Source organism: Stegodyphus dumicola, chromosome 5 (genome assembly GCF_044657685.1).
Source record: "Stegodyphus dumicola isolate Sdum_Otavi_A_Nest chromosome 5, ASM4465768v1".
NCBI lineage: Eukaryota > Metazoa > Arthropoda > Arachnida > Araneae > Eresidae > Stegodyphus > Stegodyphus dumicola.
This window is the reverse complement of record NC_140772.1, coordinates 172002201-172070926: the sequence shown is the minus strand read 5'-3', so window position 1 is coordinate 172070926 and position 68726 is coordinate 172002201. Positions and strand designations below refer to the sequence as shown.

The 68726-nt window shown below is 35.1% G+C and overlaps 1 protein-coding gene across 1 annotated transcript; it reads right to left on the bottom strand.

Moving 5' to 3' along the window:
* Positions 1 to 46513: 46513 nt before the first annotated feature.
* LOC146997334 (uncharacterized) lies at positions 46514 to 56722 on the bottom strand. The gene is made up of 2 exons (XM_085816371.1): positions 56138 to 56722; positions 46514 to 47033 (listed from the first exon to the last, which is right to left on the bottom strand). The coding sequence occupies exons 1-2, from the start codon at positions 56421 to 56423 to the stop codon at positions 46942 to 46944; spliced, it is 378 nt and encodes a 125-aa protein (XP_085672497.1). The 5' UTR covers positions 56424 to 56722; the 3' UTR covers positions 46514 to 46941.
* Positions 56723 to 68726: the final 12004 nt, after the last annotated feature.

Here is a 68726-nt window from a genome sequence, read left to right as displayed (position 1 = left end):
TGAAATTGAAAATCTTTTGAGCGTCGAGACAATATCTGAAGATATAGAAGCTTCAGAAGAAATCAAAGAAAAACTAATTTTTTGGAAATCGAAACTTCATTCTAAAATAAAGAAAATTAGTTCTGATTCTACCCAAGTTGATGCTGTTTCACAAAACATTCAGTTGATTAATAATGAAACTAAAAATATAAATATAAAGTTGCCTAAATTACATATTAGTAAATATTATGGTAATTATTCTGATTGGTTAGATTTTTTACAATTTATTTGAAAGCTCTGTTCATAATAATCCAAAATTAAGCAAAGTTGATAAATTTAATTATTTGAAATCCTATCTCGGTGGTACCGCGGCAGCATGTATTAGTGGATTTGCTTTACGTGATAAAAATTATGATAAAGCACTTGATTTATTGAAAGAAAGGTTCGGAAATAAAAACATTTTGATTAACACTCATTTGAGTATTTTGCTGAGTTTAACTCCGGTTAAAAATCCTAGCGATGTTATAAATTTACGAAATTTATATCAGAAGCTTAGATTCATTAGGAATTACGGGTGAATCATATGCAAATCTATTGATATCAATTTTAATGAAATTAATTTCTTCAGACTTCGTTTTAGAATTTAATCGCAATCAAGGCGACAAAGAATTTAGCTTAAAAAACGTTTTTCCAATTCAATTAATAAAGAAATTCGAAGCCGCGAGAAATCCTTTCCAATAAATAATTATAAATCATCGAATTAGCGAATGCACTTATTTTCCCCTCAAGAGAAAATAAAAAGTAAAAATTCTACTTGCGTTAGACATAACTCTTCAAGACTTCCGCATAAGAGGGAGAATTCTTTCCTCTCCCCAAACACGCATGAATTCCTGGCGTCAGTCGAAAATGTAATGTGTTAATTTTGTAGCAAAGCTCATAAATCAGAGTGGTGCTCTACATTTAATGCAAATGAAAAGAGAGAGATATTGAAAATACGAAGTTTATGTTTTCGTTGTTTGACCCCAAACCATCGAGTAAAAGAATGTTTGAAAAGGAACTATGTCCTATATGTAGCAAACCTCAGCATTTTTCAATTTGTTTTCGAAATTAAAATAATCCACACATTATTTCTCCAAAAAAAGAGAAACCGATAATGTCGAATCGGCAAAAAAGAATACTATGTTACAAACATGTTCAACCTTAAATTGATAATGGAAAAGAGCAGGAAATTGTTATATTTTCCTGGACAATGGTTTTTTCGCTTCTTTGTTTTATCAGCTATTTCCAAAAGGTTTAACTTTCCAGTTGTTAGAAAGGAAAGCCTTTCCATTGCACATTTGGTGCTAAGGAAACGGAAACAAAATCATTTAATGTAGTTAAACTTAAAGCATAGAGATGATCCAAATTTACATATAGAAATTGAAGCCCTAGAGACAGAACATATCTCGGGTACAATTTACCGACTCCCGATAAAAATATTGAGAAACAATTTAGACGTTTAAAAAATATACAACTAGCGGACTGTTAGGAATTTAAACAATAAAGAAATATCAATACTAATAGGTGCAGATTACTATTATGATATTGTCACTGGTCGAATTACACGCCTAAACAAAACTCTGGTTGCAGTTGAAACAATATTTGGGTGGTGTTTGCAAGGCCGAAACACGAACTTAAATGAAACGTTTACAATGAGTGTTATGGTAAACGAATCCAATATTTCCGATCAACTCAAGGAATTTTGGGATTTAGAGAATTTGGGTATCGAGGCAGAAGTAGCTGACATAGAACCCACTGAGAAAGATATAATGAGTGAATTTGAATCCGGAATCACATATCAAAATAAGCGATACAAAGCGAAATTGCCTTGGAAACCAAATATGAAGACATTATTAGAAAATAACGAGCAGATAGCAATGAAAAGATTTTTGAAATTGAAATCATCTTTTAAAAATGACCCACCCTTATTCTGTGAATATAACACTGTTCTAAAGAACTATCTTTCGGAGAATATTATTGAACCTGTTCCAGTTGATGAAGTAAATTTACACCAAAGTACATTTTATCTACCTCATCGAGCTGTAATACGTACGGATAGGACTACAAGTAAATTACGCATTGTGTTTTATGCTTGGGCGCATGCAAAAGGTCAGTTATCTTTGAACAATTGCTTATACACGGTACTTAATTTTATGCCTATCCTATTTCTTCTTTTGATTAGATTTAGAACGAATCCGATAGCATTTGTTGCAGATATTAAGATGGCTTTTCTCCAGATTGAAATAGATGAAAGTGAACGAAACTACACCAGATTCTTTTGAGAAGAAGATCCACGAACTGATGATGAAAACAGGAAATTGGAAACTTTTCGGATGACAAGGATGCTATTTGGGGTAAGATCTAGCCCGTTCCTCCTTGCAGCCACAATCAAACATCACTTGAAAGGATATGTAGATATATTTTCTCTGACTTCTAAACATCTTAATGAATCATTGTACGTCGACGATTTTATTTGTGGGCAAGTCACTGTTCAACAGGCTCTAAAGACTTGTAAAGAGAGTGTAGACATTCTAAAAGAGGCAAGCATGGACCTTCGAATGTGGAGAACCAATTCTCCTGAGCTAAGTAAAGAATTAAAAAATTTAAACTTCAATGTAGATTAGGGTGAAGAGTCTCTAGATACAAAATTGATAGCTTCAAAAGTATTGGGAATTGGTTAGGATGAACAAACTGACACGTTTGTTTTTTTGATACCATAAATCTGGAAACATTTCTTTTAAAAAGGAAAAACACAAAAAGACACTTACTACAAGCGACAGGTCGACTTTTCGATCCAATAGGTTTTACAGGACCATATAACTATTAGAGCTAAGTACTTGATGCAAGAAATTTGGTGTTTAGGGTTAGACTGGGATGAAAAATTGCCCAAACAGTTAGAAATTGCTTGAAATAAGTGGTGAGATGAGACCCAAGATGTAAAGGAAATAATTATTCCCCGATATCATTTTCAAAATTCTTTGCCCAGTCCTGCAATCACAATTCAATTACATTGTTTTTCAGATGCATCTAAGAAAGCTTATGGTACTGTTGCGTACTTACGCATAGAATTAAAGAGTGGAAATATAATTTCTAGATTTGTAGCATCAAAGGGCAGGGTAGCTCCGTTAAAAACCCTTTCCATTCCTAGATTGGAACTCATGGGTGCACTTTTGTCTTCAAGATTGAGCAATAAAATCGTAACTGCGTTAAGTTTTCCAGCTACTCGATATTTTTGGACAGATTCCTCAATAGTTTATTACTGGATCAAAGGTGATCCAAATAGGCATAAGGTGTTCGTGAAGAATAGAATAAAAGAAATACAAAAATATCTGAACGTATTTCTTGACAAAAATGAGGTAGTGAGAGTAGGAGGAAGACTGGAGTATTCTAAGTTTTCTGAATTTCAGAAACATCAGATACTCTTGCCAAAGGCTCATCATTTCACTAATTTAGTTATTGAATATTATCATAGAAAATCCTTGCATTCCGGCGTACAGACTACATTATCTTTAATAAGACAGTTATATTGGATACCGTCTGGTCAAGATCGAGTTAGAAGAGTAATAAATAAGTGCATAACTTAATTTAGAACGAAGAATCAAACGGTAAGCCAGATGATGGGTAATCTACTTAGGGACAGAGTCGTACCTTCTAGACCTTTCGAGAATGTCCGATTAGATTTCGCAGGACCTATAATCACGAAACCTAATTTAAAAAGGTCAAAGGTGTCTTTAAAGTCTTATATTTATTTGTTTATTATTTATCTGTTTTTGCACTAAAGCAGTGCATTTAGAAGTCGTTTCTGAGTTAACAACAGAAGCATTTCTAGCCTGTTTATGACGATTTATTGCCAGAAGATCCAAACCAGCCGTAATCTGGAGCGATAACGCCACGAATTTCAAAGGTGTGAGAAATATTCTTAACGTATATAATGATATTTGCAAATCTAACCCAATTCAAGGATTTAGTGCAGAAGAAGGCATCCAGTGGAAATTTATCCCGCCAGCTTCTCCTCACTTTGGCGGGCTGTGGGAAGCACACATAAAATCAGTGAAACGGATTTTGTTAAGAGTAGCAAAATCAGCTATCATGAATTTTGAACAGTTAACTACTTTAGTTACTCAGATAGAACCAGTCCTGAATTCCCGCCCATTATCACCGCTTTCTTCCGATCCAAATGACTTACAGCCTTTAAATCACTTTTAACTAACTTTGACTTCAGCCGGGACATTTTTTGACAGGAAATGCTATGTTATCCTTTCCTGAACCACATACTGCTTCGGATTCTGTTTCTTTTCATTCCAGGTGGAAACTAGTTCAGAGACTCCAAGCTAAATTTTGGAATCGGTGGCATTCCGAGTATCTAAATCAAGTACAGAATCGTGCCAAATGGAGCATTTCGCAGCCAAACGTGCAGATTGGTCAACCAGTACTGCTGAAGGACTCCAACCCCAATCCTTTGCATTGGCCATTGGGTCGCATCCAGCAAGTGTATCCTGGTACTGATGGTCTGGTCAGAGTAGTTGAAGTCAAGATCTCTACAGGTGTTCTTCGAGCCATCAACAAAGTTATCCCATTACCATTTAAAGACTGAATGAAAACTTGAAAAACTTTTATTTTATATTTAATAGTTTACCAATTTAATATTTAGTTTATTGTAATTTTAGTGACTTTAACCCTTAGCCTGTCGAGTGATTTTCTGCGAATCCCTTTAAAACTGTCGCTAGTTTTGGACCGAACTTCCCGTAAAATGTCGCGAAAATAACCCTAAACCTCTGAAAATTGTCAAGCAGTTCTTTTGTTATTTCCCATCCCTCCCAGAATTTTACATCAATGATTCCTAGGTGGCGTTGGTACAGCTGCGAAACTTAAAAGTTTCCTTCCTTTAAACAATCTTATCTCTACATATCTTCTCTACATATAATAAAAGAAAGAGTCTGTCTGTATGTGTGCCTTTCGTTCGCGCTGCGCGTAAGCTAATAGACCCACGGCTACGAAATTTGGTACATAGGTACACTGCTCAAAAAAAAAAAAAAAAAAAAAAAAAAAAAAATGGGACAGTTTTATATCTCCCGATCTACTGGGCCGATTGACAAAATTCAAATTGCGTTCTTCATGTCTCGAAAGCGCGACTTAGGATATATATTAGATTTATATATAGCACTATTCTAACATAGGTATTTTGACACAAAATCGGACTTTTTCTGAAATAACATACCAATTTTTTTACATATTTCGATTCTACGACTCAAATTACGCCTAAATATGAAATTTTGTAAAATTTGGAGCGAAATTTACGGAGAAATTCACAAATTTATGTTGGCACTTTTTTGTCAGTTTGCGCCAAGAATGCTTCACTTGGCGAACTTCTTAATATATGGCAACCTAGTTTCCTTTCCCGTGAGAGGAAAAAAAGTCACCATCGTTCCTTTTTTCCAAATAATATTCTTTATATTATATTTTTAATTATAACTTATTATTTTAAGTAATTTTTTCTTTTTCGAACTTCATTTTAATTGTTTAAGTTGCACTTTTTTTTTTTTTTTTCCCCAGATAACTGTTTTAAAAATTTCTATTTACCTATTCGAACTGCGTAAATAAAGGTGCAGCGTTTATTTTTTTTCAAATAGTTTTCTTTATATATATATTTTTCGTCATAGTTATTATTTTAGGTAATTTTTAAATTTTTATACTTTTAATTGTTTGTGTTGCATTGTCTCTTCAGATAATTGTTTTAAAATTTTCTATTTATTCCTTCGAACTGAGCATTTTAAATATAATTATTAATATCAATTTTCCAGAATTGGATTTTATTTATTTGAACTGCGTTTCTTTCGGAACAATACTTTGTAACCTAGACTACGATGCGTTTGAAAACTTCATACTATATTAAAAGAGAAAATACAGTAAAGCACAGTTTTACACGCCTTTCAATGTTCCGTTCATAAAAGATATATATAAATAAGAGAGATCTATAACCGACATTTTAACTTAGGATGACTTGCATACACTGCTTTAAACAGTTTTATCATTGTGTCCATTGCTTTACACAATTTTATCCTACATTTGGTTTCTTAAAATGTTATTCATATTTTAGTCAAATATTTTATTTTTGAAATCGCAAGAATCAAATATCATAAGATTGAAAAGTTTTAAATTAAAAAAAAAATACAAATACTAAATTTTACGAAAAAATTTATTTTTCTTCTCTTTTTCTTTAAGCATTCTGAAAGTATATTAAAAAGTATCCAACTTTTCGAAACATTTTGGTATTTCTGACAATCAGTTTAAATAAAGTTATCGCCTTCCATTTCATAAAGGCCCACAAACGGCCGAGGGGTAAAGTCGCTGAACACTGGTAGTTCACTCCGGGGTTCGAATCCCGGTAAACGAGCTGGTAACATGGGCGTTTTCGTGGATTTCCTCATGTGTACCGCGTATGACAGCTGGTTTCCCTTAGAAAGTTCTTCACGAAGTATTTCGTCAGAGCTTTTATCAGTCTTTAGAGGCTAAAAATTTTGAAGGTATGAGATGAAAGGAAAGACTGGTTTCATCAAAAGGTTTTGGTTTATTTAATTATGACAAAGCACACAACGGCTATCTGCCTAAGGGGAGGGATGCCTTCGTGGAGGACTTTCTAAGGGAAACTGGCTCGCATACACGTTACACATGGGGAAAACCACGAAAACGCCAATGCAGCCAGCCCGTTCGCGGGATTCGAACCTCGGACCGAACTACCAGTGTTCAGCGACTTTACCGCTCGGCCGCAGTTTCATCAGGAGGGGAAAAAAACATCTTTAGGTGACATCCACATACATCACTGGATAAACTCCTGAATCTTCAAATAATTCGACTGAGAAAATCATGGGATTCTCCATTTATGGTACCATATGATGTTCTATAACGTAATTTACACAACTCCTAAATTCTTTGAAGTATCCTGAAAGTATATTCGAAAGTGTCCAACTTTTTGAAACATCTTGGTATGTCTGACAGCCAAATTTCCCTGCAAATTTTTGCTTACTTTTCTCCCTAATTTTCTTCTTTCCTTCTACAGTTATTTTCAGTGCTCACACAAGAAAATTAAGATTTTTCGACTGCTAGACTTCCATAAATTTTGCATTCTTGTCAATTTTTTAAAATATCAATTATATAAATTGCGCTTCAGCTAAAGACAGCTTTTCATTTTCTAGTCATTTTAACTATAAATAAAGTTTAAAGCGAAGTCCAAAGGATAAATATTTTAATTAAAAGATTTTTGCTAAATGACAAAGAAATAAAACAGTCCAGCAGGGTTTATTCTGTACCACCGAGTGACCCGATTCTTATATCGGCTGAAACAATCTAAATCATATTAAAGACCATGTTTTTTTATACAATCTATAAGAAAGAAAAATTAGCTTTTCGAGAGAAAAATTAGCTTCTTAAAACATTCTTTCTAAGAGGATTAATATAAAAGATTATATTTATATATACATTTTTAAAGCTGGGACTTGTACCAAACTGTCAATCATTTAAAGCTTTAAAATCTTTAATCTTTTAAAAACTTTAATCTTTTAAAGCTTTTTTACATGGTGGTTATAATTAAAGTTTCAATTTGAAATGGTCATAAAAGGAAAACTACCGGACCAAATGTTATCAAACCTGGGAATCGTGTAAAGGAGGTTATGAGAATTTATTTTCCGCGGAAAAAAAAAAAAGAGTTCAAAAACTCACCCCCAGGGGAAAAATGGCGCTGTATACAATATTGTTAAATGAAATAAGACACGAAAACATCTGTTTAAAATGTGTTTAATATTTTCCGAAACGTGTTACAAAGCATGTTCAATGTAGCGTCCAGCATTTTCCGAAAGCAAGTTAAATCCTGTTACTGCATTCTCAACAGCTGCTCTTAGCATATCAGAAGGAATGTTACGGACATGTCAGTGTACCACATTTTTCATTTCTGCCAAATTGTTTAGATTATCACCATAAACAGTGCTTTTGAGATAACCCCATAGCCAAAAGTCACAGAGGATGAGGTCTGGTGGGAAGTGGGGAAGTGTCGGCCTATAAGACGTTCATTCGTGAAATGTTGCCTAAGTAACTGTGCAATACATGTGTGGTGGGGCCCAGCCCTGCATAAAAATCCTAGTATCTAAAATGCCACGTTAGTGCAGTCCGTGTATCACGAAATATTTTAACATTGACTCTAAGCGAAGTGCAATCACAGTGATCCAGCTGTCGACTTCTTTTCAGAGAAAAATGGTTCAGTTATGAAACCAGACGGTGTGGAATGACTGCTATGCAATCGAATGCAGTAAGAGAATGCAATGGAACTAGGTAGATAACATGAGGGATTTCTTTGGCACAAATCGATTAAAAGCGTTTTGAATCTTCATGTTTTAGGGCCGAATTCAGGCTTCAAAAATTACAAATTAGCGATCTGTAAGAAAACGATTTCCAGATTGTACGCACTTGTGCGAGTGATTTGCGATCTCACACATTCTAATCGCTAATTCGTGGTTTTCACGGACGAATTTCTCACTTACACGGATGGCGGACTCGACTTTTATCGAACTTAACGCTTTTAAATGGTAATTTGCCTACTTCAAAGTTTCTTAAGGGTATACAACATATTAAACCCGTGTAACAAAAGGTTAAGTTAGATTCCGACCATTATTTCATTTAACAATATTGCATACAGCGCCATTTCCCCCTGGTGGTGAGGTTTCGAACTTCCTTTTTTTCGCGGAAAATAAATTCCCATGACCTTCTTTACACCATTACCAAGTTTGATAACATTTGATCCAGTAGTTTTCCTTTCATGACCGTTTCAATGTGGAACTTTAATTATAAGCACTCTGTATATTATTAAATTTTAATTTGAAGCTATGCGTTATACGTATACCAAGCGTAAATTTTTCGCTTTTATGGAAAATAAAGAATCGAAGCAAATATACTTAGGATAATGGACCAAAACTGAAAAAATTTTCCCTCCCTCCGAAAATAAAATATCTAAACTCCGAACTTGAATTTATTGAGTTATCGAAATATTAAATTTGACTTATCTTCTAAGTCCTAGTACCGACAACAATTCCGTCAAAAATTCCGAATTACTTAAGCTAAAGTAAAAGATTTAGTATATATTCACTGTATGTTAATCAAGTAATCAGAGTGTAATAAAAATAGATTATAGAATGTACGCGGATGCAACTTTTTGTCTGTCTGCACAACATGTAATGGAAGAGAAGGCTTGTAGAGATCTGTTTTTGACATGCCTCTAAAAGTAGATGTCATACTCCTTTTGTCTCTTCAATGTCAAAAAAACTTTCCTTTGAGAGGCAACTTTAGTTTTTGGGAAAGAAAAAAAAATCACAAGAAGACAAATTTGAAGAACATGCAGGACGATTGAGTACACATACTTATTTTCGGAACACAAGCGGTTCTCTGACTGGTTATTGAATAATGAAAAGATGCACTGCTATGCAATACAAAGTACTTTTTTGGGGGGGGGAATACGTTTTCTGACTGAAAACGTAAGATTAAATGTCATCTGCTTAATTCACAGCCATTTACAAGTCAACTACTCGGGCAATTGCAGAATCGTTTTGATCCTAAGCTTGTAAGACAAACCTAATATCACTGGATTTAAACATTTCTTTAATCTTCCGAGAACGTTCTTTCTTTACCTCATATTCCAAGAATATTAAGTGAATACAATTATTGCAAAAGAAATTGAATATTCATTTGCACTACGGCTTGGTAGTTTACTAACGAGTTAACAAAACTTAAATTCTCCTTTTTGTGTCTAAGAATACAGCAATATTTTAAATATTTACAAATAAAATATTAAATTGGAGATTTAATTGGAGCCTCACCAGTTGCCTAGCATTTGAAGATTGTTAAATACTAATTGTTTGTTGCGAAGTCTAACCCAGCCTGCATGGTTGGTTTTCGTAGTTTTCTAGGTTCTCTTTACAAAGGTTCTCTATGAAAGCATCTTAATCAAATAGCTCCCATGTTCTTTCTATGTTCAAATACCCAACTAACCTAGTTTAAGCGCCATTTCCAAGTGAAGTTACTAGTGAAACCCGAATACTCATTAAAAATCATGTAGCTTGCCAATCGGGAGTAACATGAAAGATACGGCGCCAATAATTGAATTACTGTTACGGTACGCTGTTTCTAAACTTAGATGGTCATTCCTTAATTAAATAGCCCACCAGCGGCCGAGCGGTAAAGACGCTGATCACTGGTAGTTCGGTTCGAGGTTCGAATCCCGCGAACGGGCTGGTTGCATGGGTGTTTTCGTGGTTTTCCCCATATGTAACGTGGATACGAGCCAATTTCCCTTAGAAAGTCCTCCACGAAGACATCCTTCATTTTACGCAGATAGCCCTCGTGTGCTTTGCCATAATTAAATAATCCAATCCAATCCTTAATTAAATATAATTGATTTGTAACTTCTACTAGAACTGACGTTAAGAATTGAAGTGCAAATAAATAATATCGTGTGCAATCTTGATTAACATAAAATTAAAAATATTTGCATTCAGACAGAAAGTTTTTTGAAATATTTGCAATTACTTTATAAGAAGGATTTATTAATAACCGTAATGATTACTTATTATATTACTGATGATTAGAATTCAGTTCTTGACAATTACATTCTAAATTAGAATTTTAAGAATTATTAGAATTTTAAATTAGAATATTGAAATTACGCTACGCACAAAAGTACATTTTAGGATAAAAAATGAGTTGATTTTTTATGTTTTAAAACTTCTTGAATTCATTTAATAAACATCATATCCTCGTTGTTAATTGAATTCAGAATGTTGGGTGTCGTTTATATAATTATTCTTACTTGTCCACAGAATGTGCTGACTTATCCAGCGATTAAGCAGCTGCAGATCATTTCTACTTCCATTAATTCAGTCTCTAGAGAATTGTATGTTTATATCATAATTTAATTTTTATAAAAATGATTATTCTAAATCTTATGTTTCTATAAAAATATACTGTGCTTTAAAAATATGGATGATAGTACCAGCCGCTCTTTCAGCCACTTCAAAAGCATCAGTTTGTTTAGAAATAAATTGTGCAGTTAATGTCATAAAATTCAAATAAACATCAAACGAAAATTCTCAGTTTTAGACAATTCGATTTAAACGAAGTAAAGTAGCAGACGATAAAACGCCGAAGGTAAAAATTTACTCTTACAAAAATTTACACTTATTAAAAAAAAAAAAAAAAAAAAAAAAAAAAAAAAAAAAAAAAAAATAGAGAGAAATTAAAAAAAATATTAAAAAATTTATTTAAAAAAATAGCTTTTCATATAGTATTAATAAATATTCATTACGCATCATTGAGGAAAAAATGTTATATAATTAATTCTCCGTAAAATTTTACTTGAAATTTAAGGTTAAAAATAGCTGTGGCAATATAGTGTAACAAAAATCCATAGACCACATTTGGCGTTATTATCGCTCAAAAAAAAAGATGCCAAATTTCAAAACGCGAAAATATGTAAATTTGTGTATATCTTAGAAAATTTTGAATAAAAAAGTCTAATTTTTTGCAGATATGCTTAAAAATATACCTACTTTAAGATGATGGTAAAATGTTTATAGGTTATAATTCAAAATTTTTTTCGAAAAATTTATAAAAATTATTTAAAAATAGAAATTTAAAAACTAAAACACAAAAAATGGGTAAATTTTATTTGGAATGAACCTAAATTTCGAAATGTGAGAGAAAAAATCAAAAAAGTTTAATAAAAAAAGAGCTATAAATAAATATTTGCCAAATTCAATTAACATTGAGGAGTTAAAATTTTGAGAGATAATATTTTAAAACCTACTCGTACGATTTTTACAAAACTTGGTATTCTGGCATAATTTGAGTCATAGAATCGAAATATGTAAAAAAATTGGTATGTTATTTCAGAAAAAGTCCGATTTTGTGTCAAAATACCTATGTTAGAATAGTGCTATATATAAATCTAATATATATCCTAAGTTGCGCTTTCGAGACATGAAGAACGCAATTTGAATTTCGTGAATCGCACCAGTAGAACGGGAGATATCGCACTGTCCCTTTTTTTTTTTTTTTTTTTTTTGAGCAGTGTACATCTACACAAGAGCCAGTGCACTTCGAAGCGATTTTTTCGAAATTCGAATTCGAATTTTTTATTTCATGTTTTGTGACGAAATCGTGTCATTTTGAAGCGAGATTTTACTCTACACACTCCATTTTTACATCGTCATGAAACGTAGGCACTTAGCTATTTTACGAACTTAAAATAAATTTCATGTTTCAATAAATCGATTAAATACGAATTTATTTAACAAAGGGAGCTTAACACTTTTTCAATGGGATTTTTTCTAAAAAAGTTTATTTTTAAAAATGTACTGTTTATTTTTCTTTGATTTTTGGACACGTTAAACTTTCATCCTTGCGAATGCTTTTACAAAAAGAATTTTGCAAAAATGATAATATTTTGTATTTTTAAAAGATTTTTTAAATGAAGCTTCTGAGTACACTTCTCACATCTCACATCTTTAAAAATGTGATTTTGGCAAGAATTTTCCTGTCTTATTGTTGTTGATAGATTTTTGATGAAATCGCATCATTTTGAATAGTTTCATTCTTTTAGTGGAGATCAGCAGCGGCCGAGCGGTAAAATCGCTGAGCACTGGTAGTTCGGTCCGAGGTTCGAATTCCGCGAACGGCCTGGCTGCATGGGCGTTTTCGTGGTTTTCCCCATGTGTAACGTATGTACTAGCCAGTTTCTCCTAGAAAGTCCTCCACGAAGGCATCCCTCCTCTTAGGCAGATAGCCCTCGGGGCTTTGCTATATTCACACACGCACACATTCTTTTAGAAAGATGGATTTGGCAACAATTTTTCATCGTATTTCTTATGTCACTGTTTTTAAGAGATTGGTATATTCCATTTTCATTTTTATATAAATATAATATATTTTTATTGATTTTTTTTTTTTTTGATAAAGTTGTTCTGTGGAGTAAAATTCTGCGCGGAATTTTATTTTTTTTGAGTTGCTTTCATGTTATTTTTTGCTTATTTCCCCGTTTGTAAGAGATTGAAAAGTTTTGCATGATTTTTGTTCTACGGAAAGTTGGTTAATTTTTTAATTAGGATAATTAATATTTGTATTAAGAGATATAGCTTATTTCATTGTAATTTTTTCCCTTGAAAACATAAGATAAAATTTTTCATTAATTATACTTTGCTTTTCAGAATTTTTTGTTTTTTGCATTCCTTTATTTTATTTATTCTCATTTCACTGTTTTTAAGATATTGAAAAGTTTTGACTGATTTTTTTTAGGAAACAAAAGTTCTTAACCTCCTTTATACCATTTGAGTTCTTAAGATTTTGCAAAGGGAATTTGGTTAATTTATTTATTAGGATAATTAATATTTGTATTAAGGGATATTGCTTATTTCATTGTAATTTTGTTATACGTAATAACTTTTTTTATGAAGTTGTTCTGCAGAGTAAAATCCTTCAGCCATTTTTCCGGTACATTTAAAAGTCAGACGAAGGCTCGCAGCGAAGCTGCTAGTTTTCAAATAAATTGGTTTTAAAATTTACCCGGTTATATTATCAAGTTCAGTGTTTCTCCTTACTTGCTTCGGGAACATTCAAGAACCTGACTCGGAACAGGGAGCTTACTAAAGCTATGTTCAATAACTGTGGGAAGTAGACAAGATACACAGGAAGGGTATACGAAACCCTTTATTTTTCACTCTTTACAATGATTTCCGTACTTCGGAATACAGAGACCAACCACTTGTGGTCTGAACGTAAGAATATAAAAATATTAACTAAACTCTAACTTAACTTTGGAATAATAAACAAGGGCCTACGTGGAAGATTGGCCGTATATTAACAGGAAGCCGTATGTAGTACAGAGAACTGTTAACACTACAATACGTTTAAAATTATTAAGAGGATTAAACCTCTGGCCTGGAAGGCAACCAGCAACCGAGTAAAAACTGCTAAGGCAAGCGGCCTGCTTCTACTAACTCCTTCCTCTCCTTGCTTGGCAAAAAGCCACAACTTAAGTACTTGGCGTTCGCCAGACAAATTTGCATAAATAAGTTAAAGCTTTTAATTCTGACCGGAAGTAGAAAATAAGAAGTGATAGTAAAGATTTAAAATAAAATAAACGTTAGTAAAACTTAAGATCCTTACATACTTCCCGCCAGAGTTAATTAGTTTGAAACTGAGGTCTAAAACGACCTTGTTGAAAACTTTTAGCTCTAGAATCTAACGCGAGGCCAATCTTTTACAAATATTCCTCACTAGAAACTAGAAATTTTTAAAAAAAAATTGTTTTTACATTATCAGCTCCATGCACAATTACTTTTCATCTGTACTGCATCTTAACAGGAGCTTTTAGTTGAAATCTGGTTCCTTCCAGAGATCTGGAAGGAAAACTAGTTTAATGAAATGTTACACAATTAAATGACAAGTCACATGAATATTTATATTTCTCTTAACATTCTTATTTCATTCATGACTTTATTTTAGTTATCTCTCCCCGTGCTCTCTGACATGTGTTGTAAAAGAAAACACCAAACACGAATGTGTTTATGTACAAGTGTTCAACACTACCGCCTGCAAACAAAACACTAACGTGTTAAAATTCAACATAACAAGACCTCGTAACACACCCTATCTTCATCTCTGAACCCTGAGGTACTATTCTGAAAGTGGCTAACTCTGAAGTGTAGCGTCAGAGAGCCTAACTACATTCATTCAACCTTTAACACATATTCACAATACTTTTCTCTCTCTTTTTTTTTTTTTTTTTTTCAGTCACAGGAATAAGTTTAAAATTTTTGGCATTTCTTTCACTTTTACCATATCACAGTATTTCTTAACATTTAAAATAACAGTTCACATTGTATATAAGAACATATTAACATGCCGTTAATTTTACGCATTTTAAAACATACATTAGTAGTACATTGTTAACTTCTATTCTTTTGCAAGCAAGTGCCAATTCTTCTCCATTGAATTACTACATTTCAAAAGTCTTTCAGAATAAAACTTCTTTCTTGCCAGAATCTTTTAAATAAAATTTTATACAATAACTTTTACAATATTCAAGTATTTACACATTCCTATTATACATTAATTTTAGTTTTACTCGCGAGTAATTGAAAAACATAATACCAAAATAGGTAACAACTCATTTCTCGCCTTTTCGGCGATAAAGGTAGACCTCACATGAGGTAAAACGTCTTGAATTCTGCCACTTGCAGTAAGAATGAAAGATTAACTTAAGGTTGCAAAGTAACATAAAGTTTTACTTATCTTTGTGATATTCGGACATTCTTTTTTCTGCCCAGTCCTGGAAGGTAGCAAAGATTAGCGTTTGGTTTATCTTCCTTCTTGTGCGGGCTCGCCCTTCAGTTCCTTCCTCTATGAGCTTTCTTTTCCTTCCAGTTCGGTCACCCTTGAATACCTTCTTTTTCTCCTCTGCTTGTGGTCTTGGCCGTTTGATGGCAGCTGGTCTTGGCGGAACCGGGAAACTTCTTTCGTGTGCCTGCTTGGACCTCGTTGCTGGCCGTTCAAATTTTCCTTGTAACTTTTCGTCCGCCGCTGATGGCCCTTCCGCAGTTCGGCGACATTTGCTGCGGAGAGTCCTGTCGGATGAGTAGATCTTCCGTTTTAGAGCCGGGTTATAGTTGCCGTCATTTCTCCTGGTTCTCTTCACATACGTCGTCCTTCTCCCTTCTTCATTCTGTGGGTGTTCGTAAACTCTCTTTTCTGGACGGTGGAACGGCTTCTTTTTCTTGCTACCTTCAATTTTTCCGCTGGGAAATTTTCTTTTCACTTGCTCCTGCCTCTTAATGGCTTGCCCTTGTACTTGTCGTTTTTCCACCTCTGGAGCTTGTGCCTGCGGTGTCTGCCGTGCCGGATCCTGCAAAAGATCTGAAAATATTTGCATTTTATTACGATCGAAGTAGGGTTTGATTTGATCAATGTTTGCGGAGCAGGTTTCACCATTTCTGGCTTTTAACACTACTACAGCGTGAGTTATTTTTTCTATAACCTATGGTCCTTCAAATCGTGGAAAAAATTTGGCAGTCTTATCTTCTGATGCTGAAGAAAGTGAATGCTTAATTTTTAAAACTTCATCCCCTACTTTATAAGTTACTCCTCGTCGTTTCAAATCATAATAGAGCTTCTGTTTTCTTTGTGCTACTTCCGTATTCTTCTTTGCTTCCTTAATTAGTTTTTCTATATCACCCATTTTAAGTTCTGGGGCTCTTTGTTGCACATAAAATAATTTATCTAACGGCGTTATAATCTTTCTGCCTAGAAATAACTCAGCAGAAGTTTTGCCCGTTGTATCATGTTTTGCGGTCCTAAGGGCGAAAGCAAACTCATTGACATAGTTATCCCAGCTTTTATGAAAATTTTTAACATAACTACGGATAATTTTCACTATATTTTTATTGACCCGTTCCGCTATATTTGATTGCAGCCGATACGGGACCATTTTTAAATGACGTATGCCCAGTTTTTGGCACATGTCTTCAAATATATTACTTACAAATTGAGGACCATTATCCGATATAACTTTTAGGGGCGCCCCGTATTTTAAAATATATTTATTTAAAATAGAATCCGTAACTAATTTCGCGGAGGCTCGTTTTAAGGGAACAATTTCGGTCCATTTACTAAAATGATCAACCATAACAAGGAGATACCGACTTTTATTTAACTGACTTTTTGGGAAAGGGCCCAATAAATCGATGCCAATTATTTCATTTGGAAATTCGGATTTAATACTATTTAGAAATCCGGCCGGAAATTAATATAATTAACTGCTTGACATGTTGGGACTGGACATACGCCCTTGTTAACTTTTGCAGTTCAGGAAAATAGACTGCCTCGCGTACGCGTTGGATAGTTTTCCGAATACCAGCATGAGAAGCTAAAGGGCTGTCATGGAGCTCCTGCAGGATATTTAATCTAAGACTAGCTGGGATAACAGGTCGAAATTCGTTGTTGGAATTCGTAGTTTTTGTATAGAATAATAGACCATCTATTAGTTCGTAATAGGCCGCTATATTTCTTATCGCCACAATATCTTGGTGGCTAAAATTTTCAGGATCCTTCAAATACTCATAAATGCTTCCAAACACAGGATCCTTACCCAGTTCGGTTATTACAGTTTCTCGGGAATTTATTGTACATGCTGTGAGCATTGCCACCTTTACGGTATTGCCTTGTTCATCTATTTTAATTCTTGATAGGGCATCTTCTACGATATTTTCCTTTCCGGGGGTATGCTTGATTACCAGATTATATTCTTGCAGCTTGAGTGCCCATCTTATTAACCTTGGGGATAAATTTTTCCCTGAGTACAATCTAGTTACCCCCGCATGATCAGAGTACACTGTTATCGGCGCCTTTCCAAAATAGACTCGGAACTTTTGCACAGCTAACAGAACTGCAAGTGCCTCTCTCTCGGTCGCGGAATAGTTTCTTTGTGTTTGATTTAAAGTTCGGCTAAAAAATGCCACGGGCTGCTGATTTTGCGAGAGTACCGCTCCTACCGCATAATCCGAAGCATCCGCTGAAATTTCTAAATTCTCATCCTTTTTAGGAAATTTCAACACAGGAGCTTGCGTTAATGCTTGTTTTAATTTTTCGAAAGCACTATTGGCTTCGGCCGTCCACGAGAATCTTGCCTTTTTTCTTTTTAATTTTAACAATGGCTCAGCGATACCCGCAAAATCTTTTATAAAGGACCTATAATATGAACAAAGTCCTAGAAAAGAAGAGAGCTTCTTTGCCGTGTTTGGAGTCGGATACTTTTGTACAACGATTATTTTTGATTCGTCTGTCTCGATTCCTTTTTGAGATATTTTGTAACCTAAATATTCTAATTCAGGGGCTGCAAATTTGCACTTTTCGACATTAACTTTTAGACCGGCCTCATTTAATAAAGAAAACACCTGTCTTAAATCCTGTACATGTTGGTCGAGATTATCACTAGTAATAATGATATCGTCTAAATAGATAAATGTGGACTTTCCAAGAACAGGTCTTAACACAATGTCCATGCATCGCTGAAATGTTGCCGGGGCCCCTGAAAGGCCAAACGGCATACGCAAAAATGCATAAGTGCCAGACTTGGTTATAAAAGCAGTCTTAGGCACGTCCTCAGGCCTAACCCCTAGTTGAAAATAACCAGTCGTTAAGTCTAAAGTCGTCATAAATTTGGTTGATTTTATGTTCCTTAGAATTTCTTCAATGATCGGTAACGGATATACCGGATATTTAGTTATGGAGTTTAATTTACGGTAATCAATAGCGAATCTCCACCTTTTTGGATGCGTCAAAGGATAGTCATTATTTTTCTTACATAAAACCACCGGGCTAGCATAACTACTTGAGATGGGCGTTGTGATCTTTTTACGTAGCATATCGGTGATATGCCATTCTATAATTTTTTCCTTATTCTTATCATACCGGTATGGTTTTTGACGAACTGGTATTGAATTTCCGGTGTCAATACTATGGTTAGTAACCTGAGTAAATCCTGGAATATCACTAAATAATGAAGTAAATTCACTTACCACTTGTCGGATTCTTCCTTGCTCGTCATTAGGGAGGTGGTCAAGTTTTAACATCGGCGGTTCAGCCTTTTCTGCACGAACTTGTTTCATTGTCAGCTTAAGGGACGCTTCATTAAAATCCAGTGTTGCTTGTGCGTCTGAAAGAAAATCTACTCCTAAGATTATATGTGCTTGTAGATTCTTTACTATAAAAAACATCACCTTTACTTGTTCGTCCTTGATACGGATATACAACGGTACTTTACCTATGCACTTACATTTTTCTCCTTGCGCAGCTAACACTGTCGTATTATCCGAATTATATATGCGATATTTACGAAAATACTTCATAAAAAATCTTCTGCCACACAGGAACATTGCGCGCCTGTATCCAGGAGTGCGGTGGCTGGGATATTATTCACCAACACTTCAATCTTCGGAAGAGTCAAATTTTTCACCATTACTGTATTTAACTTGTAGGAAGAGGGGTTTTCTTGGCCTTCGGATTTCCGCACCCTCCCGTCAGCAGAAATCCGTTTTAGTTTAAATCCTTTTTTGTTTCCATGCTTTCCTTCTTTTTCCACTGGCCTTGAGACTTTTTTCCTGGGTTGCTATTGAACTGTCGACGTTCGCCGGCTGTTTTTGAATGCTCGGGTTTCCTTGCCCACTGATTCGCTTTGCTTCCGTAGCCGTGTGCTTGAGTTTGCTGTAGTCTTGGCGTACCAAATTGGTTTCGCTGTTGATATTGGCGTCTTCTTTCGACGTCCGCCGTTCTTTTACTTTCAAACTGGATTGCTAGCTCAAATAACTTTTCCAGTGTAGTCGGATTTCTTAATTCAATAAAGTCTTGCACTTGGGGCAGTAACCTCGGCAAAATCACTTGAATTATTTCAGGATCCGGACGGTTTCCATACAAGAGTTTGAAGACATGAATTTTTCTTAAAATAAAGCTTGAGAGGTTTTCGATTCTTTGTTGATATATACTGAAAAGTTCCGTTTCTAATTTCGCACGATCCCTTACAACAGGGAAGGCTTTTAGTAGGGCAGTCTTGAAATTTTCGTAAGTATAGGTGGGACTTCCTGCTTGACCCAAGAGACTTCTGCCTATACATTTGAACCAGTTAAGCGCTTGGCCCCTCAAAGCGCTGGTAGCTAAGGTAACTTTTTGAAACTCGTGCACGGGGTAGAGCATGAAGTGGTCATCCAATTTTTCCAAAAAACTGGTTACCGGTGAGTTTCCATTAAATGTTGCTTCTGGTTTCATCGAAGCGCGCATGGTCTGGACGATGTAACCAATTCCTTCCAGGGCGGCAGCTGGCATTTCTGGATTCTGAGCCGTTTCTGCAGGCAGCACAGGTTTTTCTTGAAACTCGGCCATGGTTAGTCTTCTTCGTTGGGCGCCACTATCAGGATCAATGTTCCTTCTTACCTTCTTCGGGAACATGCAAGGACCTGACTCGGAACAGAGAGCTTACTAAAGCTATGTTGAAAACTGTGGGAAGTAAACACGATACACAAGAAGGGTATGCAAAACGACTTCCGTACTTCGGAATACACCGACCCGCTACTTGGGGTCAAAACGTAAAAGTATAAAAATAAAACTAAACTCTAATTTAACTTTAGAATAATAAACGTGGAAGATTGGCTTTATAATAACAGGAAGCGTATGTAGTACAGAGAACTGTGAACACTACAATACGTTTAAATTTATCAAGAGGATTAAAACATCTGGCCTGGAAGGCAACAAGCAACTGCGTAACTTCTAAGGTAAGCGGCCTGCTTCGACTCACTGCTTCCTCTCTCTCGCTTGGCAAAAAGCCACAACTTAAATACTTGGCGTTCGCTAGACAAACTTTGCATAAAAACCTTAACTCTTATAATTCTGGCCGGAAGTAGAAAATAAGAAGTGATAGTAAAGATTTAAAATAAAATAAACGTTAGTAAAACTTAAGATCCTTACAAGTGAAACAATATTATTCACAAATTAATTTACTATGCGCAGTAACATTTTAAAATAACAAATTACAATTCAAGAAATAACGTTTGGTTAACAGAAAGCCGTTTGCTTTCGTTTAATACTCTTATGTAGTATCAATAAATGAGATTTCAGTAAAGAATTTACATTTGCTTTAAGAAGCAGCTTATAATAAATAATCAGTTTAAAAGAACTTTAAACTCAGATTAAACGGTAATGTAAACGAAACTTATCTTTTCCGTTGAAATTGTCCACTTGTTGATTCGATGTGCTAGCAGCACGGTATGACAATTTTAATTCCAGAATTGGTTTCCAGAATATTTGATCAGTAGTCCACACCTGAAAAGAAACTGAGCCGATCTCCAGCAACTAAAAGTTAAATTCGGGACTAAAGGATTGTTAAAGCCAAACAGAAATTCTAAACATTTTGTTGCGCCATTTTGGATTCAAATTACCTTGGGCGCCAATGTGATGTAGCCGTTCCTCAATAGACACTAATGCTGGCTAGCTTTAAAAGGATTTATTAACAGAGCACACAGGAACGGTTACAAACAAAAGAAATATACATAAAAATGAAACGCATACCAAATGGAACATCAAACAGTTGAATAACAGAGACATAGTAAACTAACATCATGGCGGCTGGAGTTCGACTGACGTTTTTTCATATCGCCACGAGATGGCGTTTAAATAAAATAGTTCGGTTACAGTTCATGAGTTCATCGCGTGAATAAAATAGTTCAATTACACTTAAATAGGTTTGTTACATCATACACAAAGCTGTGTCTAATGATTACGGCTAATTTTTATATAAAATTTTATAGTATAAAAATTTAGGTTCATTGGTCAGCCATATTTGAAAGAGTACTTGTGTATTATAAGAAAAGAGAGAGAGAAATTTAAGAATAAAAAAATTTACCACGAAGAAATATAAAAATGCAATAGAATACAAAAGAGTACAATACTATTTCATGTTTTGTGGAACATGAATACAGCAGAAACATGTTTCAGCTGTATTCGTTCATCGGAGAAAAACTTTTCATATGAAGCTATTTTTTTTTTCAAATCTTTCACTATGCAAGTAATACAAAAGCAGTATAGGAATTTCTTTTCTTAATACCCAACCGTAGAGCTGAGGGGACGTACAATGATTAACATACAATGGGTGCCTTGAATTATTTTGCTTTACGTGCAGTTTCCTTATATATGTAAAACAAAATAAACTTTCCCCCATTCCAAGATTTCAAGAATTGTAGAGTTGCGTGCCTCCAACCTGCACGCAACAAAGTGGTGACTGCTGAAACTGGGAATTAGACAGAGTCTTGAGAAGGGTTTAAGTCCCTTTTTATTCAATTTTAGAAATTACAAATGCGTGCTCTTGACGCTCACAAACTACGCCGACCCGGCGGTAAAATAAAAATAAGAAACTAAAAGAGATACTAACAAGTCACTAACTACGAGGCTTTCTAAACGTAACTAACATCACCGCGTTTTACAATATCGCTGATAATTCAGCAAACTCTGAATATCACGTTGAAAGATTAACAATTTGCCTAGGCAAGCACACAGGCCGAAACGCGTGGTTCTTCAATTTCTGACTAACTACCTCCGCGCTCGTGAAGTAAGAAAAAACACTTCGAACTCGTTTCCCTTCTATTTAACTCAGAATACTTCCTCTGATAATTTGAATCCTTGCTCGTTCTACTAAAATTTACATACTCTGGCATTGGCAGTTCCAGGGGAAAGTAAGGATTGACAGGAAAGATAGTTTAAACTTAAAATAAATGTCAGTTAAAATAAATATAAACCCTACATTTCCCGCTGCCAGAATTTGGAAAACTTGGAAGCAGGTTCTACAAACGACCTGTTGTAAAGTTTCTACAATTCTGAACTAACTTTTAAGAGCCTCGTTTACATAAAACATCTTATCTCACAAAAGATATACTAAATTTCTGTAGATACTTATTTAAATCTCTCTCCTTACAGCAACTTTTCCTGGACTTCAGCAATCAATCTTGTTCTTTTCCTTCCAGCATCTGGAAGGAATAAGTATCAGTATCTTTCTAAATACATAATAATTTACACTTTCTTGACACTGAATAAGTTTTTGTTTTTGAACGATTTATTTTCCTTAGTTACTGCTTAATTCACATTCATTCAAGTATTCAAACATGAATTTAACTTTACCCTGGCTCTCCACCATGTGTGGTGTCAAACGGGAATATTCGTGTTTTAGTATTGCAACACTTCCCCTAACCACAATGATTTGTTAGAATTCAACGACCAAATAGACACACCTTACTCGATATTCTACAACTCGATGAGCTAGGATTAACATTCTTAAAAATAAAGTGTAGGGGGAGAACCCTACAAAACACATTCATTCTAAATTACCCCTCATTCATCTTTAGACATGCAGGCTTTCGCTCTAAAGCATGATTTTATCTACAGTTTAATACTTAAATTTGAATTCATTGCTTTTGAGCATTTACTTTTAGCATCTAAAATTTTATGCTTCTAGACTAAATTCTACTTTTACATAACTTTGAAGTATTTACGTATATTTACAAAATTCTAATACATATGATCTTTACAATTTACCATAAAATGAATAAGAGAAAAATAAATTTTTACTTTACTCATTCTTCGCCAAGCTGGCGCCACTGAAACTAAAGTTCTTATTAATACAAGAATACGAAGTTATTTTTATCTTCGGCCAAATTTTGGATTTAACATAACAGAATTAGTCTTTCGACCAACAGAAACTGCTTGTTCTTAGATTTTATACTGAAAGAAAATAATACTTTTGCGTTAGCTAAATAAGTAAAACAAAACTAAGTCTCAACCGAGACACATTGACTTTCGTCAAAACATAGAACTTCGTATTTACGCATAACATTTCGGAACAAAAGAAAAAAAAAATTATAGAAGATTTTAACTTATATTTGAGTTTTCGATGATTGGAACTCCGTCATTCTTTTCTGGCAGAACTGTTACCACGTTATAAGTTTCATGGACGTAATACTTCTCCTTAATGACCTCCGAGCGTCGTCCACATTAATTTTTCGGTTTCGTCCTCTGCATGCTGGCCTCTTGGCGTAGTAGTCGTCAGGTTGCTGTCTTTTTCGTTTTTCCCCTGGACGGCTGGTCTTGGCGTCCTCTGGTCTGGAGTCAGTCTTGAATTTCTTCTGTTGTTGCTGGTCTTTTCGTTCCTCCTGCTCTCTTTTTATTTTCCGGAACGGCGCCCTTGTTTGCACCTGACTCTCTGGCCCTGGGAGCGTTCTCCTTGATGTATAATTTCTACTGCGATACGTTGTAGGTGGTGTTTTCCACTTTACCACGGTTTCTTTACGCGGTGGCTTTGCATTCTTATTTTTCTTAAATGCTGGAGTCTGAAAGTTTTCGTTTTTTCTTTTCGGTACCGTCGCCTGGGTGGTAGAAGGGCTAAGTCTCTCTTCAGTTTTCTGCTTCTTGGGTGGTGGAACGGGTGACGTTATTTCTGGACCTTCTACTTCTTTTACGCTTGAGTCCTGCAAGAAACTTTTAAGGATTTCAAAATCATTTTGATTATAGTATTTTTTCACCTGGTCGGGACTTGCTTTACAGATTTCCCCTCTCTCGTTCTTAAGGTACAATACGACTCCTTTGATTTCCTGAATTACATAGGGGCATTCAAATTTTGGAGCTAGCTTTGCAGTAAAATTGTCTGGGGCACTTGATAAAAAAAATTTCCGCTTCAATACTTTATCCCCAACTTTAAAATCTGCTTCACGGCGTTTTCTATCATAATACATTTTTTGCTTATTTCTTGCCGTATCCGAGCTTTTAAGCGCCTGATCAATAAGTTTTTGCACATCTTTCTGTTTAAACTCTTGCTCTCTTTGTTGCACAAAGGATAATTTATCTAAAGGCGTAATTAATTTTCGGCCTAAAAATAATTTTGCTGGGGTTTTTCCCGTAGTATCGTGATTTGCCATTCTTAACGCATAAGCTAATTCATTTATATAGCCATCCCAGCGTTTGTGATGTGTGCTAACGTAACTGCGAATTATTTTTACTATATTTTTATTCACTCTTTCTGCTATGTTTGCCTGTGGTCTATACGGAAACATTTTGATATGGTGTATGCCAAGTCCAATGCATATGTTTTCAAATATTGGACTAATGAATTGTTTTCCGTTATCGCTGTGTGACTTTTATCGGTGCACAGTATTTTAAAATGTATCTGTGTAAGAATGCATCTGCGACTGTTTTGGCTGATGCGCGTTTAAGTGGAACAATTTCTATCCATTTTGAAAAATGATCTACTATTACTAAAAGAAAACGATTTTTATTTAACTCGCTCTGGGGGAAGGGACCAAGGAGATCTATGCCTAAAATTTCATTCGGAAATGTAGCGCGAATGCTATTTAAGTACCCGGCCGGACTGTAATTAATATCATTTATTAACTGACATTGATTGCAAGACCTGACATACGCAGTTACTATTTTGTATAATTGCGGGAAATATACCGCCTCGCGTACCCTTTTTAAAGTCTTTCTGACCCCGAGGTGGCCCGCTGTTTTTTTTTCGTGCAACTCCTTCAAAATGCTTAATCGAAGCCAGGCTGGGATGACTGGTTTGAACTCGAGATTTTGGTTTGTTGTTTTCGTATAAATAATAAATTATCTATTATTTCATAGTTTTCTGCTCTATTTCTTATCGCATCGATATCTGTCTGTTCAGTTTCGGGGTCTTTCAAATATGCATAGATATTTCCAAATTCAGGATCAGCTTTCAGTTCAGCGATAATTGTATCTCTAGAATCTAAAATTTTTGAAGTCAACACAGCGCATTTAAGTTCGTTGCCTTCATCGTCCAGTTTTATACGAGAAAGTTCATCAGCTACATTGTTTTCCTTACCCGGTTTATATTTTATTATTAGATTATATTCTTGGAGTTTTAAAGCCCATCTTATTAACCTGGGCGTTAGGTTTTTGCCCGAGTAAAGTCTACCAACAGCCGCATGATCCGAAAAGACTGTTACTGGCGCTTTGCCGAAGTAAACTCGAAATTTGTGTACACCCATTAATACGGCTAATATTTCTCTCTCTGTAGCTGTATAATTCCTTTGTGTCTGATTCAACGTTTTACTAAAAAATGCCAGAGGATAGCTATTTTGCATAAGAACCGCACCCACAGCATAGTCCGACGCATCTGCTGCAATTTCAAGGTTTTCGTCCTCCTCCGGGAATTTCAAAACAGGGACATTGACAAGCGCTTCTTTTAACCTTTCGAAAGCGGTATTTGCTTCCGCTGTCCACGTGGATTTACTTTTCTTTCTTTTAATTACTAACAAGGATTCAACAATATTAGCAAAATCTTTTATGAATGACCGATAGTAAGAACATAACCCAAGGAAAGAAGAAAGTTTCTTGGCGGTGTTAAGAGGTGGGAAATTCTTGATTGCTTTTATTTTTGAATCTTGAGTTTCTATACCCTTTTGCGAAATTTTATAACCCAGATATTTAAGTTCTTTAGTTGCGAACTTGCATTTTGAGGCGTTAATTGTAAGACCGGCCTCTTTTAATAATTTAAAAACCTCTTCTAAGACTTTAATATGTTGTTCCAACGTACTACTCGTTATAATTATATCATCTAGATAGATTAAAGTCGATTTTCCTAGGACAGGCTTTAGAACAATGTCCATAGCTCTCTGGAATGTTGATGGGGCCCCACACAACTCAAAAGGCATGCGTAAAAATGCATAAGTGCCCGATTTTGTTATAAACGCGGTTTTATGTATGTCTTCGGGTCTCATAGCTATTTGATAGTAGCCAGACGTTAAGTCCAAAGTAGTCATGTATCTTGTAGATTGAATCTTTCTAATAATTTCCTCTATAACCGGCAAAGAGTAAACTGGGAATTTAGTAATACTGTTCAGTTTTCTGTAATCGATAGCAAACCTCCCAGCCCTTTTATCCGAAGGAGGAAACTCGTTCTTTTTCCTACATAGTACGATTGGACTCGAGTACTCACTATTTATGGGCGTTATTATTTTGTTCTTTAACATTTCCTGAATATGTTCTTCGATGATTAGGTCTTTTTGTTTATCATAACTATACGGTTTAGTCCTACAAGGTTTTTCGACAGTTAACTGTATCTCATGCGTAACTATTTGACCGCTACCAGGCCTTTCTGAAAAGAAGTTTGAAAAATTACTCACCACTTGCTGGATGACTTGACTTTCATGGTCATTCAAATGGCTACGATCAACTTGCCGTTGTTCCACAGGTTCCACCACCCTCTGGTCCATCTCCAGCACAATAGAACTGTTCTGAAATTCAATTTTGCCCTCGCGGCCCTTAAAAGCTCCATACCTAAAATAAGAGGATTTTGCAAAATTTTACTACAAAAATTAATACTTTGAGGCTTTCCTCTTTTACCTGTATGTTTAATGATAATTTCCCGATGCAGTGACAGGTTTTTCTTTGCGCCGCTATAATTTCTGTGTTTATGTTTTTAAATAATCGTAACCTATAAAAATTCTTTTTGAAGAATGTTTCGCTCATAAAATTACCTTCTGCTCCTGTATCGATGAGGGCTTCTACTGGTACATCGCCAACCAGGACTTGTATAATTGGTAAATGTGAGTTCTTTACGATGACCGTATTTAAATGTCTTTTTGAGGGTTTTTTTAAAACTTCCGTGGTCTGCACCCTCGCTTTCATAGGCCCCTCTACTCGTTTAAAGCTTTCCTTTCAACTTCCGCCTTCTGGGTACGCGGACGTTTGTTTTCGAATTTCCTTTTTGGGCCTTGACCTTCGAGGTTCGATGAGTTAGCTTGATAGCTCTTTCTCCCATAAGAGCGGTTTGCATTTCTGGTCTGCTCATTTGAAGATTGCCTTCGGGTACTTTGAGAAGACGATGCCCCTCTAGCTTTTTCCGCTATTCTGCTATTTTCAAACTTAACCGCCAATTCGAAGAGTTCCTTCAATGTGCTTGGTTTTCTAATTTCAAAGTAATCTTGAACAGCAGGTAACAATCTTGGTAAGATTATTTCAATAATCTCCGCGTCGGGTTTCTTCCCATACAGCATATCCGTCAACTTAATTTTTCGCAGAATAAAGTCCGTCAACTCTTCTATATTCCGTTGATAGAAACTATATTGTTCGGCTTCTAGCCTTGCTCGATCTTTCACTATTGGGAAGGCCTTTAATAACGATTTTTTGAAATTTTCAAATGTATATGTCTGGCTTCCAAATTCCCCTAATAAAAATTTGCATATATTCTTCCACCATAGCGCAGCCGGTCCTCTTAGTGCAGATGTGGCGATGGCAACTTTTTGTCTTTCAGGCACAGGGTAGAGCTGAAAGTGGTTGTGGAGGTTTTCTAGAAATATCGCGACCGAATTTTTTTCCGTCGAAATTGACGTTTGGCTTGATTGATGCTCTCAAGGTCTGGACCAGGTATCCAAATCCTTCCAATTGGCTTGCCATTTCTTGTTGTTGTCCCGCGGCTTCTATCCGATTTTCGGCCATTTCAGTTCGACAAGTGTTCGGGCGCCAATGTAGAGTTGCGCGCCTCCAACCTGCAAGCAACAAAGTGGTGACTGCTGAAACTGGGAATTAGACAGAGTCTTGAGAAGGGTTTAAGTCCCTTTTTATTCAACTTTAGAAATTACAAATGCGTGCTCTTGACGCTCACAAACTACGCCGACCCGGTGGTAAAATAAAAATAAGAAATTAAAAGAGATACTAACAAGTCACTAACTACTAGGCTCTCTAAACGTAACTAACCGCACCGCGTTTTACAATACCGCTGATAATTCAGCAAACTCTGAATATCACGTTGAAAGATTAACAATTTGCCTAGGTAAGCACACAGGCCGAAACGCGTGGTTCTTCAATTTCTGACTAACTACCTCCGCGCTCGTGAAGTAAGAAAAAACACACTTAGAACTCGTTTCCTTTCTATTTAACTCAGAATACTTCCGCTGATAAATTGAATCCTTGCGCATTCTACTAAAATTTACATACTCTGGCATTGGCAGTTCCAGGGGAAAGTAAGACTTCAGAGGAAAGATTGTTTAAACTTAAAATAAATGTTAGTTAAAATAAATATAAACCCTACAAACTCACAGAGAGAGAGAGAGAGAAATATCTATAACAAATTTTATTGCTGTTTGACTGATTGCTTCGAAAACGTCTTCCAACTCAAGCTTTCAAGCTTCAAGCTATTCAAATACGAACGCTTAAGCAAAGCCATTTGGACCGCATCTGCTATGTTAAAGAAAACCTTTTGGGGGTAAAATCATCCACTTCATCGGGTTTTTCAAACAAAGCAGTCAGTGGTCCTGTTACTACCTGCTGACCTAGAGAAATTTCTCAGAAACTTTTGTTCGAGAAAAACGAGTTTTATATTTTTAAGAATTTCCGTTCTGACAGCAAGATTTTGTAATTTTTCATATATAGATGAAAAGAAACTAATTTGTTTTTAATAAAGAAGAAAAAAATTAATAAGCTTATTTAAATTTTTTACACAGCACCGAGTAAAGAGACGAAATTTAATTTTCTTTATAAATATTTTTCTCAGACAATACTTTAGTGTTTTTCAAATTACGAGAATAGTGCGTTAGTGCATGCATTTTCAAATCAGATTTAGGCCCACCAGCGGCCGAGCGGTAAAGACGTTGAACACTGGTAGTTCGGTCTGAGGTTCGAATCCCGCGAACGGGCTGGCTGCATGGGCGTTTTCGTGGTTTTCCCCATGTGTAACGTGTATACGAGCCAGTTTCCCTTAGAAAGTCCTCCACGAAAGGCATCCCCCCCTTTAGGCAGATAGCCCTCGTGTGCTTTGCCATAATTAAATACACCAACACACCAAATCAGATTTATTTAATTAATATATATGGATATGCCGAACAAGCACGCTTTCGCACACATACACTGTATATTAGTACATACATAAAAATGAAATAAAATTTGAAAACAAGCAATTTAAAAACTACTGTATTGAAAAATTATTAAAAATTTGTTTTTACCTCATTTTTTTTTTTCGTTATATACATTTACTTCAATTTTTTTATATGCATTTACTTAATTTTATTTTCTTATATGCATTTACTTAATTTTATTTTGTTATATGCATCTGTTAGTCTTTTTGAAAAAATTTTAGAATTTTTGAGTATGGCAAAGGAAACGAGACCTATCAGCCGAAGGCAATGAATGTCTCCATGGACGATTTTCTAAGTAAAACGTACTCATGTTCATGTTACGCATAGGGGAAATCACAAAATTCAACCAGTTCGTTTGTTTGGGTTGAATATGAGTCGAAATAGCGATAATCAGATATCTTAGCCAGGAGGCCATTGATTGGGTTTGACAGATTTGGAAACCCTAATAAATAGTATTTAATAAATATAATATTATTAAACGAATCAGATTTATATAAACCAAATAAAATTCTTATATCGAACACAACTAAAACTCGATATAACTTACACTGATAAACTGATGTGTAATAACACTGATAAATTAAAATACTAAACGGAATATACATTAATTCTACATAGATAATTTTTTGTAATATTTCGCTGAGAATGTCTGGCCGCAAAATCCTGATTATATATACCCTTATTTTAAGGTTGTCACATATCTGATGGTTTGACTTTACCTCAAAACACAAAGAATCCATAAAATTCAGTAAAACTAATAACTTTATTTCCCTGTTGAAAATTCTCTGAATCTTTTCAAATATAAAAGCACAAGCGCCAAGCAGTTTGCTTTAAATAAATGTATGCTGCAACGAGAAGATGCGCTTTTAACAGCAACTCGTTTCGAAAATCGAAAATTTTTCTAAATAAAAGAGATTTGTCGCTTAAATTAATTTTTCATTAAACAAAAAACAAAATAGAATCGCATATTATTAAAAGAATTTTATTGATAATTCAGATTCTGAAAACAAGAACATTGTTGTTATAAAAAACAAAGAAAAAATAAACAACATACTTCATTCAACAGGGCCAAACTTTGGCGCATAAACTTTTCAACATAAAAATATTTGAAGCATGTTATGGATAAAGGTTTATTTGATTATGGCAAAGTACTCGATGGTTATTTGCCGAAGGTGAAGGATGCCTTCGTTCGAGGACTGCCTAACGGAAATTGGCTTGCATACATCTTACACATATGGAAAACTAAGAATATCATCTTGGCAACCAGCCCGTTTGCCGGGATTCGAACCCCGGACAGAACCACCAGTGGTTCCGTTAGACTCCGCTCAGTCGCTGGCGGGCTGTCCGATAACGGAAAAGTTCAAAATTTCATATTAGATGAAAAGTGCTAGCATAGTATAATTTGAAGTTATTGCCATTTCAGTAATGTGAAGAGATTTCAAGAATGTTTAATTATTTTATTTAGCTTATGACAAACTAAATAAAATAATTAAACATTCTTGAAATCGCTTCTCTTAACATACTGGTAGTTTGACCTGCATTCAAACCCCTCGTGAACAAGCTGATTGCATGGGCGTTTTTATGGTTTTAACTTTTTGTAGTGCGAGATTGTTTCCTTTAGAAAATCTGTCACGAAAGCATACCTCCCCTTAGACAGATCGCCTTCACGTGCTTAATAATCTAACAAGCCAAACCAAACACAACCCGAGCGAGGACTCGTAGTCAAGGCACGTCATCATGTAAAACTAACTAAAATTGGCTCATATTCACATTAAACATGGGCAGCAAAAATTCGCTAAAACTGGTATGCAGGCAATCCATTCGTCAGGATTTGAACCCGCTTCAAACTATTAGTATTCAACGATTTTACCACTACTTCGTTGGCGGCCTTTTGTAGTATCTATAAGAAAAGTAATCGCAAAGACCCAATCATTGCGTACCGACGGCTGAATTAAGTTCGAAATTTAAAGAATAACTTTCATTCGTGCTATTGCTGTTAGAATTGACATTTGGACAGATGTTAATTTATTTTAAATTCTTTTAATGTAATTAATTAATTTATATATCTTTAAATAATTGATCTTCTGACTGTAATTTTTTGTGCGGAGTATATCTAACCCTTCCGTACACTAACTGTTTTAATTAATTTACACTCCATTAATTTTAAGAGATTTTATATCGATAGATTTCTTTCCAAAAATGTTTCAAGGATTACATATTTTTTTCTTTAGATTTCAAAACATTTTGGATTTAAAATCTTAATAATAAAATTTTTAAAACAAATATTTCTAGAAATTCCTTCGGCGTATTCATTTATTCCATTTAGTTGAAGTTTCAAGCAGAATATCTTCCTTTCAACATTCATATAATTTTTATATGTCATTTCGCCATTTCTACGGAGCATAGAGCTACACATACGAGTACAAAACTCAGGCATGCTGAAAGCACAGTTTTAACATTTAAGAATGTAAAAAGAAGAATATACCATTATAATAACGCGCATTTGAAATACGAAGGCAAACAAGAAAGTTGGTTGCAACATTTTATATTTTTTCCTGACGAATCAGAAATTGTAATCATTTTTCAATACAAAAATAAAATATTTGATTCTATAACATATAGGCATAAAGGCGTCCTCCGTTACAATTCTTATTTTTTCTTGTTTCTACTAAAATTCGGCAATGTACTATAACAACGTCGGATCCTGTTTGACTTTCATTTGTATAAAGTACCACAAGGCAAACAGTTGTAAAACGATTTATCTTCTTTCGCAAACTTTTAGTCAGCACACAGATAATACATACCTGCTGTCTGACAAAGATACTTCACTCTAAGGACTTTTTCCTAAAGTACTCTTTTCAAAGAGACTTCACACCCTATTAAGACCTTTGTGTCAACTGACAGCCGCCTGCAGAAAGGTAGGGGAAGGATGACCAGATCGCATCGTCTAAACACGGCTTAAGCAATCTTCGCGAATTCGGGCTTCGTGTATACACGTCTTAAGCATTTTGCGGGAGATTTGAAATTCGTGTAAAGACGTCTTAAGCATTTTGAAAGAAATTCCAAAAACGTTTAAACACGTCTTAAGCAGTTAAAGGGTTAAATTTATCTCAATATCTGAAAATTGACATGTAAACTCCATGGGAGTTTAATCGGGGAGAATCGTAAAACCCGCATAACGCTAGAGGGCGCTGAGAGCGCCATTGAGTGTGCAGTTACTCGATGGAAGGTGTGACGCAGTGATGATGTGAAATTCGGATATTGAGATATTATTATACTCCATTAAATCAATTTATATTTTATTGATTCGTAATTATTAATTTTTGATTTATTCATATTTGATGTGATATTATGTTTTGCTGAACCACCACACATTAGAAACTTGGATTACCAATGAATCTTAAAACCACTGATGTGCAGCATTAATTAAACAATGGATAGAGCCAGGTACTACTATTATTTCGAATTGTTGGAAAGGTTATAATCACATGTGTTGACTAAAGATGGATTTAATCATTCACTTAATTTTGTTGATCCAAGTACGGGCGCTCACACCAATACAATCGAAAGCACTTGGACACACGTAAAAACACGTTTCCTAACATATAATAGGCAAAATGATGCGTCTTTCCACTTGGCTATGTATATGTTTGAAAAACGTTCCTATGAAAAGAAACTTGATTTGTGCAATGCATTTTTTGAGATTATAAGAGATGCAGATTGGGAAAATTTTACCTATAACCTTTAGAGTATTTTTATTGCTCAGAAAAAAAAAAAAAAAAAAAAAAGAAAAAACATTAAAATCAAACCAAAATTACAATTGTTGAAAAACTGGCAAGTAAAAGTGTAAAAAAAGAATGGGGAAAACATTGAAATTAGGGGGGGAAGTTTAAAAGATTCTTAAAATGTAGCTGAGGTAGTAAAAAATGTCCATAAATTTGTAATATAAGTGTATACATAATGAATCATTATAACAGTTTTTTATGTAGACATTTATATTGCAAAGAGGAGAGTGACACGTGAAGCAGGGTTCTGGACACACTCTGGAAACTGTGTATTAAATGTGATTGCACAGGCTAATTATTTCATAATTTTAATTTTTCGTTTTTCCGGGGGGATCTCGTAAAGTTCTGTTTTTATTTTCTTTTTATAACCTGTTATTTGTAGTTAAAACTATTGGCTCAATCCTAGAATAGGTTGCATCAGTCGAAACGTTGTTTACTTGTCTTAGGCTTGCACCCGCCTTTTTATGACGTAATATTGTTACGTCTTTTCTTTAAAACAAGTTATACGAATGCTATAGCTTCTCATTTAAAGAGTTATTCCCGCAGAAATACTAAGTGTATGAGCAATGCAGAGTTTATTCAATGTCTGATTTTTTAAGTGAAAAGAGATCGCTGTGTACATAGGCACAGCCAATGTATTGCGCAATGCCGAGTTTGTGCAATTCTTTGATTTTTTTAAGTGAAAATAGATCGATGTGTACATGGGTAAAGCCAATGTAGTGCTCAATGCCGAGTTTGTACACAGTGCCAAGTTTGTGAAATTCTCTGATTTTCTTTAGATCGAGGTATACATGGACACCGAGTTTGTGCAATTCTTTGATGTTTTTCGAGCGAATACAGATCGTTGTGTACAAGGGAAAACGAGATAGTGTGTGATGCCGAGCAGTAATGTAACATATTTTATGCGCAATGTTTAACATATTGCTTGTGTATTTTAAATTTGTATTGGTGTTTTAGTTGTAAATTATATTTAATGAATACAAGTATTAGAGACTGCGGCGATGTTTATTGTTTTAATAATTGACAGAATTCGCTTGCTGTATCATGGTAATTTTAAAAGAGAAATAATTTATTATACTTATTTTCAGTAAGGCCTAAGCTTAACTGTTAGAAATGTAAATTTAAGGTGAAGAATTTGATGTTAATTTACAATAATAAACAATTCATCATTGTTATTTTTAAGAGAAAGTAGAAAGTACGCATAGCGTGAATGCGAGAATACTCTCTTATAAGGTTTTTTGACGGTTTGAATATGTCTTTCTACAATTCCATTAGATTGTGGGTAATTTGGACTTGAAGTTCATCAAATTCCATCTTCTTGCAAATTCTTTAAATTTTTTGCTACTATATTGTGGACCATTATCCGAATATACTAATTTTGGAATACCATGTCTTGCAAAAAAATTATTTCAATTGCTTTATCACTGCTACACTTGACAAATCTTCCAAATGTCCAATTTCATCATATTTGCTAAAATAATCTATAACTATTAGATAATCCCTTCCTTGAAAGTAAAAGAGATTTGTCCCCAATACTTCCCATGGACCATTAGATATTTCTTTAGATATCATTGGTTCTTTAGTGTTATAGCTTTTAGTAAACTTAAACATGTTGGACAATTCAGTACCAAATCTTCAATTTCTTTTGCATCCCTGGCCAATTTAATATTCCTCTTGCTTTGATCTTGCATTTTACTACTCCTAAATGAGCACGTCTTGGTACAGCAACACAGGAAATTTTAATATTAATTCTTTTGCTTCTGATAGTTCTCTGAAGTTAAAATATGGTTTTGCCAGTTCTGGAACCATACACTTTTTATCTGGCCATTCAGTTTTAATTGATTTTCTTAAAACTTTTAGTTCTTCATCTTTTTCTGTTTCCCGTTGAAAATTTTCCATTTTTCCTTTAGACATTGGTATACATTCTACAACCAATCCAACATGAGCTTCTATGTCTCCTTCAAAGAAATCAGATTCTTTACCAGTAAATGATCTTGATAATACATCTGCTATAAAAAGTTCTTTCCCTGGTTTATATTTTATCTCAAACTGATACGACTGTAATCTTATACGTATTTTTTTTATCTTACTAGGCATTTATGTAATGGCTTTTTGAAAATCGATTCCAGTGGTTTATGGTCATTTTCCACTGTAATATATTTTCCAAATATATACTGGTGAACTTTCTCACACGCAAATACAATAGCTAAAGTTTCCTTTTCAATTTGAGCATAATTCTTCTGTTTATCTGTTAATGCCTTAGATGCATATGCTACTGGTAAATTATTCTGCAGTAAGACTGCTCCTAGTCCTTCTTGAGATGCATCGACAGCCATGTTTATATCACAATACTGTAAAACTGGTTTATTTACAAAGCATCTTTTAGGCTTCTAAATGCTTTTTCATGTACTGCATTCCAATTCCAGATAAATTGTTTTTCAACAACTCTCTTAAACATGAAGTCAATTCTGATAGATTAGGTATAAATCTAGAAGCATATATAATCATTCCTAAGGAAGTTTCAAATTCCTTGACATTTTTTGGTGGGTTTTATATTTAGAATAGCCTTAACTTTGTCTTCGCTTGGTTTCAAAAACATCTTTAGAAAATATGTTCCATATATTTGACTTCATTCAGCCCAAATTTACATTTATTTAAATTAAATTAAACATTCTTTTCTCTAGCTCTGTCCAACAACTTTTCAGTCCTAAATCATGTTCTTTTTTTTTTTTTTTTTTCTTTACCCCAAACTATTAAGTTATCTGTATATATTTGAATTCCTTCTAAATCACTAAACATTTCAGATAAACTTCTGTGAAAAACTCCTGGTGATGAATTCAGTCCGTATGGCAACCTTAAAAAACAATATATGCCAAACGGAGTACTAATGTAGTAAATTCGCAACTTGAATCCAACTGTTTAATTTGCTAAACTGCGTTTTTTGCATCTAAAATACTAAACACCTTAGCATTTGTCATTTGAGTTGAAATTTATTCAAAGGTTGGTATGTGATAATGTTCTCTCAGTATATTTTGGTTAAGGTGCTGAGGATCTAAACACACTCTTAAATTACCATCCTTTTCTCTTACTACAACTAATAATTTCACAAATTCTGTAAATTACGTAAATTAATTTTCATTATAATACCATCTTCTTCCATTCTTGCCAGTTCCTTTTTTATTGGATTTAATAAACTAAGTAGAATTTTCCTATAGGGCTATATTTTACCAACGGCTTCTGGTTTTAATTTAATGTGATAGGTATATCCAGTTCCATTAAATAAATCCTGATATCCTTTAAACGTAGTTAAACTACGTTTAATGAAAAATTACGTTAACTACGTTAAATTAACTACGTTTTAACGTAGTTAACGCAATTTTTCGTTAGATTCAGGATTTACTGTTCAAATGTTTTGTACTAGGTTTAATTTTTGCAATGTAGGTTAACCTAAAATAGCTGGAACAGTTTAATCACATACTATTACTCGAAATTCTACTTCATCTCTATCCCCTTTAGATGTTTCACATAAGAACTTACATTTTCCAATTTTAGAACCATTTAATCATTTAAAGTGACTTTCGATTCAGTCAAACATTTATCTCTTAAATTTAATTGTTTAAATTTAGGCAATTGCAACACATTACACCGAGCGCCAGTATTCAACTTAACAAATAAATATTTAGATATTACTTTTAGTCTATCAAACCATTCTGTTCTATTTTTAGAAAATGGATTTTAATCTTCTACTGATCCCAAAATATAGTCAATATAATGCAACTCATGCTCTAAATTTTTCTGCACAATATTAACTATTTTGTACGTGAACATTTTAGAAAAACGATTTTTCTTTTTACAGTATAAGCAAATCTTATTATAAGCAAGACAATTGTATAACTTATAAGGTATTTCTCCCGCTTTCCTAGCGTGCCTTCGTGGTGTAGTGGTTCTGCACGCTGGGCCGGTATTCCAGAGGTCCGTGGTTCGATTCCTGAAGGTGATTGCTCGTTTTTCATCTTGCCTGTTTCCAAAAATCCTAATGTTTCTAAAAGTGACGCCCGAACTAAAAGGATAGTGGACGATGATTTCTTCCTACCCAGGATTTGGCAATTGGGTTCCTTAAAAACCCCACTTGCCATCTAAAAGGGGGAAGTATATAAGGTATTTGTCCAACCTTCTTGGCGTGCCTTCGTGGTGTGGTGGTCTGCACACTGAGCCGATATTTCAGAGGTCCGCGGTTCGATTCCCGGCGAAGGCTTTGTTAATTTTTCATCTTTTCTGCTTCCAAAATAATACCCAATGTCTCTACAAACTTATGAAAAGTTCCACATTTTATGCATGTTTTTGGATTATTATACGCATTTCCTTGATAGTTTGAAGATGATTTAGTAATTGTTGCTTTCGTTTTACTTCGTATTTTTTCTTACACGGCTGACTTTTTCCCTCTAAAGGTAGAATTTTATCCCACTTGATCATTTTTATTCAATTTCTTCAATTAAAGTTTTCAGCTGAAGTTCTGCTAATTCAGAAGCTTTGCACATTTTAATGCATTTTTCTAACGTTAACTGATCTTCCATTAATAGCATATCTTTGAGATTTTTATTTAAAATTCCACTTACATATTCCATCTCTAATTAAACTATCTTTTAATTCTGCAAATCTACAGTTGCTACTTAATTTCTTTAAATCTGTTAAATATCATCAAACGATTCACCTACATGCTGTGTTCGAGAGAAAAATATATGTCTATCAACACTTTCGTTTGCTTTCGGTATGCAATAATTTTTAAAGCTTCAATTACTTTGTCAACATCCTTATCTTCTTCACTTACATTAAAAGTATTAATCTTTTCAAGTTGCATTTTACTACTCCTAAATAACCATAATGAATTCTGCTTAACATATCTTTTCGTAAACTTCTTGGTACAACAACACAGGAACTTTTAAATATTAATCCATTTGCTTATGATAGTTCTTCTCTGAAGTTAAAATATGGTTTTTGCCAGTTCTGGAATCATACATTTTTCATTTGGCCATCCAGCTTTAATTAATTTTCTTAAAACTTGTAGTTCGTCATCTTTTTCTGTTTCCAGTTGAAAAACTTCCATTTTGCCTTGATATACATTCTACAACCAATCCAACATGAACTTCTATGTCTCCTTTAAAGAAATCAGATCCTTTATCAGTGAATGATCTTGATAATGCGTCCGCTATAAAAAGTTGTTTTCCTGGTTTATATTTTATCTGAAACTGATATGGCTCTAATCTTATACGCGTTCTTTGTAATGTTACATGTCATTTATGTAATGGCTTTTTGAAAACTGATTCCAACGGCTTATGGTCACTTTCCACAGTAACATATTTTCCAAATATATACTGGTGAAATTTCTCACACGCAAATACAATAGCTAAAGTTTCCTTTTCAATTTGAGCATAATTCTTCTGTGAATATGTTAATGCCTTAGAAGCGTATGCTACTATTAAATTATTCTGCAGTAAGACTGCTCCTAGTCATTCTTCAGATGCATCTACAGATAAAACTACTGGCATGTTTATATCATAATATTGTAAAACTGGTTTATTTACTAAGACATCTTTTAGTCTTCTAAATACTTTTTCATGTGTTGCATTCTAGTTCCAGATAACGTTTTTTTTAAAAATAAATTTCTTAAACATGATATCAATTTGGATACATTAGGTATAAATCTAGAAACATATGTAATCATTCCTAGGAAAGTTTCTAATTCTTTCACATTTTTTGATGGTGTTATATCTAGAATAGTCTTAAGTTTGTCTTCATCTAGTTTTAAACCATCTTTAGAAAATATATGTCCCATATATTTCACTTCATTCAGCCCAAATTTACACTTTAATCTTAAATCAAGTTCTTTTTTATCTTTTCCCTAAACTAGTAAGTCATATGTATTTGAACTCCTTCTAAATCCCAAAAAATTTCAGAAAAACTTCTGGTGATGAACTCAGTCCATATGACAACCTTAAAAAACAATATCTACCAAACGGAGTATTAAATGTACTAAATTCACAACTTGAATCTAACAATTTAGTTTGACAAAATGCTTTGTTTGCATCTAAAACACCAAGCACCTTCGCATTTGTCATTTGAGATGAAATTTCTTCAAAGGCTGCTATGTGATGATGTTCTCTCAGTATATTTTGGTTAAGGTGCTGAGGATCTAAACACACTCTTAAATTACCATCCTTTTTTCTTACTACAACTAAGGAATTCACGAATTCTATAGTTTGGTTAACTTTCTTTATAATACCATCTTCTTCCATTCTTGCCAATTCCTTTTTTAATGGATTTAATAAGCTAAGTGGAATTTTTCTACAGGGCTCTATTTTACCAACAGATCCTGGTTTTAATTTTATGTGACAGTTATATCCAGTTAAATTCCCATATCCTTTTAAAGATTCTGGTAACTTTTCATTGGAATCAGTATTTACTGTATAAATACTTTGTACAAGGTTTAATTTTTTGCAGTGTAAGTAAACCTAAAATAGCTGGAACAGTTTTATCACATGCTACAATTTGGAATTCTACTTCATCCTTGTCCCCTTTCGATGTCTCACATATTAATGTGCATTTTCCGACTGCATCAATTGAAGTACCATTGTACTTTGATTTAGTCAAACATTTATCTCTTAAATTTAATTGTTTAAAGTTAGGCAATGGTTTAGTTTAAAGTTAGGCATTACACTGTGCACCAGTATCCAACTTAACAAATAAATGTTTAGTTATGTTTACTTTTAGTTTTTCAAACCATTCTGTTATATTTAGGAAATGTATTTGTAGCTTCTACTGACCTTAAAGTATATTCATTACCATTTACTATGCAACTCATGCTCTAAGTTATTCTGTACAACATTAACATTTTTATAAATGCACATTTTAGAAAAGTGATTTCTCTTTTATAGTACAAGCAAAATCTTATTATAAGCAAGAAAGTTGCATAACTTATGAAAAGTTCCACATTTTTTACATGGTTTTGGATTATTATACGCATTTCCTTGATAATTTGAAGATGATTTAGTACTTTGTTTTGTTTTACATGATAGTTTTTCTTAAACGGCAGACTTTTTTCCTCTGAATGTGGAATTTTATTCCGTTTGATCACTTCTATTTTATTTTCTTCATTTGAAGTTTTGCTAATTCAGAAGCTTTTTACACATTTTAATACATTTTTCCAATGTTAACTGATCTTCCCTTAATAATCTATTTTTGAGATTTTTATTTAGAATTCCACTTACCATCTCTTAATAAACTATCTTTTAATAATGCAAATCCATAATTGCCACTTAATTTCTTTAAATCTGTTTAAAATGATTAAACGATTCACCTACATGTTGTATTCGACAGAAAGATATATGTCTATACACTTTCGTTTGCTTTCGGCATGCAAAAATTTTCGAACGCTTCAATTACTTTGTCAACATCCTTCTTATCTTCTTCGCTTAAATTAAAAGTATTAAATTTTTCAAGTGCTTCTTCACCAATAAGATGCAATAAAATAGCTACCTTGATTTCAGGTCATTTAGTAATACTACCAGACGCTAACATACAAATTTGGAAATTTTGTTTCCACTTCTTCCAATTTTCGCTTAAATTGGCTTCGAAATTTGGATTATTGAATGGCTTTAATTCATCCATATTTAATTTAGGACTTTAAATAGTTTTCATATATGTATTTTTAGCCTGTAGAGACATTATGTATTTTTTAGAAGAAGGCAAGGTGAAAAATTAGCAAACGCCTTCGCAGGGAATCGAACCGCGGATCTCTGGAATGGTGACCGGAAGAATGCCCACAGGAAAAAAGGCCACTGGAAAAGTGCTCACAGGTATAAATGCTCACAGGAAAAAAGCACACACAGAAATATGCCCACATAGAAAAAAGCTCACATGGAAAAATGCTCACATAGAAATATACTCACACGAAAAAAAACAAACATAGATATATGCTCACATGGAAATAAGCCCACTGAAAAATAAAAGACGTAGAAATATTCTTAGATTAATCAACAAATAATTAATCGATTTGAACATCGTACACCTATTTCAATTGTTCAAAGAAAAATTATTTAAATTATATGATATATATATATACCAAAACATCTATTGAATACATATATATATATAACTGTATAATTTATGTGTATATATATAACTGTATAATTTATGTATTCAGTTGCTATATAAGATTAGTAAATGGGCCGTTTTAAATTAGGAAAAGGAAAGAAAGAAGGAAGAAAAATAAAACAGAATATACACTGAGAAATTATTATAATTTTAATTGTTAGCAAAATAAAATGATAGTAAATATAAGTTGCACATTTTATAATATAAACATTTAGAAGAATAAACAAACATGTGTAATTATTTTATTTAAATTACGTAAAATACCTTATTATATATAAATCATAAATATATATTTCAAAAAGTTATAAATGCATAAAACTGCGGAATATTAGCTAATATATGTAAATATCAAATTTTATCGTCGATTTCATCATAGTTTCTTACATGATTCGAGATTATCAAATGTAAGTTTGTAGGGTTTATATTTATTTTAACTGACATTTATTTCAAGTTTAAACTATCTTTCCTGTCAAGCCTTCTTTCCCTGCCAATGCCAGAGTATGTAAATTTTAGTAGAACGAGCAAGGATTCAAATTATCAGCGGAAGTATTCTGAGTTAAATAGAAAGGAAACGAGTTCGAAGTGTGTTTTTTCTTACTTCACGAGCGCGGAGGTAGTTAACCAGAAACCAGCCCGCGTTTCGGCCTGTGTGCTAGCCTTGGAGAATTGTTAATCGTTCAACGTGATATTCAAAGTTTGCTGAATTAGCATCGGTATTGTAAAACGCAGTGAGGTTAGTTACTTTTAGAGAGCCTCGTAGTTAAAGTGTTGTTAGTATTTTCTTTTCAGGTTCTTATTTTTATTTTACCGCCGTGTCGGAGTAGTTTGTGAGCGTCAAGAGCACGCAATTGTAACTTCTTAAGTTGAATAAAAAGGGACTTAAACCCTTAGCAAGACTCTGTCATTTTTCCAGTCACCTCTTGGTTGCGTGCAAGTTGGAGGCGCGCAACTCTACATTGGCGCCCGAACACTTATCCAACTGAAATGGCCGAGAACCGGATGGAAGCCGCTGGACAACAACAAGAAATGGCAAGCCAATTGGAAGGATTTGGATACCTGGTCCAGACTTTGAGAGCGTCAATCAAGCCAAACGTCAATTTCGACGGAAACAATTCGGTGGCGATATTTCTAGAAGGTTTAGAAAATCACTTCCAGCTCTACCCTGTGCCTGAAAGACGAAAACTTGCCATCGCCACATCTGCACTAAGAGGACAGGCCGCGCTATGGTGGTAGAATATAGGCAAATTTTTATTAGGGGAATTCGGAGGCCAGACATATACATTTGAAAATTTCAAAAAATCGTTATTAAAGGCCTTCCCCATAGTGAAAGATCGAGCAAGGCTAGAAGCCGAACTATATAGTTTCTATCAACGGAATATAGAAGAGTTGACGGACTTTATTCTGCGAAAAATTTAGCTGACGGATATCCTGTATGGGAAGAAACCCGACGCGGAGATTATTGAAATAATCTTACCAAGATTGTTACCTGCTGTTCAACATTACTTTGAAATTAGAAACCCAAGCACATTGCAGGAGCTCTTCGAATTGGCGGTCAAGTTTCAAAATCGCAGAATAGCGGAAAAAGCTAGAGGGGCATCGTATTCTCAAAGTATCCGAAGGCAATCTTCAAATGAGCAGACCAGAAATGCAAACCGCTCTTATGAGGGAAAGAGCTATCAAGCTAACTCATCGAACTTCGAAGGTCAAGGCCCAAAAAGGAAATTTGAAAACAAACGTCCGCGTACCCAGAAGGCAGAAGGCAGAAGTTGAAAGGAAAGCTTTAAACGAGTAGAGGGGCCTGTGAAAGCGAAGGTCCAGACCCCGGAAGTTTTGAAAAAACCCTCAAAAAGACACTTAAATACGGTCATCGTAAAAAACTTCGATCTACCAATTTTACAAGTCCTGGTTGGCGATGTACCAGTAGAAGCCCTCATCGATACAGGAGCAGAAGGTAATTTTATGAGTGATACATTTTTCAAGAAGAATTTTAATAGGTTACGATTATTCAAAAATAAAAACACAGAAATTATAGCGGCGCAAGGAAAAACCTGTCAATGCATCGGGAAAATATCATTAAACATACAGGTAAAAGATGAAAGCCTCAAAGTATTAATTTTTGTAGTAAAAAATCTGCAAAATCCACTTATTTTAGGTATGGAGTTTTTAAGGGCCGCGAGGGCCAAACTCAATTTTCAGGAAAGTTCTATCGTGCTGGACATGGATCGGAGGGTGGTGGAACCAGTGGAACAACCGCAAGTTGACCTTAGCCATTTGAATGACCATGAAAGTCAAGCCATCCAGCAAGTGGTGAGTAATTTTTCTAACTTGTTTTCAGAAAAGCCTGGTAGTTGCCAAATAGTTGCGAAATAGTTACGCTCATACGCATCAGATACAATTAAATGCCGAAAAAACTTGTAGGACTAAACCTTATCGTTATGACAAACAAAAAGACGTAATCATCGAAGAACATATTCAGGAGATGTTAAAGAACAAAATAATAACGCCCATAAATAGTGCGTACGTGAGTCCAGTCGTATTATGTAGGAAAAACAACGAGTTTCCTCCTTCGGATAAAAGGGCTTGGAGGTTTGCTATCGATTACATAAAACTAAATAGTATTACTAAATTCCCAGTTTACCCTTTGCCGGTTATAGAGGAAATTATTAGACAGATCAAATCGACAAGATACATGTCTACTTTGGACTTAACGTCTGGCTACTATCAAATAGCTATGAGACCCGAAGACATACATAAAACCGCGTTTATAACAAAATCGGGCACTTATGCATTTTTACGCATGCCCTTTGGGTTGTGTGGGGCCCCATCAACATTCCAGAGAGCTATGGACATTGTTCCAAAGCCTGTCCTAGGAAAATCGACTTTAATCTATCTAGATGATATAATTATAACGAGTAGTACGTTGGAACAACATATTAAAGTCTTAGAAGAGGTTTTTAAATTATTAAAAGAGGCCGGTCTTACAATTAACGCCTCAAAATGCAAGTTCGCAACTAAAGAACTTAAATATCTGGGTTATAAAATTTCGCAAAAGGGTATAGAAACTCAAGATTAAAAAATAAAAGCAATCAAGAATTTCCCACCTCTTAACACCGCCAAGAAACTTTCTTCTTTCCTTGGGTTATGTTCTTACTATCGGTCTTTCATAAAAGATTTCGCTAATATTGTTGAACCACTCTTAGTAATCAAAAGAAAGAGAAGTAAATTTACGTGGACAGCGGAAGCAAATTCCGCATTTGAAAGATTAAAAGAAGCGCTCATCTATGCCCCTGTCTTGAAATTCCCGGAAGGTGACGAAAACCTGGAAATTGCAGCAGATCCGTCAGACTATGCGGTGGGTGCGGTTCTTATGCAAAATAGCCATCCTCTGGCATTTTTTAGTAAAACGTTGAATCAGACACAAAGGAATTATACAGCTACAGAGAGAGAAACATTAGCCGTATTAATGGCTGTACACAAATTTCGAGTTTATTTCGGCAAAGGGCCAGTAACAGTCTTTTCGGATCATGCAGCTGTTGGTAGACTTTACTCGGGGAAAAACCTAACTCCCAGGTTAATAAGATGGGCTTTAAAACTCCAAGAATATAATCTCAGAATAAAATATAAACCGGGTAAGGAAAACAATGTAGCTGACGCACTTTCTCGTATAAAACTCGACGATGAAGGAAATAAACTTAAATGCGCTGCGTTGACTTCAAAAATTTTAGATTCTAGAGATACGATTATCACTGAACTGAAAGCTGATCCTGAATTTGGAAATATCTATGCATATTTGAAAAACCCCGAAAGCTTTGAGCACACAGATATCGATGCGATAAGAAATAGAGCTGAAAACTAGGAAATAATAGATAATTTATTATTTTATACGAAAACAACAAACGAAAATCTTGAGTACAAACCAGTCATCCCAGCCTGGCTTCGATTAAGCATTTTGAAGGAATTATACGACGCGAAAACAGCGGGTCATTTAGGGGTCAGAAAGACTTTAAAAAGGGTACGCGAGGCGGTATATTTCCCGCAATTATACAAAATAGTAACTGCGTATGTCAGGTCCTGCAATCAATGTCAGTTAATAAATGATATTAATTACAGTCCGGCCGGATACTTAAATAGCATTCGCGCTACATTTCCGAATGAAATTTTAGGCATAGATCTTCTTGGTCCTTTCCCCCAGAGTGATTAAAATAAATTCGTTTTCTTTTAGTAATAGTAGATCATTTTTCAAAATGGACAGAAATTGTTCCACTTAAACGCGCGTCAGCCAAAACAGTCGCAGATGCATTCTTACACAGATACATTTTAAAATACGGTGCACCTATAAAAGTCACACAGCGATAACGGAAAACAATTCATTAGTCCAATATTTGAAAACATATGCACTGGACTTGGCATAAACCATATCAAAATGTTTCCGTATAGACCACAGGCAAATATAGCAGAAAGAGTGAATAAAAATATAGTAAAAATAATTCGCAGTTACGTTAGCACACATCACAAGCGCTGGGATGGATACATAAATGAATTAGCTTATGCGTTAAGAACGGCAAATCACGATACTACGGGAAAAACCCCAGCAGAATTATTTTTAGGCCGAACTCAAATATAAGTTAAAATCTTCTATAATTTTTTTTTCCTTTTGTTCCGAAATGTTATGCGTAAATACGAAGTTCTATGTTTTGACGAAAGTCAATGTGTCTCGGTTGAGACTTAGTTTTGTTTTACTTATTTAGCTAACGCAAAAGTATTATTTTCTTTCAGGATAAAATCTAAGAACAAGCAGTTTCTGTTGGTCGAAAGACTAATTCTGTTATGTTAAAGCCAAAATTTGGCCGAAGGTAAAAATAACTTCGTATCCTTGTATTAATAAGAATTTTAGTTTCAGTGCCGTCAGCTTGGCGAAGAATGAGTAAAGTAAAAATTTATTTTCTCTTATTCATTTTGTGGTAAATTGTAAAAATCATATTTATTAAAATTTTGTAAATGTACGTAAATACTTGAATGTTATGTAAAAGTAGAATTTAGTCTAGAAGCATAAAATTTTAGATGCTAAAAGTAAAATGCTCAAAAGCAATGAATTCAAAATTTTAGTATTAAACTGTAGATAAAGTCATGCTTTAGAGCGAAAGCCTGCATGTTTAAAGATGAATTAGGGGGAAGTTAGAATGAATGTGTTTTGTAGGGTTCTCCACCTACACTTGAATTTTTAAGAATGTTAAAGTAGCTCATCGAGTTGTAGAATGTCGAGTAAGGTGTGTCTATTTGGTCGTTGAATTCTAACAAATCATTGTGGTTAGGGGAAGTGTTGCAATACTAAAACACGAATATTCCCGTTTGACACCACACATGGTGGAGAGCCAGGGTAAAGTTAAATTAATGCTTGAAAAATTGAATGAATGTGAATTAAGCAATAACTAAGGAAAACGAATCGTTTAAAACCAAAAATTTATTCAGTGTCAAGAAAATGTAAATTATAATGTATTTAGAAAGATACTGATACTTATTCCTTCCAGATGCTGGAAGGAAAAGAACAAGATTGATTGATGAAGTCCAGGAAAAGTTGCTGTAAAAAGAGAGATTTGTAAGTATCGACAGAAATTTAGTATACAATTTGTTACATAAGATTTTTTTTTTTTTTTTTTTTTTTTTTTGTGTACACGAGGCTCTTGAGAGTTAGTTCAGAATTATAGAAACTTTTCAACAGGTCGTTTGTAGGACCTGCTTCCAAGTTTTCCAAATTCTGGCAGCGGCAAATGTAGGGTTTATATTTATTTTAACTAACATTTATTTAAAGTTTAAACTATCTTTCCTGTCAAGCCTTACTTTCCCCTGGAACTGCCAATGCCAGAGTATGTAAATTTTAGTAGAACGCGCAAGGATTCAAATTATCAGCGGAAGTATTCTGAGTTAAATAGAAAGGAAACGAGTTCGAAGTGTGCTGTTCTTACTTCACGAGCGCGGAGGTAGTTAGCCAGAAATTGAAGAACCCCGCGTTTCAGCCTGTGTGCTTGCCTTGGAGAATTGTTAATCGTTCAACGTGATATTCAAAGTTTGCTGAATTAGCAGCGGTATTGTAAAACGCGGTGAGGTTAGTTACTTTTAGAGAGCCTCGTAGTTAGAGTCTTGTTAGCATTTTCTTTTCAGGTTCTTATTTTTATTTTACCGACGAGTCGGCGTAGTTTTTGAGCGTCAAGAGCACGCAATTGTAACTTCTTAAGTTGAATAAAAAGGGACTTAAACCCTTAGCAAGACTCTGTCATTTTTCCAGTCACCTCTTGGTTGCGTGCAAGTTGGAGGCGCGCAACTCTACAAGTTTTCATATTTTCTTTTTTTTTATTTTATTCAGTACGCCATGTATTTAAAATAGCTAATAATAAACGTTGATAGGCTAAATCTTTTTTCAGTCCGTCAAATAAAAACCACATACCGGAATGGCTACAATTTAGTACCTTAAGAAAGCTTTCGTAACAATTTGTGGTTTTAGGAGATTTTTCAAAAGCTGCTTCATAATGATTCCACACTTCGATTAGAAATTGTGGTCTTCTAGAACAGTTTTGGCTCCAAACTTAAATAACTACATTCAAACATCAATTTCTGTAGATACACATCAAAAGTATGCAAAAATAGAGTAAATAAACAAAAAAGAACTATTGCAGTTACAGGAATAAAAATGTTGTACAGGGGCAGCGGTATAAAATATTAAAGTACGTGCAAAATTTTACTATTTTATTTTTTAATTTTTTATATACCTTCCCTGAACGTGTTTATGGGAGCAGTTGTTCAATAATTTTTCTTTTAAAAATTAGGTAAGTTTACAATGTTCAAATGGATTAATTATTGATTGATTAATATAAGGATATTTCTAAGTATTTTATTTATCAATGGGTTTATTTCATGTGAGCTTTTTTCTGTGTGAGTATATTTCTAAGTGAGCATTTTTTCATGTGAACCAAGCAGCGTCACTTGAATAACCGTAAAGACATTCTAAACTAAAACACGATTGGAAGTTGTTTACAGTGAAATCGAAACTCCCATCGCTAGTAAGTGCGTTTTTTATTTTAATTTGAAGTGGCTTATAAAGTATTTCTCCCGCCTTCCTAGCTTGCCTTCGTGGTATAGTGGTTGCGCACGCTGGGGCCGGTATTCCAGAGGGTTCTAGGAAAAAAACCCACAGGAAAAAAGCCCACGGAAATATGCTCATAGAATAATGCTCACAGGAAAAAGGCCCGTACAGAAATATGCCCACAGAGAAAAAAGCTAACATGAAAAAATGCTCACTTAGAAATATACTCACACAGAAAAAAGCTCACATGAAATAAGCCCATTGATAAATAAAATACGTAGAAATATCCTTATATTAATCAATCAATAATTAATCGATTTGAACATTGTAAACATACCTAATTTTTAAAAGAAAAATTATTGAACAACTGCTCCCATAAACACGTTCAGGGAAGGTATATAAAAATTTGTATAGTAAAATTTTGCATGTACTTTAATATTTTATACCGCTGCCCCTGTACAACATTTTTATTCCTGTAATTGCAATAGTTCTTTTTTGTTTATTTACTCTATTTTTGCATACTTTTGATGTGTATCTACAGAAATTGATGTTTGAATGTAGTTATTTAAGTTTGGAGCCAAAACTGTTCTAGAAGACCACAATTTCTAATCGAAGTGTGGAATCATTATGAAGCAGCTTTTGAAAAATCTCCTAAAACCACAAATTGTTACGAAAGCTTTCTTAAGGTACTAAATTCGTTATTTAATTGTAGCCATTCCGGTATGTGGTTTTTATTTGACGGACTGAAGAAAGATTTAGCCTGTCAATGTTTATTATTAGCTATTGTAAATACATGGCGTGCTGAATAAAATAAAAAAAAAAAAAAAGAAAATATGAAAACTTACATTTGATAATCTCGAATCATGTAAGAAACTATGATGAAATCGACGATAAAATTTGATATTTACATATATTAGCTAATATTCCGCAGTTTTATGCATTTATAACTTTCTAAGATTTTCTTTTTTAATCTATAGCCGACTACGCCAAGTATTATTTTTATATGTTAGATAAGTGCTCAGTGATGATTACAGGATGTACACAAACATCGTTTATTCTACATTGCTACTCTATTATTCTATATTACAGTTATAATTAATAATAATAATAATAGATACAGTTGCAGTTACATATATAACAGTTGATATTTGTGAACAACATCTTTCACCGACATTCCAACCATAAGGCAAGAAACATCCAAAATGGCGCAAATACGTCCAAGTAAAATCCACATGAGAGATGCAATTGAATAAAAATGGGTTGCCATATAAAACAAAATCTCTCCAAGATGTAATGGTTATCATAAAAGACCAAATATCGCCAAATCTGGCGGTCGGTGTGTCTGGCACGTCTGTACCAAGGATCCTTTTACGCCTTGAAAAATAAATGCTTTAAAATATTTTCTTCTTTTCAAGCCTTTTCGGAGAATACTCTAAAGTAGTTACCGTATTAAATAACTTGTACTATGAGATATAGTGTACCTACAGCTCACTATAAAATTGTCGTCGACACTACGCGCAGCCTGTGACATGGCTGTGACATGGAATAATTAAATAAATTTTATGATAATTCCAGAATGGACAAGCCATATTTTAATTCGCAATATTTAAGTAAACGTTTGGAATTACAACTTTTTATTTTTTATATTCTTGTTGCCATTCTAGAGAAACTAATCTTCGCAACAGCGAAGATAATAGTATACTTAGAAAGCTGCTACATTACACCTTCCCAGGTAACAACATAGTTACTATATAGTCTCCAACTTGCAATAACAATAACAAATTTATCAGTGTCACGATTTTTTCTTTCTGACACCAGTTGTTCCTTCATGTTCGTACGGAGTTCGTGTGGATTTTTAGTGAATAAGGAGGACAGCACTTGATGGAATATCGAAACACACTTTATTTACCAATATTAATCAGGACAGCTCCAAAACACTTTTACAGATGCCGAAGATCTACTTATAAACACGCTGGAGCAATCAGCGACACAGCCTTCACACTGTCAGGCAATAACGGTGAAGACAGCTTCACCCCAAGGCATCAGCGTACAGCTCCCGACTCTGCTCAGTCATTCTCGGAACTCCACGTACTCTCGAGACTCTCCAGACTACAACTCGCGATGCACTCGACGACACACAGAGCACAGCTCCTGACTCTTCGGTTCAGCCGTTTCGGAAGTCAGCACGCTCTTTCGACGATGCGCTAACCGCGATACACTAAGGATCAAGGAAGTGCAATTTTCGGAGTTCATAGGCAACTACGCCTTTACCTCCACATCTTCAAAGGAAATTAAATCATCCGAAAGAGGGGATTGTAAAATAGGGTAAAATTTTGATAAGCCGAATGACTTGGAGTAAGTGCCTTCACACTGAGTCAAAAAAAGGCAAAAAACTCAGAAGGTCTTAATTTTGCGCCGAAAAAAGGGCCAGAATAATTTAGATAGGGGCAGCCATAAAAATTTTGACTAGAAAAATAAAAGGTGAAGTTTCCTTGAACCTTGATAATCATTTTTAGCATACGTCAGATGAAGAATACGCAGGGGAATTCCGATGCGCGTTCTTCGAGGTGGGAGGGAGGGGGGAACCTGTTTACAGGTCGAAAAAGTAGTTCTGCCAGTGATCAGCTGGGAGGGAGAAGTTTCATTTTTGACCGCTATTCAATGCGGTTTTTAAAGGCCAAAAAGGACGCTGTTATACTCCTAAGAAAGTTCCTTTTTAAAGGAAGAGAGAAGCTATAATTTAAAAATCTTTTACAGTTTTATTTCATTTGATAGGTTTAAATATTTTAAATCAGTCCTATTTGACTGTGATGTTTCTTATTAAAGAAACGTTAAAGGAGGTTCCTCGAGTTAATGCTGTGTGCATTAACTCGAGAGAACTTTAGAGGCGGGGGGGGTTAAGGAACGAGAGGTAGTTATTCACGTGGCTATCAGTGTGCTCATATCTAGCCCGATTAAATGGCAGAGCTGAATATTCCCTGTTAAGAACCGCTCTGGGTCTTTTCCGGGAAGAAGCAACAGCAGGATCGTATACGGGTAGCATATGAAGCACAAGATTTGCAACACGTTGAATATTTTTGAAAAATTTTTCCGAAAGTCGCTGTATATAGCGATTAATGGGCATAATTTTGAGGTCGTTATGAATCTCTTCGTTCCGTACAAACCACGGAGCTTTTAGAATTTGCCGAAGCATTTTAGATTGAAAAATTTGGACATGTTTTCTGTTAGTCAGTGCACATGGGCCCCATACGGGACACGCATACGTAAGAACCGGTCTAATCATTGATTTGCAGAGCAAGATTTTGTTATCAGTTGACAGGTCGCTATGACTAGCTAAAAGGGGGCGTAGGGCGGTTTTGACAGCTGTCGCACCCGCTATGATTTTGCGGAGGTGAGGCTGCCAAGTTAATTTTGAGTCTAGTAAAACACCTAGATATTTGTAAGAAGAGACCCAGGGAATGGGTTCACCGAAGAGCATTAAATTAGGTAAACTTGGGATGTTTCTTCGGATGAACATAGTGGCAGCATATTTTGCGACATTAATTTTGATTTTATACAGACCGAGCCAGAGTTCTAAAGAGGTTATCACACTTGGCTACAGTCCCGGCTAGACGGGACTTTTCTGAGAAACGAGATTCTGGAGGCACTGATTCAACCGGGAGGATTCCTAGAAAAAAGAGCCTCGCCTGAAGCGAAGTCCCGCCTAGCTAAGGAAACTATGTTGCAGCTACGCAGGAGTTTTTCAAACCTCATCGGAAATGTCTCGTCTGGACCACTGTCCCGGGTAGACAACCGATCAGACGAAAGTTCTGCTTCTGAAGCATCACGTGATCCCAATCTGAGCGATAATCGAGTAGTGTTTGGCATTCAAGTCTTTGTAGTAAGTGAAAATGGTAACCTAGTTACGTGGGTTTCTTGGAATTGTGCGGGTTCTGAGAATTGTCCCTTTCGACGTCAAGTCCCGCGTAACCGAAGCATAATGTCATTGGAACATTAGGTCGAAAGGTAACTCTGCAATTGTGAGATTACCTGGAGGGTGTTGGAGTGTTGTGAAATGATGGCTGTATCGTCTGCGTATAACGCAAGATCGATATTTGGGGCCTTAGGAATATCATTTACATAAAGGTTAAAGATTGCATAAAGGTTAAAGATTCCACTACACGGAGTAACTGGTGTACCGTGGAGTGTTTAGGTCGGAAGCCGAATTGTTCCGGGATTAGTAAATTTTGATCCCGACAGAATTCATTCAGGCGATTAAGTAAGACAAATTCATAGATCTTAGAGAGAGAAGATAACAGACTTATGGGTCTGTAATTGACGGGCAAGTTTAAATTTTGTCCCGGTTTTGGAATGGGGACGACTGCTGCAATTTTCCAGCAGTCGGGGAAATAGCTTCTCCTGAGCATTAAATTTATGAGTACCGTGATCCATACGATAAACATAGGGGGGAAGTTTTTGATCATGCGATTCGAAATAGAATCTATGCCGGGTGCCTTGTCAGGTTTCAATTTGTCAATGAAGACCATGACTTCAGTAGGGTCCGTTGGCCTGAGTTCAGTTGTGATAGGTTGTGTTAAAAAATCTTTAACCCGTGCTTGTATGCGCCCCTGTGTAACCGGGCGGTTACAGTAGGAGTCGTGGTTTGGTGTGAATTGAGTTGCAAGGCTGTCAGCTATGACATTCGCCTTTTCAGAGTCAGTGTAGGCCATCTGTGCGCCATCGGCCGTTTGAAGGGGCGGAATGTATGTTTTATGTTTGCGTAATCGGGCGGCTGCGCGCCAAATCGATTTGTCTTCAGTCGTTAGGGACTCAATGTATGTTTTCCACTCCGCTTGTTTTAATAAGCGGGTTTCGGTCCTTATCTCGTTCTGTATCTTGCGAAACTGGGCACGGATATTGGGATCTCGTGACCTTTGCGAAATTCTTCGCAAGTAGTTCCGCTGCTTAATTTTGAATTTAGTCTCAGGTGGGAGCCTAGCACCTGGGTGTTTGCGTGGTTTTGAAGCCGCAGCTCTCGCTTCTTTCAGTAAAGACTCCAGACTTTTGATATGCCTGTCAAAGTCCGAATTGCTGGAAATTTTGATAGGAGGGAGTGAAGTTTTTTCCAAAATAAATCTAAAGTCGTCCCAATTTGTTGAGACTTGCTCCTCTAATTTTGAGTATCGATTTTGAATATCTAGGGTTATCAAAACGGGGTAGTGATCAGAGTCCAATTCCTGAATCACTTTTATCTCATGTCGAAAAAATATACTATAAAAGGCAGCCAGATCAAGAACTGCAGGGGACCCTCTAACAGGGTAAAAAGTCGGGAGGGTAGGAGCTATGATCTGTACATGGTTACTCTGGCACCATGAATTTAGACTAATACCATACCTGTTCCTATTAGAACAAAACCATGCGGTATGGCGTGAATTTAGATCACCAGCAATTATTAGGTGATTTGAAATATTCAAAAGTTTATCAAAATCACTGACAGGAAAAGCTGGCCTTCCACGTGCTCTAGACAGTGGAGGTAGATAAGCTGAGACTATTGTCAGCGGGGAGGAATTTTGAAGGAAAATTTTGATGATTGTCGCTTCCAAAAAATTTAAATCAGGGGACGGTATCATGTGGTGCTTTAACGAACGCTTCACATAGATACAAGTGCCACCACAGGGATTTCTGCTCTGTGACACCCTGTCAGTACAATAAATGTCATAATTCCCAATTTTGGGAGTATTCCCTGGGGTAAGGTGAGTCTCTTGGACTAAAAACACGTCAATATCGTGCTCTACTACAAAATCACGAACTTCGTGAATTTTAGATGTTAATCCATTGGCATTCCACGTGCAAATGGTCAGTTCTCTGGTGGTGTTTGAACTGTTATTAATAAAATTGAATTTTAGGCCGTTATTAGAGGTTCATCACTGAAAAACAGAAGACATGGGTCTAAAAAAGCCAAATTAGGTTGAAAGCTCAACATAGCTTTCATAAATATAAAATGCCCTCATTAAAGCATCTGCTTGCATTTTAGTTGGATTGGAGTTTAGGCATTGCTTTTTTGAAGGCAAGGAGCAGAATATGCTTGTCTACCGCTGGGTCGCGGGAGATTTCAATTAAGCATTTTAGTGTAGATGAAAAGACATCGTCGGAATCATTACTACACTCTGCTGTGGCTGACACTGCTGGGGCTTCTGCAGCCGGCAGTCTTGGATTCGTGGATTTGAATCCGTGCTCGGTGGTGTTCTTCACCATCTGTGCATAAGATGGTGAACTGACGTTGCTTGGGGGAGCAGGCATGGGACGTCTTGTCTCAGCAGTTGCTGGGGGCTTAGAAGAACCCTGCGGGGGGCTGTTTGAGCAGCTGCCCTAGTCTTAGGCGCGGAATTTTTACCACGAGCCCGTTTGTTACCTGGGTAGCGGGGACAAGATTTATAAGAAGCAGGATGATCTCCACCGCAGTTGCAGCAAGTGGCAGGTACATCTAAGCCTTTGGTACACTCACGTGCCCAATGGGGTCCAGAGCATCTGACACAACGGATTGGAAGTGTGCAGAGTTCCGAAGAATGGAAAAAGCCCTGGCAGCGAAAGCACTGAGTAGGGCCCTTGCGGCCGCGGTAACGCTCAATGCTGATCTCTGTGCCCCACATGTCAGTGACGGCAAACAGATGATCGAGGAAGGGGTGTGGGATGACTTGTAAATAAATAAGTGGCATTGGGTCTCTGGAGCCAGGCTGAGTAAGCCGAACGATGCGATGCACTTTAAATCCCATCGCCTCAACTTCCTCTTTGATGTCCCCGACGTCTGTTTCAACAGGGAGGCCTCTGATAACAATTTTGACTGGCCGGTCCTGCTTAAGATCGAAAGTTTTGAACTGGATGCCGGCTTGCTTCATCCAGTGAGTGACCTCCCTGAACTCCAGCTCTGTTTGAACAAAAATTTTTAGATAGGGTCCAGTCAGGATGCTCCGTAAATTAGGAAAAATTTCTCTCATGAAAGACACTTGTGTCTTCCAGTTCTTGCTGCTTTTGAGATGTATTGCCGGAATCTCAGACTGCGGTGGGGGGGATACGTTCCGTGCCTGCTCGGAATTAACTCCCTCAATTTTGTAGTACTTTCAGTACTTTTGTCTCCCTCAGTAGTACTTTCAGTAGCCATTTCTGCGTCATTGGTTTGATCGCTGATTAAGGAATTTTTAATTTTTTCGTACTTATTAGTACTCTTCTCCTTTTTAGGAGTAGCATTTTTTGAACTGGTTAGCAGTTTAGAATTTGGAATAGTAGCATTTGTTTCTTTAGCGTTTTGTGCCAAATCATCTATTGTGAGATCCACAATAGGCGCCTTCCCTTGCTTTCGAGCCGCGGGGGTGATAAACCCGTCAGAGTCGATTGTCTGCGTCTTTCGCTTCCGCGATGACGTCGACTGGACCGGTTTCCCCCGCACCTCGTGCGTGGGAATAGATGCCTCTTGCTTTCTAGGATCTTCTGCTGTTTGAGCGGCAGCCATCTTGGCTAAGCGCTCGCTCTCCAGAATATTAAGAAATTCTTCTCTGGTCGAGGGAAGGTGGAAAATTGGGACATCTAAGATATTGCAATGTCATTGATTTTATGAAAAAGGGTCTTACCCGCTTGGTCCAGTTGCTCATATCCAGCTGAGTCCAGGGGCGAAGGCGTTCTTTTCATAAAGTTCTTCTGGCGCTGGATTGCCTCGAACTGTTGCTTGAGGTCATAAAATTGAATGATGAGTTGCATTCGTTCGTCATCTGGTGACGCAGATTGCACAGGCGGAGCCTGATCCCTAATATCACACATATTCGCATCAATAACATCATTATCGACATTAAAATTCCCCGAATTAAGCTGAGTTGGCGGGAGCTCGTCACACGAGCGACCGTCACTCTTGCTGTCCATCCTCGGAATCGCGATACACTAAGCCGCGTTTCCACTGCTGCGTATGCGTTTCTCCAATCAGCGAGCGAATTCACTTTGATTGACATCTGCAATCCGGTCGATGTGCGGTGACGGACGAGGTACGGATGGAGTTCAACAATGTTCACGTATGTCTGCGGATGCGTTGGCGTCACGTGGTAAAAAAGAGCAATCAGGTGTAGTCACCAAAAATTAATGACGGCAGAAGTAGAGATGAACGCTCGCTTAGGGAAAGAATGTTTTGCTAAAAAATACTTATTTCTGAACTAACATTATAGCGAGAAATCTGCGTGCTGAAAAAGACAGCAATCAGCTGAATTTAGTTAAAAAAGATAAGAAAAATAAGATAACTGCAAATACAGTACTTGTTCGCAGATAAAATCAGGCGTTCAAAAAATTCAGTTCAAGAAAATCAGCGGCAAAAATTATAACTCCAAGTCCATGAAATAGCAAAATTTATCCTGACAATTATTTCCTAGTTCTGCATACTCATTTACCTTTAATGAAAATGAATGTCTGACTATATCAAACTGCTATAGCAAATTAGATATGATTAAAAGATTTGTTATTTTTTTTTCTTTTGAAACAGGTAAAAACTAAAAACGTTAATTATAAAATTAAATTTGATAGCCTTTTAAATATTCCACTGCATTAAAGAATATGTTAAATTTGTATTTCCCTTTATAAATGTATCTTTTTGGCTAACATATATTTGTAAGCACATGAAATATATTTTTAGCAGCCCGTTTAACTTCAATCGGAACACCACTTTAAAAGATAATGTTTTTTGTAAAAATTGTATTAGAAGCTGAAGAACAAACTCTGGTGAATTTTTCAGACGATAGCACACTGAAATAGGAACAAAAAATTTAGTTTTAAGAATTGATTTACTTGATGATGTATATAAGCCAAAATATGCTTATGACTCCCGTGTGATGCTAGCTTAGTGGTAAAGCTAACGGTAATAATGTGTACTTTTGAGGGTCGTGAGTTCGAATCCCATTCACTTTTTGCAACTTTCTCAGCTTTTTGTTCCAATTTGATCTATATTCGTGTTTTATAATTTATTTCTATTATTATATGCGTTAAATATATTATTTTATTTATCCTATTATTTATTTAAATTTCCCCCCGCAAAAAAGTTTGAAAATTATATAATACTAATTTAAAGCATACCTCGTACATATATATTTGAATTTAACAAACATTCTCTATTCATAAAAAGTAAAATTTAAAGTTAATTAAATTTAAATGAAATTTAATGCAAGTATATAAATGATTAATTATTGCTGCGAACTAATCTACAATATCATTTAAATTCTGAGAGCACACGTAAATCAAGTGCAAGTATAAAATTTGAAAATTTATAAAAATGCATAAGTGAATAATAGGATAAATAAATTTTTGGAATTATATATTTATTCATGGATTTTTATACTTGCACTTCATTTACATAATGCTTTCAGAATTTAAATGATATTGTATATTAGTTCGTAGCATTAATCATTTATTTGTTTGGATTAAATTTCATTTAAATTTAATTAACTTTAAATTTGCTTTTTACGAATAGAAAATGTTTGTTAAATTCAAATTTCATTCCTTGCAGCAACGGCGCACGAAAATTATTTAAATTTAATTAATTTCGAAACCCTGTAGATATATATATATATATTTTTTCGTTTAGCTTTTATGTGAATGTTTATACATGTGCTCAGACTTTGGGATATTTACGACTCTAAACTTTTATTCCAATTAACATGAGACAGTATTAATGCCCTAAACATTTTTTAACAAAAAAATTACTATAATAATTGCTTTTAAATTCAGGCCTCTCCAGCAAAAGCGCAGGATATGTTAATTAAATTTTTCCATTTTCTTTACTTAATGTGTGTATGTATAAAGAGAAAAATCTTATTTTTATAACTTCTTCTATAAAAAGAGATGTGAATTAAAAATGTTTAAATTAAAAATATATTTTATGGATTATGCATAAAATATAACTGCCCATAGTGCATTTTAACCCTTAGCCTGTCGAGTGATTTTCTGCGAATCCCTTTAAAACTGTCGCTAGTTTTGGACCGAACTTCCCGTAAAATGTCGCGAAAATAACCCTAAACCTCTGAAAATTGTCAAGCAGTTCTTTTGTTATTTCCCATCCCTCCCAGAATTTTACTTCAATGATTTCGCTAAGTGCGATTGATTACACTAGATATTGTTCGGTAGATGTGAGCTCTCAAGAGAATTGCAAAAGGCTAGACTCTCCGTGATACCGTCTTAGGGTCAGGGTACAGCTGCGAAACTTAAAAGTTTCCTTCCCTTAAACAATCTTATCTCTACATATCTTCTCTACATATAATAAAAGAAAGAGTCTGTCTGTGTGTGTGTGCCTTTCGTTCATGCTGCGCGTAAGCTAATAGACCCACGGCTACGAAATTTGGTACATAGGTACATCTACACAAAAGCCAGTGCACTTCGAAGCGACTTTTTCGAAATTCGAAATCGAATTTTTTTTTTTTTTTATTTCATGTTTTGTGACGAAATCGTGTCATTTTGAAACATAATGGACTATAGGAAAGCAAGATTTTACTCTACACACTCCATTTTTACATCGTCATGAAACGTAGGCACTTAGCTATTTTACGAACTTAAAATAAATTTCGTGTTTCAATAAATCGATTAAATACGAATTTATTTAACAAAGGGAGCTTAACACTTTTTCAATGGGATTTTTTCTAAAAAAGTTTATTTTTAAAAATGTACAGTTTATTTTTCTTTGATTTTTGGACACGTTAAACTTTCATCCTTGCGAATGCTTTTACAAAAAGAATTTTGGAAAAATGATAATATTTTGTATTTTTAAAAGATTTTTTAAATGAAGCTTCCGAGTACATATCTCACAACTCACATCTTTAAAAATGTGATTTTGGCAAGAATTTTCCTGTCTTATTGTTGTTGATAGATTTTTGATGAAATCGCATCATTTTGAATAGTTTCATTCTTTTGGAAATATGGGTTTGGCAACAATTTTTCATCGTATTTCTTATGTCACTGTTTTTAAGAGATTGGTATATTCCATTTTCATTTTTATATAAATATAATATATTTTTATTGATTTTTTTTTTTTTGATAAAGTTGTTCTGTGGAGTAAAATTCTGCGCGGAATTTTATCTTTTTTGAGTTGCTTTCATGTTATTTTTTGCTTATTTTCGCGTTTGTAAGATATTGAAAAGTTTTGCATGATTTTTGTTCTACGGAAAGTTGGTTAATTTTTTAATTAGGATAATTAATATTTGTATTAAGAGATATAGCTTATTTCATTGTAATTTTTTCTCTTGAAAACATAAGATAAAATATCATTAATTATACTTTGCTTTTCAGAATTTTTTGTTTTTTGCATTCCTTTATTTTATTTATTGCTCATTTCACTGTCTTTAAGATATTGAAAAGTTTTGACTGATTTTTTTTAGGAAACAAAGTTCTTAACCTCCTTTATACCATTTGAGTTCTTAAGATTTTGCAAAGGGAATTTGGTTAATTTATTTATTAGGATAATTAATATTTGTATTAAGGGATATTGCTTATTTCATTGTAATTTTGTTATACGTAATAACTTTTTTTATGAAGTTGTTCTGCAGAGTAAAATCCTGTTCTGCAGTTTTTAGAATTTTAGAATCCTGTTCTGCAGTTTTTAGTAATCCAGTTCTGCAGAGTAAAATCCTGTTCTGCAGTTTTTAAATTTAACGTTTGGAGTTCCTTTCAGCCATTTTTCCGGTACATTTAAAAGCCAGACGAAGGCTCGCAGCGAAGCTGCTAGTTTTCAAATAAATTGGTTTTAAAATTTACCCGGTTATATTTTAAATTATTACGCATTTTTAACCTAAGTAACCTAAATCTGTGTGTCACTGATTATCACCGGAATTTCAGTGCAGACTGATTAAACTGCTATCACTAAAATTATATTCTGACAAATATCTGGTGCAACTTTCATCCCTTCTGAGATATTGCTGAAACATTTCGTATTATTTCCGATTTTCTGTATTTTTGTCATTAATTAAAAATCTTTAAAACTTTCAGCATTTTCCTATATTCTTCAACTGCATGCAACTAATAATTATTTTAAATAAATTCTTTTTTCCTTAATTATTACGTAGTTTTAAGAGAGTAATAAGCGAAACATTTGGGTGTTTTTTAAGGGTGATAATATTAATATTAAATTTGCATTTTACCTTTTCATATACATTCAAGATATTCAGAAAGGGAATTATAACTTGAAACCGTTTTCAGTGTATCATAAATTTATTGATTCAAAATAAAAATTCTTGCTTTCCTGTCCAAGAAACACTAGTAAATTTTATCTGAAATAGGAAAGATGAGACATATTAATAACAAACAAAGCAATTAATTTGGAAGTCAAAGAACAAAAATCAGCGTTATATTTTCAAATTTTCACAGGACTAGTTTCGATGGTTTTACCGAACCATCATCTTCAGCTGCAAAAGCGCAAATGAACGAGATAAGATATATTGAAAATTAGATTGTGAAAATTTGAAAATATAACGCTAATTTTTGTTGTTTGACTTCCAATTTAATGTTTGTTCGGCTTGTTATTGTATCTTAATTAAACAAAGCAATGTTGTTACTTATTAGCTTACAATATAATTCATTCAATATGGTATTTTTGTAAAGAAAGAGTGTTGCTGTACATTTGGTAAAGTAAAAATAAGCATTTCATTTAATAATTATAAAAGTTATTAATTATTTAATAATTAATCATAAGAATATGAATAATTCAATATTTTTTCGGAGATATATTTTCCGGCGATATTTTTTTTCTAGGGATCCCAGCATACATTTTTGAAGCATTATGCTCTAAATAAATGTCTTGTTTGAACATAGCATTTATTGTTGACAAATCTCCAACCAAAGGAAATACCTTACTAGGGAGGATATTCAAACAAAAATTTTTATTAGAAGAAATATTTTCGTTATTTTAATACTACTAATAATATACAAACATTAGTTTAATTTCACTATAGTTGAGTGAATAAGATTGCTGGATGTTGGTAGTTTGTTGTTGGCAAACGAACAGTTTAACTGCTTGTGGTCTTTATGATTTTCCCGAAGCGTAACGTGAATTCAAGCTAATTTTATTTAGAAAATTGCCCACGAAGGTGTTCTCTTAAAGCAGATAACCCATGACTTCTTAAAAACTGTAAAATATAATCTGTGGATATTTTCCGTTATACGATAATACGAAGATAATGATTTCCTATACGAAACATATGATCAGCGCTGTTATTGCGCGCCGTTTAATTAAATGCATCCATCTTATTCCTTACAATTAATTTTCGTTTTTCAAAGAAAGTTTGATTTCAGTAAAATGTACTATTTACAATGTGTCATTTTATTTTGCTCCTTTCTTATGCAAATACTCAAATTCAGATAGATATTGCGTAAGTTCAGAAAGCCAACTAGTCTCCAAGCGGTAAGATAGCTGAGCACCGGTAAATTCTAGCGGCTGCATGGGAGGCTTAGGGGTTTTTCATAAGTACAATTGATTGTGAATTAACAGTTTGTTTCCCACAAAAAAAAAAAAAAAAAAAAAAAAAAAAAAAAAAAAAAAAAAATCTACCCTGAAGACTTCCTTTCCCTTAGACAAATAGGTCCTGTGTGCTTTATCATAATCCAAAATCTTAAGCGTATAAATCTTTTATCATAGCCGATGATGACGATAAAATATTTTCTATCTGATGTGTCAAGTTAGCATAATTGTATATTTCTAACGAAAATTGTTTGGCTCATGTTACCCTATAATGAAAAAAAGATTCAAATCGGTTTTTAGCTTAAACAGTATTTTCATTATTAATTATATCTACATTTCGAACTTAAAGCCTAAAATGTCTCCAAAAACACTGTTTTCGCGAATGCAAAAACCACATTTTGAACACACAATTTAAGCTAAAAATCCGAAACAAAAACAAAAAATTGAGATAGTAAAACCGTGAAGTTTCTAACCAAAATTATTTGACAAGAGTCCATGTACACAGCGATATGTTTTAACTTAAAAAATCATCTACGAATGGCACCATCTAGGCAACGAACGAATTTACGAACTACGCACACCTCGCTTTAATAAATTAACATAACAATAAATTTCAAAGAATACCGTGTACACAGTGTTCTGTTTCAACTTTAAAAAACATCTACGAATTGCACAATTTAGACGGTACGCACTAATCAAGAAAATAACTAAAATAAAATTTCAAACAATTCAAAAAAACAACAATAACGACAGAAATTCATACTAAAAAAACAATGAACATAACATTCTACAAAATAAGAACAAGAATAAAATAAAATGCACTTACCATTAATGCTTTTTCGAACAACAGAAATACCAATTTCATACCGCCACGTAATCACTATCGTATTTATATGACAGCCAGACACACTGTCCAGAAAATTCATACTATGGTTCACAAATAAATAAAATAACAAATAATCACAAATCCCTACTTCTATCACGCACAGCCACTAAAAATAATCTCCCATACCTTCTTTCCACACCTCCAAATACCCATTGCCCCTCAACAGGATGTCCACGACGATATTTCCTTATGCCGAAATTCAATTCAACAATTTTCACCATTAAATCATTCCCCCTAGCTTCTCAGACACAAAGCATGACGGGAACCAACGAACTCCAGCGAAAGATTTTTCAACGTCAACAGGGTTGCCATACAGCACGCAATCGCGCCAAAAACCAGTGCAGAACACATATCGCCACATTTGGTGAAATTAGGGCGTATATCAGAGTTGTACCCTATTTTTTAATTCTTTTAACTTTTTATTTTATTTATTTATTTGTTTATTTTTTCACTAACAGTGCATTTTAGTTTTAATAATATATATATTATTTCATTAATATTTAAGTCTTCTAGAAACGCAATTTTTTTTAATTTACCTCAGCTTCTATGGAATTAGTGACGTTCATAATATGCATTATAACCTTACTTATCTAAAGATTGCTAACGTACTTTACTTTCGCAGTTCATAAGCAGAAATAAAAATTTCCAATAACATGGAATTTAGTAAACAAAACTTTTCTGTGTTTTAGGTCAGGATCCATATCAAATCCAAAACAAACAATGCTCGCTTAAGCGGGAAAAATTCAGATGTTCAGCGTCGTAACTCGCGAACTGCTTGTTTGGCGCCAAAATATTACAGTGACACCTAGCGGCGGAAAATGAAAATATTCTACGGATACGCGGCAGTGGAAACGCTTGTACGGATGCCGTGGGCGTGTCTTCAATTGACGCAACGTATTCGTACGCAGTAGTGGACACGAGGCTTAAGAGACTCTACGATGCACTCGACGACCAACTCGGCGCTAGACTTCGAGACATTCGCTCAGTGACTATCAGCTCGCTAGACGAGGCACACACACACACACACACTAACTGACTGCGAACCAGCAGAGTTTATATAGCTTTCGGCTTGTGTTCGAAAACATTCTGCGCTAAACCGGTAAAAATTCGTTCCAGAAGGTTCTCCATCCGTCCATGGCATATCGCCAATCTTGTCGCCAAATGTTGCCAAATGGGCGATTTCTCGGCAAATATGGCAACCTTTCCTAGCTATTTTATGGCAACCCTAAACCTGCTTTGCGGGGAAGCCATCTTACCGCTCTTGTACATTTCATAACAATATGTATACGTGCGCTGGTTATCATAAATTAAGGAAAATCACAAAAATAGCGATAACTCCCTCAAAAATAAGCCAAACCTTGTAAAATTTGAATATGTTGCCAAGTAAGAGTAGCTGAGTAAAAATGCAATATGCAAATTAGTGGCACTGCACTCGGAATACGTCATCTGCGAGGAGCATAAAAGTCCATGTTTGAGAGCAAGCCCACATATTTCACTGTGACAGTGACATCAGAAATCTGAGATAGCCAATTCGTAACAATGACGTCCAGGCATCATTTGCCTGCAGAACTGCGATGGAGAGCCATTGGGAGACTAGAGGCAGGACAAAGTCCAACAGAGGTGGCCAGAGGGATAAATGTGAGTTCTGTGGTTCAGAGACTTTGGAGGCAATTTCAAACCACAGAAACCTCAGGAGGTTCAGCCAAGGACGGCCAACTGCTACGACGTCGATGACCGATATTTGACATTATGTGCACGCAGGAATAGAACCGTTACTCCGATTCTTCTTAGATTCTCCCTTGCTGCAGTCACCGGAAGGTTGGTGTCAACGACAACTGTGCGTAGAAGGCTTCACGAAGGTGGTCTGTATGCGAGGCGACCAACCATTTCCGTGCCTTTCACGTCACGCCATAGGAGGGACCGTTTGCTTTGGGCACGACTACATGTCCACTGGACACCTGATCAATGGAGAGCTGTACTCTTTACGGATGAGTCCAGGTTTACTTAAGAAAGCGATAGTAAGGGTTATTTGATATGGAGAGAATCTGGAACACATTATCATTCGTAAAACATCCCTGAAAAAGATGCATGCGGAAGAGGCAGTGTCTGTGTTTGGGGTAGCATCTCTTTGGCTCGACGCACAGACCTCCATGTCGTTCCAAGGGGAACCGTGAATACTCAAGTCTACAGATATGAGATCCTTGATGTTTATGTGCGCCCATATGCCGGGGCAATAGGGCTGCTTTCCTGTTACAGGACGACAACGGAAGACCATACAGGACTCTCATCGTAGATGATTACCTTTAACAGGAAACAATTATGCGCATGGAGTGGCCAGTTCGATCTCCGGACTTCAATCCTATCGAACACGTTTGCGATGATTTAGAGAGACGTCTAGCTGCTCTCAATCCACACCCTCAAATCCTTGTCACGCTTGCAACTGCTTTGCAAGAGCAATGGCTCTCGCTTGCTATGGAACTGATAGACCGCATAATTGAAAGCATCACACATCGCTGTATTGCTCCTAGAAGCGATCATATTCCATATTGAAGGTACTTTTCCTATAGCAAACTGACACCTTCGATTTATTCATTTTATACATGTGCTAATTTCTATACTAACAGATTTGTCTGGTAAGTTCTCTTTATGTTATTTGATACCTTACTATGCGTTGTATATTGTGGGTAAGTTTCATTAAATTCTACATGTAACTTTGTCAGTAATGGGGATTTATGGATTTTTCCTTAATTTATGATAACCAGTGTATATATATATATACTAGAAATCCCGGCGGTCATACGAAATGACCGCTGTTCTAGATATTATAAATTGTAATTAAAATGATTTGTGCAAAGTTGTCTGCTAATTTAAACTGAATACCCAGGGCAGACGGCGAGGACGCCCCTTTGCTTACTGCCCCACGGGGTTTCCACCTTCTACTTGCTTAATTGTTTTAAGTAGGTTGCAATGAAGGAAACCACTGGCGATACATTTCTTAAGAGCCGCCGCTAGCTCAATAAAGAAAGGTGATTTAAATAATAAAATGTTAATTCACATGTCAAAGATCTCTTTGTACCCAACATTTCTTGTGTAGATCTTTCCATCATTTTAAGCTCGCCTTGCAGAGGACCATCATTTCATCCGTTGTTTCACGAACTCTTGAGCAGGCAACATAAAGTAAACTGTGTCCGATTGCAGGCTCAGGTATAAAATGCCAACACACTTAAGCGTTTCCCCCTGAGACCTATGGATGTCCATAGCAAAGGTAAATTTTACGGGAAATTGTCTACGTCTCAATTGAAACGGCAACCCTGTCCCGCGGCAACTTCACCCCCTTTGGCTAGTACAGTTACGCAAGCAACCAATAAACTATCGGCGACAAACATACCCTTAAGCCACATATAATAAAGATATTTATTTATTTCATCTGATTTGTTTTTTTTTTATCGTTGGCGGTTTTGCCGGTTGCATAATTCCGAATTCGCTTATATATAGATGTTAAATTTATTTATTAAATGTTAAATGCACGTGCTCTTGTATTTTTAATTTTTCCGGCTTAGGTGTTTCATAATATTCTTCACGCCCTGCACTGCACTGGGAATAAAACAATTTATAGTTATGCAAGCAACCAATAAACTATCGGCGACAAACAGATGTTAAATTTATTTATTAAATATTAAATGCACGTGCTCTTGTATTTTTAATTTTTCCGGCTTAGGTTTGTCATAATATTCGTCACGTGCTGCACTGCACGGGGAATAAAACAATTTATAGTTACGCAAGGAACCAATAAACTATCGGTAACAAACACTTAAGCCGCTTATATATATACTAGAAAGCCCGGCAGTCATACGAATGACCGCTGTTCTAGATATTATAAATTGTAATTAAAATGATTTGCGCAAAGGTGTCTGCTAATTCAAACTGAATTACCCAGGCCAGCCGGCGAGGACGCTCCTTTGCTTACTGCCCCACGGGGTTTCCCCCCATCTACTTGCTTAATTGTTTAAAGTAGAGTGCAATGAAGGAAACCACTGGCGGTACATTTCTTAAAAGCCGCCGCTAGCTCAATAAACTAATTTTCCCCTGCGTTTTCTCTACATTTTCCACTTTCTTTGATTTTCCCTATTAGAGAGATTTGGCTACGCGCCAAATTCTTTTTTCTCGAATATCTAGAGAACGGCTCTCAGTTCAAATTCGAGACCCGTATCCTCGCATTCTAAAAAATTCTTCGAATCTATGGATACCGTTCTCATCTTCGTACGACTTTAATCGGCCGAGATATTAATTAAAAACTGCCGAAACCTCAATTTTTCCGCGCTCATTTTGCCGAGTAGCAAGAATAAACTATCGGCGACACAGTCTGTAGCCAGTTATATATATATATAATATAAAGGTAGATAGATAACAGTTACTTTGATTTTAAAGTGCATTCGGGCTAAATCTCTCTTGAAGCTGATACGCTCGGCCGTATATTACGTGTCTTTTGATATTCGCCGGCTTGTTTAAATTAAGGGGCCTTATACGTTAGATAACTGTGTTTAGCTTCGGCTAAGTCTCTCTTAGTTTATTACAGTTAAGTTCCTATTTCTTATTTTTAATTTCAGCCCAAGTGGAGGCTTTGCTGTAATCTCGAGAAGAGGTTTATTTTTTCGTCTTATTTTGAGCAAAATAAAGGGTTTTTAACCCTTCTTGAGTCTACAACTTTAGTTACTTGAACTAAGCGATAAGTCGCTTAACAGTTCACAAGGTTTATTCTGAGGGCGCTGGTTTGACTTGTAATGTTGCGCGCTTCCAACCTGCACGCAACAATAGTGGTGACTGCTGAGAACTGGAAAGTAGACAAAGTCTTGAGAAGGGTTTAAATCCCTTTTTATTCAACTTTAGAAATTACAAATGCGTGCTCTTGACGCTCACAAACTACGCCGACCCGGCGATAAAATAAAAATAAGAAACTAAAAAAAGAATAGTAACAAGTGACTAACTACGAGGCTCTCTAAACGTAACTAACCTAACCGCGGTCTAAAATACTGCTGATAATTCAGCAAAATTCTGAATATTTCGTTGAAAGATTAACAATCTGCCGAGGCAAGCACACAGGCCGAAACGCGTGGTTCTTCAATTTCTAACTAGCCACCTCCACGCTCGTGAAGCAAGAAAGCACACTTTCGAACTCGTTTCCCCTCTATTTAACTCAGATTACTTCTGCTGACAATTTGAATCCTTGCGCGTTCTACTAAAATTTACATACTCTGGCATTGGCAATTCCAGGGGAAAGTAAGGCTTGACAGGAAAGATAGTTTAAACTTAAAATAAATGTTAGTTAAAATAAATATAGACCCTACATTTGCCGCTGCCAGAATTTGGTAAATTTGGAAGTAGGTCCTAGAAACGACCTGTTGAAAAGTTTCCACAATTCTGAACTAAATTTTAAGAGCCTCGTTTACATAAAAAAAATTTGTTATCTCGCAAAAGGTAGAATAAAATTCTGTAGATACTTATTTAATTCTCTCTTCTTACAGCAACCTTTCCTGGACTTCAGCAATCAATCTGTTCTCTTCCTTCCAGCATCTGGAAGGAATAAGTATCAGTATCTTTCTAAATACATTATAATCTACAATTTCTTGACACTGAGTAAGTTTTTGATTTTGAACGATTTATTTTATTTAGTTACTGCTTAATTCACATTCATTCAAGTATTCAAACATGAATTTAACTTTACCCTAGCTCTCTACCATGTGAGGTGTCAAACGGGAATATTCGTGGTTTAGTATTGCAACACTTCCCCTAACCAAAATGATTTGTTAGAATTCAACGACCAAATAGACACACCTTACTCGACATTCTACAACTCGAT

Bases quoted from the DNA above. Each gene is read 5' to 3' on its own strand.
- LOC146997334 (XM_085816371.1), bottom strand. From the start codon at position 56,423: ATGGACAGCAAGAGTGACGGTCGCTCGTGTGACGAGCTCCCGCCAACT. The intron at 47,034-56,137 runs GTAAGACCCTTT...CTCTTTTTACAG, and splicing joins TGAGCAACTGGACCAAGCGG to CAACTTTTCCTGGACTTCAT.